This window comes from Callorhinchus milii, unplaced genomic scaffold (assembly GCF_018977255.1).
Source record: "Callorhinchus milii isolate IMCB2004 unplaced genomic scaffold, IMCB_Cmil_1.0 Scaffold24, whole genome shotgun sequence".
NCBI lineage: Eukaryota > Metazoa > Chordata > Chondrichthyes > Chimaeriformes > Callorhinchidae > Callorhinchus > Callorhinchus milii.
This window is the reverse complement of record NW_024704765.1, coordinates 968,802-1,019,867: the sequence shown is the minus strand read 5'-3', so window position 1 is coordinate 1,019,867 and position 51,066 is coordinate 968,802. Positions and strand designations below refer to the sequence as shown.

The following is a 51,066-nucleotide window of genomic DNA, read 5'->3' as shown; positions in this document are numbered from 1 at the left end:
ATATAGAGCTTAATCACATTCAAGACAACAGCAACAAGATTACATTTGTATAGCGCCTTTCATGTCGGGAGAACATCTCAAGGCATTGAACAGAGACAGCAATTCAGACCCAAGCTGGGGTTGGGAGAAGAAGGGAGTGGGGGGAAGGGAGGTGGCTGATGTCATGGTCGAAGATGAGGGTCTTGAGTTGGGACTTGAAGGAGGCTAAGGAGGAGGCGTGGCGGAGTGATTGGGGGATGGAATTCCAGAGGTTGGGGGCAGAGTGGCTGAAGGCTCTCCCTTCATCTCAAAGACATTTCAAAGCGCTTCACAGAATATACGTAAAGTGTAGTGACTGTATATTTTGTGGGTGAAATGCGGCAGCCAATTGCACTCAGCAGCGTCCCACAAACAGTCGTGGGTTGTGACCACTTTTTTTTATATTGTTTCAAAGGGATTATTATCCCCCCTGAAAAAGTGATCCGACTAACAACTGGGTTCTAACTTACTGTTGGTAAACAGAGGCGTGTGGAGCAAGGAAACTTGCCTAAGTGTTTCACCCTGATCCGGGTAACTGTAATTCATCCAACAAAAGCAACCAACAAAACACACCCACATTATTTTGGGCTCAAGCCCCAATATTGGAGCCCATGTCCTTAGAACTATAGAAATTTACAGCCCAGAAGAAGGCCAGTTGACCCATCATGTCTGTGATGATGACTCTTTTAAGAGCAATCCTTTCAGTCCCATTTACCTGCCCCTTCCTGCATATCCTGGCCAACAATCGCCCCAAAATAAAATTGGTCACTCACTTCCCGACTGATTGTAGAACGTTGCTATAATAACAATAATAATACTTGCATTTGATATAAAGACTTAAAACATCATCAGATCATCTCAAAGTGCTTCACAGGCAATTGTAAAGTGTAGTGTAGTGCTGCTCACCCACCCTGCAGCAGCCCCCAGCCACTGATGTAACAGCTGTAATTGTTGACGAGGATGGATTCCGCAGGGGGAATGCAACCCAACTCGATCTTGTCAGTCAGCGGAACTGGCTCAGCGAGTTTTACGAGAGCGATGTCATAGCTGTAACTCAAAGAGATGGTGTCAGCACACAGTGGATTGTGTAGGGGAGGGGGCAGTCCTTTGTGTAGTCCATTGCAATCTATTGTGTGGATGACATTGCTCTGACAATGCACCTGAGCACGGATTGGTCCCCACATAACACCTCACAGTGTCAGCGAGATCAGCTCCCCCTCCCAGTGAGGACTTATTTTCTTCAGCACAGGAAGGGAAGATCAGAGCCCCCCCCCCTCCACCACACTTTGTGGCCAATGTGAAATGAGTTTGTGTGGCTGCTCATCTCAGTTGTTGTGTGTTCATCTCTGAGACGCTGCTCTGTGTAAATGCAAGCTGTTTTTGTGATGGTGATACTGATGCATTATGTGGGCAAATGTGGCAGCCAATTTGCCCATAGCAATGTCCCACAAACAGCCATGAAGTGAACAACCAATTTTATTGTTGTTGGCAGGTCATGGTGGGGAGTGGGGAGGGAGGTAGTGGGGGCAGGGGAGAGGGTATAATGTGGGTGAGTGTGGATGTTGGGAAGTGATGGGAAGGTAGAACAGTACGAGAGGGAGTGCCCAGAGAAGGAACAACAGTGAGTGGCCTCCTCAACGCTAGAAGGAATCTCCTCACTCAACTCATGGGATGAGGATTACGTTTCCACAAGTCGCTGTTGAGGCCGGATTAAGAGAGTCATTGAAATGACGCAATGACTGGCGACGCTCACCCGTTGACAGCAAAGATTATGATGAACTTCTCGTGAGTAAATGTTTTCTCAACGTCAACAAACATGGAGCCTTCCTCGGATGCTGAGAGAACATGTTTCCCCAAGGCTACTCTGTAGATGTTTTTGGAGCTGTGAGCAGAAGGGAGAATAGTAATCAAGAGAGTAGAAGGTCATTTTGTCTATCAAGCCAACTTAATGTACAGCGCACTCTAACTCCAACATAGATACCTCTGTGCATTAATCTGGTAATGACTGGAGACAGAGTATCCCAGGTGATAATCATCACATCATTGCTAAGTGTCTACAATCCTGGAATCACTCATTTCCTCCAGCTGGGGAATGGGTGTTGAGTAGGCACAGTCTCAGCATTGTTAGCAGAGGGAGAGGTCAGAAGGATCTTGTTACCTCAGATACTTTTCAGGGTGTGGAATTCATTCCCGCAAGTTTTTCACCCAAAGGGAAGTGGAAATCAGGTACTCTCTTTCCCCAAAAGGCTGTGGATGTTGGATCCATTTACATTTTCAAGTAGAGGTAGATAAATATTTGTTAGGTCCAGGATACTAAGGGATATGGGGAAAAGGCGGGTAATTGGACTTGAGATACAGATCAGGCATGATATTATAAAATGTCGGAAAAGGCTTGAGGGGCTGAATAGCCTACTCCTGTTTCTAAGTTTTTATCGGTGAATTGAGATTGTTGAGATTATTTTCTCCCACCCACATTCCCTGGACTCTTGACAGTGACTGAACCTGAAGTCCCATGATGCCCACTACAGTAGAGGTTTCAAGGTATCTGACTGAGACAGACTGAGGACTTACCTAATGCAATGAGCTGCTGTTATAACCCATCTCTGATCAATTAAGGATCCACCGCATGTATGAAACCAACTGCCGTCTCGAGCCACTTGGAGAGAGATCTGCAAGAAACAATCCATATATTTTTCTTCTTTGAAATAACATGGAAGGTTATTAACATAACATGGGTGAAAAACATGACATTTGATCCAATGTGAGATGGTAAGCTTGACTGGACTTTCGGTCATCTTTCTCCTCCCACCCCCAACTCACGTGCCAAGCCATTGTTGCTCAATATGTTGGAATATCCTCTAGCCAGCCGTAAAATTATTAGGATTATTATTATAACATCCCCCGGTTTGTTTCAAGGATTTTTTATGAAAAATTATTGTGTCTAATTGTTTTTACTAAGTTTCTACCACCTGATGTGCACCTCCCTGCCCTGGGTTAGACCTCTTGCTGAGCTGTGGTTCCACAGAGATTGGTTGCCTCTGTTGTCCTACCCATTGGCTATTGTTCCTGTGTGGAGCCTTGACAGTGAGTACGAGCAGATTCCTCGGCTGTAGAGGGCATTAGATTCCATCACGAACCTGTAGAGGAAGCCGCTGAGGATTCAGGAGCAGGAAGCCTGGCTGGTTTTCCCTTCCCTGACCCTGAAAAGGCCAGGGCCAAATACAGTGCCAACTGAGAGCAGGGAGCGGGATTTGAACCAGCAACCTTCTGGTGTGTGAGATGCGGCTCTGTCGCCTCCACCATCAGGGCTGCCTTGACCACTTAATAATAATAATAATAATAATCCTTTCATTTGATAGAGCACCTTATCATGTCTCCAAGACGCCTCAAAGCGCTTCACAAAATATACTGTAAAGAAAATTGACTGTATATTTTGTGGGAGAAAACACAGCGGTCAATTGCACACAGCAGTGTCCCACAAACAGTCGTGGATTAAGTGACCAAATTATTATTATTATTTTTTTCGGAATAGATTTTCCCTTCCAAACCATTTACCCACGGAAAAGTGATCTACCAATCAACTAAAAACCAGGTTCCTACTTACTGCTAGGTAAACAGAGTCGTGTGGAGTAAAGAAACTTGCCCAACGTTTCACCCTGCCCGGGAATCAAACCCAGATCTCTCGCTTACGAGGCAAATGCTCTAACCGTTGAGCTACAGGACTTCAGCGAATATCTGACACCTTTAAATCTTGACCTACCTGCCATGGCCAGCTGTTGGGTTGAGCATCCTCGCCTCCCACCACCCTGGAGAGGACAGGCTTATTGGTGGGGTCTCCACAGCCGTGAACTGAGAAACATCAAACACTGTTTCAGTCTTAAACAAAGAGGTTTGAAAATCACAGCATTGAAGACAGTCATTCAGACAATCCCATCTACACTAATACTTTCAGTCCCACTGCTGCTAAACAACACTGACCTCAAGAACCCTTATATCTTGGATGTCAATGCCTTGGCGAGGGTGCAAAGGAGAGGCTAGAGAAGCTAGGACTGTTCTCCTTGGAGCAGAGAAGGTTAAGGGGACATTTAGTAGAGATGTTCAAAATTATGAGGGGATTTGATAGATTAAACAAGGAGAAACAGTTTCCACTAGCAGGTGGGTCGGTAACCAGAGGACATATATTTAAGATAGTTGTCAAAAGAACCAGAGGGGAAATGAGGAGAAATGTTTTCATACAACGAGTTGTTTGGATCTGGAATGCACTGCCTGAAAGGGTGGTGGAAGCAGATTCGATAACAGCTTTCAAGAGAGAAGTGGATAGATATTTGGGGAGGACACATTTGGAGGGCTATGGTGAAAGCTCGGGGGAGTGGGATTAATTTGGATAGCTCTTTCAAAGAGCTGGCACAGACACAATGGGCCGAATGGCTTCCATCCGTGCTTTATAATTCTATGATTCTACGATATAGAGGTGCTCACTGTTAATATCGGACTACTATCCACCGGTTCAGTTTCCACCCCCATCCTGAAAAAAACGTTCCCTGGACCCATCCCTCCTCTCCAGCTCCGCTCCTTTCTTTCTCGCTATTCCCTCTTTGAACCCTTCCAATCCGGCTTCTGCTCTGCCCACAGCACGGAAACGGCCCTGGTCACAGTCACTAATGACATTCTGAACATCTGTGATCAGGGCTCCCTCTGCCTCCTTATCCTCCTCGATCTCTCTGCCGCCTTCGACACTGTCGACCACTCCATCCTCATACACCACCTCTCCGCTTTACTTAATCTTCGTGGACCTGCCTTTGTCTGGTTCGAATCCTATCTCTCTCACCATCTCCACTTTTGCCTCTAACAGTTTCTCCTCCAGCCCCCGCACTGTCACGTCTGGCGTCCCCCAGGGCTCTGTCCTTGTCTCCTCTTTAATATCTACATGTTCCCCCTTGGTGACATCATCCGCAGACATGGGGTCAACTTCCACATGTATGCGGATGACACCCAACTCTATCTTTCTGCCTCCACCCTCAACTCCAGGGCCACTGCTGTCCTGACAGACTGTCTGTCGAACATCAAGTCCTGGATGAGGGCAAACTTCCTACAGTAGAATGTGAACAAGACTGAGGCCTTCCTGATTGGTTCGCGCCAGTGCCTCCGCACCTCAGGCTCCGGCAACATCAACCTTCATGGTTGCACACTACAACTCACCAACTCACTGCCAGTCAGGAACCCGGGTGTCTTGTTCGACCCTCAACTGTCTTTTCTCCCCCACATTCAAGCCATGACCCGCTCTGCCTTCCCTCACCTCCGTAACATCGCCCGACACTGCCACTACCTCACCCCTCAGGCCGCTGAAACTCTTGTTCATGCTTTCATCACCTCCAGGCTCGACTATGCAAATGTCCTGCTTGTCGGCCTTCCCAACTCCTCCCTCCACAGGCTGCAGATAATCCAGAACTCTGCACCCGGTGTCCTCTCCCGCACCAAGCTCTGTGACCCCATCTCCCCCATTCTCCATTGGCTCCCTATCCTTCAGAGGATCCAGTTCAAGATCCTGGTCCTCACCTACAAAGCCCTCCATGGCCTCACCCCACCCTACCTCTGCGACCTCCTAACCCCTAACAACCCGCCCACTCCCTCCACGGCTCTGGCTGCTCCACGTCCCCCGACCCACCCGCCCCACCATTGGTGGGTGAGACTTCAGCCACTCTGCCCCCAACCTCTGGAATTCCAACCCCCAATCACTCCACCTCTTCCCCTCCTTAGCATCCTTCAAGTCCCGCCTCAAAACCCTCCTCTTCGACCATGCCATCAGTCACCCCCTTTCCCCTCTCCTCCCTTCTCCCTCCCTGACCCGAGTTCGGGTCTGAAATGCTGTACACTGTCCAGCGCCTTGGGATGTCCTCCCGACGTGAAAGGCGCTATACAAATGTAATCTTGTTGTTGTATACAGGTGTCACTGTTAACATCAGACTATATCGAGGTGTCACTGTTAATATCAGACTATTTTCCCTCTGGTAGAGACAGTATAACTACGTGACAATGTAATCTTGTTAAGTGTGAAGCCTGGCTTAGTTATAATAATAATAATAATCCTTGCATTTGATATAGCGCTTTTCACGTCGGGAGGACGTCCCAAAGCGCTTCACAGAACACACTGTAAAGTGAATTGACTGTATATTTGTGGGCGAACGCGGCAGCCAATTGCGCACAGCAATGTCCCACAAACAGTCGTAGATTGAAAATGACCAATTTATTATTGTTGTTAGTTTTGGAGGGATTATTATTAGGCTCTGTGTGGAGTAAGGAAACTTGCCCAAGGTTTCGCCCTCTGCCTGGAATTGAACTCAGGTCTCTCACTTGCAAAGCGAGTGCTCTAACCACTGAGCTACAGGACTCCACTAGTTGATAGTGCTCTTGCTTCGGAGGTAGAAGGATGTGATTTTGAAACCCACATCAGCCTTTTCCTCAATCTCGGCTGACACTCCAACACAATCCTGGGAGGAGAACTGCATGTTCATTGGTGCTGTCCTTAAGATGAGGCATTTAACCATCTGTCGTTAAAGATCTTCTCAAAAAGTGAAGGTGTCCTGGCCAGCGATCCTCCAGATAAAATTGATCATTCACTTCACGGCTGTTTGTGGGACGTTATTGTCCTCAAATTAATTGTCATGTTCGCCTTCAAAAATACATAGTCCACAGTCGCTTCACTTTACAGTACATAGTTTAAGTGCTTTGAGATGTCCTCCCGATGTAAAAGGGCTCTATTTAATGTGAACCAGCTGATCTCAGCTCCAATATTCCTTAAATTGATTCTGTCCAGCGCCTTGGGACGTCCTCCTGCTGTTGTTATTATTTATTAATATTATTATTTATTATTATTAAGACAGGTTCTTAAAATAAGAATCTGTCTTAGTGATGGAGCTCGGGAAGAGAAAGCCTTAATAATCCTTGCATTTGATAAAGCGCCTAATCACATCTTCGGGACATTTCAAAGTGCTTCACAGGATATACAGTAAAGTGGAGTGACTGTATATTTTGTGGACAAATTGAATTGATTGAACGGAAACTTACCGTAAGCCACGAGGAGAGCAGCGAAGGCAAAGCGGATCATTGTTGCAAGTTCCTGGGCACAAACCAACAACCACCAACCAAGCGGCCAGAGTGTTCCATTTATAGCTGTAGCTGACCTTCTGCTCTAACTGGAGTTGACCATGTGCGGAGTTCACTGTGCTAATTGTGAGAAGGAACAGCTGGGAGAAACTCTAGCTTTACTCTATTTATGTAGCAGGTAGGAACGTCTAGAGTTCCACAAACTGTTGAACTAACTCAACTCTTGAGCGTTTTTTTTATTGCAGCTCTTAAATGTTCGGCTTTTTAAAACAAAAGGGTTCAAGATTCAGTCCGTATTTAAGAATTTGCTAAATTGTGGGTGTTTCTGAAATTCAACCTAAATATTAGAGAAAATCAACATCAGGTGGAATTTCTGCCCAATGCGTTCAGCACAAACTTATGTCCTTAATTATAATTTGCAGCTCAGTTAATTTTTTTTAATCTTATGTTGGTTCAACAAATCTACTTGTGCTGCCGTGTTCCTACAGTTTACTTTGAATAGGTAAAAATGTAGACCAACAGTGCCAAATATTTAAGGATGTAGTGCAAAATTCTCAGCGGTCACATATTCCCTTGCGGAATAAGAGTATTACAGGGAAAGCAATTCACCCGTGGCTAACTAGAGCCGTTAGGGAAAGCATCAAATTAAAAGAAAAGGCTTATAAAACTGCCAAGAAAAGCAGCAAATCTGAAGATTGGGAAGATTTTAGAAAGCAACAAAATAAAACTAAAAATCTCATTAAGAGCGAGAAAAAGGAGTGTGAGGGTAAGCTCGCGAGAAACATTAAGTCTGATTGTAAAAGTTTTTACAAATATATTAAGAGGCTGGTGAGGGTAAATGTAGGTCCACTTCAGTCAGAGATGAGAGAAGTTGTAATGGGGGATAAGGATATGGCAGAGTCCCTAAATGGGTACTTTGCATCTGTCTTCACCTGAGAAGTCTACCAGCAATAGAGATGCACTGAGGGGATAAGGACAGGGAGCAACTTAGGGAAGTTTTCATTAGTAGAGAATTGGTGCTGGGAAACTGTTAGCCCTAAAAAGTGACAAATCTCCCGGTCCGGATGACTTGCATCCCCGGGTTTTAAAAGAGGAGCTTATGAGATAGTGGAGGCCTTGTGTCTGATCTTCCAAAATTCTTTGGATTCTGGAACAGTCCCCATGGATTGGAAGATCGCAAATGTCACACCACTATTTAAAAAAGATGGAAAGGAAAAGATGGGGAACTATAGGCCAATTAGTCTCACATCAGTGATAGAAAAAATTTTAGAATCATTGATTAAGGATGTGGTAGTGCGGTATTTAGGGCACAATATAATTAGGCCGAGTCAACATGGCTTTACAAAAGGGAAGTCATGTTTGACAAATCTCATAGAGTTTTTTGAGGATATTTCCAGTAAACTAGATAAGGGTGAATCAGTGGATGTGGTCTATTTGGACTTCCAGAAGGCATTCGATAAGGTGCCGCATAAAAGGTTAGTCCAAAAGATAAGGGCCCATGGAATTGGGGGAGCATATTAACGTGGATTGGGGAATGGTTAACGGGTAGGAAACAAAGAGTAGGGATAAACGGGTCCTTTTCAGATTGGTGGGATGTGACTAGTGGAGTACCACAAGGATCAGTCCTTGGGCCTCAGCTATTTACCATCTACATCAACGATATAGATGAGGACATCGAAGTTAATATATCTAAATTCGCGGATGACACAAAACTAGGAGGAAGTGTCAACACAGAGGACAACATCAAAAAAAAATGCAGCGTGACATAGATAGGTTACATGATTGGGCAGGTGGGTGGCAGATGAAATATAATGTAGGGAAGTGCGAAGTCATCCACCTCGATAGCAAAAACATTAGAGCGGGTTATTTTTTAGAAGGGAAGAGATTGGAATGTGTTAGCGTCCAGAGGGACCTGGGTTCCTTGTACACCAATCACAGAAAGTTAGTCTGCAGGTGCAGCAGCAATTAGGAAGGCGAACGGTATGTTAGCATTCATTCTGAAAGGATTAGAGTATAAGAGTAGGGAAGTCTTGCTGCAACTGTATAGGGCCCTGTGAGACCACACCTGGAATACTGTGTGCAGTTTTGGTCTCCTCATTTAAGGAAGGATGTACTTGCCTTGGAGGGGGTGCAGCGTAGATTTACTCGGTTAGTAACAGGGATGAAGGGGATGAGTTGCAAGGATAGGCTGACCAATTTGGACCTATATTCTCTGGAATATAGGAGAATTAGACGGGATCTTATAGAAACCTATAAGATCATCAAAGGGTATGATAGAGTAGATAGTGGGAGATTGCTTCCCCCGGTTGGAGAAACTAAAACTAGGGGTCACAACCTTAAAATCAGAGGCAGCCCTTTCGCACTGATTTGAGGAAGAACTTCTTCACTCAAAAAGAGGTGAATGTATGGAACTCACTGCACCAAAGGGTTGTTGACGCTCAGTCCTTGAACATATTCAAGACTGAGATAGATAGATTTCTTATTGCAAAAGGGATTAAGGGATATGGGGATAAGGCAGCGTCAGGTTATTAGCTGGAGTTAGATTAGAAGATCAGCCATGATTGAATGGCGGGGCAGGCTCCAAGGGCCGAATGGCCTATTCCTGCTCCTACATGTTATGTTATGTTATATAGTCCGCAGATACTGAGAGAACAACTGATGAATAATAATATTTGCATTTGATATAGCGCTTTTCACTTTGAATGCACATTTCAAAGGATTTTACTGTAAAGTGTAGTGATTGTGTATTTTAGTAGGCGACTGCATTAGTTGGCTGTTCTGTCTGTGCTTGTTGATATCCTATGTTTGGTGAACTCCTTTGTTTGTTTGTTGAGCAGTGGATGTGGGATCAGAAGATTCTTGTTCTTGGTGGATGAGAGACAATTTTTCTCCAGTTGAATGTCGACAAAACCGAGGCCTTCCTGCTTGGCTCCCATCAGCGCCTCCTCACCTCACAGGCACTGAGAGCATCACTGGATCCACTCTCTACCTCACTGAGCCAGTACGTTAGTATCTTGTTCAACTCTCATTTGTCATTTAAATCCCACATTCGTGGCATGACCTGTTCTACCTTCTCCCATCTCTGCAACATTGCCCAGCACCGCCATTATGTCTCCCCTCAGGCTGCCGAGACCCTCATCCATGCTTTCATTATCTCCAGGCTTGACTATGCTAACTCCCTGCATGCTTCACTACCCAACTCTTCCCTCCAAAAACTGCAGATTATAGGAACAGGAGAAGGCCTAAATTGTCCATTGGTCCACAGTTGGAGTAATGTGTATGATTTGGAGAGTCCTTTAGAGGGAAGACTGACAACAATGGAAACATGCAGCAAAGCTTCACTATTTGCTGTACAGTAAATCTCCAGTTTAGTGGGCTCCGGGAATGCGGAATTCAAACCTACCCAGTCCAGAATGTGTGTCTCCTGCCACCAAACCAACTGTCCTATCACCAACGCCAACCTGAGCAACCTCATGTGATAAGAACAACAACAACAACGACAACAAGATTCCATTTATAGAGTGCCTTTCACGTCGGGAGGACGTCCCAAGCCGCAAGAACATAAGAACATAAGAATTAAGAGCAGGAGTAGGCCATTCGGCCCCTCGAGCCTGTGCCCCGCCATTCGATAAGATCATGGCTGATCTTCAGACCTAACTCTAATTACTTGCCCTGTCCCCATATCCCCCAATCCCTCTATTTTTTAAAAAATCTATCTATCAGAAGATGTTCAAGGACGGAGCATCTACAGCCTTCTGGGGGAGTGAATTCCATAAATTCACTACCCTCTGAGTGAAGAACTGTTTCCTCAACTCTGTTCTAAAAGGCTGACCCTTAATTTTCAGACTGTGACCCCTGGTTATAGATTCTCCCACCGGGGAAACAGACCCTCAGTGTCTACTTTATCAGCCCTTTAAGAATCTTATATGTTTCAATAAGATCCCCCTAATTCTTCTGTACTCTATAGTGTGGAGTCCTGTAGCTCAGTGGTTAGAGCACTCGCTTTGCAAGTGAGAGACCTGAGTTCAATTCCAGTCAGAGGGCGAAACCTCGGGCAAGTTTCCTTACTCCACACAGAGCCTAATAATAATCCCTCCAAAAAACCAAAAACAATAATTAAATTGGTCATTTTCAATCTACGACTGTTTGTGGGACATTGCTGTGCGCAATTGGCTGCCGCGTTCGCCCACAAATATACAGTTAATTCACTTTACAGTGTGTTCTGTGAAGCGCTTTGGGACGTCCTCCCGACGTGAAAAGCGCTATATCAAATGCAAGGATTATTATTATTATTATTATTATTATTATTATAGAGAATACAGCCCCAGTTTATTCAGCCTATCCTCATAGGTCAGTCCCCTTATCCCAGGAACTAACCGAGTGAATCTACGCTGCACCCCCTCGAGGGCAAGTATGTCCTTTTTTAAATAAGGAAACCAAAACTACACACAATACTCTCAGTGCGGTCTCACCAAAGCCCTATACAGTAGCAGCAAGACTTCCCTACTCTTGTACTCTAAACCTTTTGCAATGAACGGTAACTGCCGTTCGCCTTCTTAGTTGCTGCTGCACTGCAAACTAACTTTTTGAGACTGGTGTACACGGACACCCAAATCTCTCTGAACACTAACACTATCTAATCTCTCCCTCTCTAGAAAATAATCTGTTTTCTATTTTTTCTACCTCGGTGAATAACTTTACACTTCCCCACATTAAATTCCATCTGCCACCTACTCGCCCACCCCCCAAGCCTATCTATATCCCATTGCAATCTTTTTGCATCATCCTCAGAGCTTACTCTCCCACCGAGTTTAGTGTCATGTGATGCCCACAGCTTCCTGCTCACCAAGCCTTTCCAGCCTTCACTGTGTGTGTGTGTCTCCTCGGGTCCTGATCCCTGACTGTTCACCACCTTGGGATGTCCTTCCGATGTGAAAGGCGCTTTACAAATGTAATTTTGTTGTTCAGTAAGGCTGGAATCCCATGAACAGACAACTTCAACATTGGCTGCTACATTTCACCCACAAAATATACAGTCAATTCAATTTACAGTGTATCTTGTGAAGCGCTTTGAGATGTCTCAAAGACGTGATAAGACGCTGTATCAAATGCGAGAATTATTATTATTATTATTATATGCTACATTCACACATATTAAGTCTACAGACTGATGGTATCTACATCTAGCCTGAAATTCTGACTCATCGGACAGGGCCCTCCACTCCATTAGTCTGGCTCGCTGGGGTTTTAGTGGGCTAATAATCTTCGCAGCGCCTATAACATAAGTATTTCATGGGGAATTCCTGTCAAGTGTAGTGACTGTACATTTGCAGGCATACAAACAGCCATGAAGAGAAAGACTGAATTAATAGTAGGATTTATTGGGCAACACTCCACTCCCTTATCAAATACTGTTGCTTGATCCTTAACCTCCAATTGAGAAGGCAGACTCATTTAAATGTGCCTATATCAAGGGAGCTAACAAGGGGTGGACTCCAATCAGGCTTGTTAATTAGGCACTAGCCACAGTCTAATGAGCATCAGTATAGAGCTGGGTGCTCGCGAGACAGAGAAAAAGGGGAGTCTGGAGAAGATGGGTGTAAAAAAGGTAGAGCTCCTTTTCCAAATCAAGCCTGTCTTTTTATTGTTAATACTGTTGTTCTCTGGGCATTACCCAAGCTCTCTTACAGGGTCTTTGAGCTCACAGTCCAGGCTAACTCTGGTACAGTGTTGGGAGGTGCCATCTTTCAGGTGAGAGCACAGGGGAGAGACAATTCTCTCTTGAAAGGTGCTATAAAAATGTAAAATGTATTGTTTTAACCAAGGGGGCAGCTGTCTGTGCAGGTGGATATTAAAGATCTCATGGCACTATTGGAAAAGAGAAGGGAGTTGTTTTCCTCGTGTTCTGGCCAATAATCTCCGAGATAAGATTGGTTACTCATTTCATGGCTGTTTGTGGGTATTGCTGTTTGAAAATTGGCTTCTGTGTTATACAGTACACACTTTACAGCAGTGAAGCACTTTGAGACAGTCTCCTGATGTAACTGATGTGATATCAAATGCAAGTATTATTTGGTTTTGAAGCCCCTGCTTCCCCCCTCCCCCTCTCCCTGATTGTGATCCTGCTCACTGACACAGCAACAAACAATGGTATTTAATGATATTCAGGGGGAAGACATGAGGATCAGTGACACCTGTTTTTCTCAAGAAACGTGTGTTTTTCACACTCTGTGACTGGCAAGGATTGAACGCTGAACCAAGACAGTGGGAAAACGCCAGAGAAATGCAGGTGGATTTTCAGAGTGCTGAGTGTTTATTTTGTGTGTAACTCAGCCACATGTTGGCAGTTAATATTGTATCTCTGCCACCCTTGGCAGAAACTAACTGTCCTTAGTTTCTCACTTATTAACTCTTGAAGCACATGCGGCCGTGTTGATTTTGTTGAGGCTATTCTAGAGAAATGTGCCATAATGGAGTCCTGTGGCTCAGTAGTTATAGCACTTGCCTTGAGTGAGAGACCTGGGTTTGATTTCCAGCAGGGCAAAACTTTGGACAAGTTTCCTTACTCCACAAACCTCTGTTTACCTAGCAGTAAGTAGGAACCTTAGTTGGTAGTGTTTTCCAGAGGTAATAATTGCTTAAAATTAAAAAAATTTTTTTTACTCAATCCACAACTGTTTGTGGGACGCTGCTGTGCACAATTAGATGCCGCGTTTCACCCACAAAGTATACAGTCAGTTCACTTCACAGTATATTCTGTAAAGTGTTTTAGACGTCTTGAAGACATGATGAGGTGTTATATTAAATGCAAGGATTATTATTATAAATGTAAGTTGTTGAGGTTCAAATTCAATGAACCAGACTGATTGGAAACATCAAGGATTCAGGCCCAACATCAAGACAGACCTGAGCTCCCAGTTCAGACTGACACATCAGTGCTGTCCATCATGGCTGTTTATGGGATCTTACCAGGTGCAAGAGATAGCCTTCTTTGGATGAGATGTTAAACCAAGGTTTCTCCTAACTGTTTTTCAGTTCAATGTTGAAAATCTCATGGCATTTCTTGAAGAGACACCAGTCTCTCCCTGTGTCCTGGCCGATAATCCCCCCAAATAAAATTGGTTTGTTGAACCAATACTTCGTGCAAAACGTCTGCAATATTTGCCCACAAATACACTGGAGAACCATTCCCTGTGAAATGCTTTGAGGTATTCTGATGTACCAATTTAATTATTGTCATTCCATCTCGTGTCAGGAGGCCATTTGACCACAAGGTGTGGGGGGTGGTAGCTCACAGCCAAGCACAATCCTGCCCTCACCTCCTGTCCAAACAGCAAGGGGTAGCCATTGAGAGGGTAGCAATCATGTGGTGTTCCCCAATTTTCTCCCTTGACTGTGCCCAGGGGCACTGTGGCTAACTGGATCATCCCAACACAGTCTAACCAGGGACTGAAATTGGTGACCTTCCAGTTAATGAGTTGTTGATCACTTCCCTCTCTTGGCCAGTGGGGAGAGAGAACAGGAGCAAACTTTAACAAAACATACCTGAGATTGTTTTATGGTCAAAATATCCACCCCAGATCTGTGTCCAAGTTGGGTAATAGGTAGCTCCGAATGAAATGTCACTATAAATACTAGATGCTTCACCAGGGCTGCAGTCCCACACAATTGCTAACACTGCTGTTCCTCGCTCTGTTCCTGGCTGGCAGTAAGTATCCTTTCACTTTCCAATGACCTCTCTTTGCTTTAGGTTGAGGTGGAGGCTGCTCAGACCATGTTATGCTCAGGGAGAGAAGATTAAGCTCCAGTCCAGGCTGATGCTCCAGTTCAGTACTGGGGCAGTGCTGCATTAATGGAGGTGCTATAGTTTTAATCAGATGTGAAACCAAGGTTTCATCAGTGCCTGTTCAGGTGGATGTTAAAGATCCGGTGACACTGTTTGAAAAGAGTTCTCTGGTGACCTGGCCAACAATCCCCCAAATAAAATTGGTTGTTTGTCCACACTCCCAGGTACCAACATACAACCATGGATCAGACAGTGTAGAGGGAGCTTTACTCTCTCTAAACTGTACTATCACTGACCTGAGAGGTTGGACAGACTTTGCTGACAGTGGATGCAAAATTAATTTGCTTGAATTTTTCAGTGAGGCAGGTAGCACATTTGAGGTACAATGGTGCTTCATCCTATTGGTTTAATTCTACAGATATCATTATTGCATTTGAAAAAATAATAATGTGGTCACTCAATCCACGACTGTTTGTGGGACACTGCTGTGTGCAGTTGGCTGCTGTGTTTTGCCCACAAAACACAGTCACTACACTTTACAGTATACTCTGTGAAACTCTGAGATGTCTCGAAGATATAATGGCACTATATCAAATGCAAGAATTATTATTATTTTGTCTGAGGTGAGACATGTTTTCTAATCTGATAGTCTCACTTTGTGTTTACAGTCCACGGATGTAGGACCCCCACCACCCTGCCCATCCTCTCCAGAGTGGTGGGGGGTGTTGAGACCGCACCCCACAGTTGGCCATGGCAGGTAAGGCATCACTCATGCCAGTCACCATGGCGACGAGCACAACATGGTGCAAACAAACAAAGTGAGTTCCTCCAACAATAACATGTGCAGTGATTAGAAATTGGCTGAAGGGAAGGAAGCCGAGGGTGTTTATCAGGGGAGACATGTCACAATAGGGAGAGGTACTAAGCAGGTGTCTCAGGGGTCTGCGCTAGGCTCCTCCTGTTCCTTGTACATATTAATGACCTGGATTCACAGACCCAGTGTAAGGTAGTTAAATGTATAGATGACACCAAGTTGGGAGGAACTGTGCAATCGGAGGAGGCAGCAGAGATCACACAAAGAGAACTTGATAGAGTATAGTGCATCGGATTAGAGTTGCAATTTCAGATGAGAGACTAAGGTATTTCTTCACCCAAGGGTAATTAACAGTTGGAAGAGGTTGTCAGGACTTTGGACTCATTTAAAAGATGATGTGATAAGGGGGGGGACGGTTCGCTATTCTGGAATGATGAGATCAACAACAACTACTTGCATTTATATAGCCCCTTCCATGGTCAATTCACTTTACAGTATACTCTGTGAAGCACTTTAAGATGTCGAGAAGTCATGAAAAGTGCTATATCAAATGCAAGGATTATTATTATTCAGGGTAGCATCTCCGAGTGCTTGATCAAGGGGATGAAGAGCGTTTTTCATCCAAACCAATTCTTATCGATTTTATTGCTGGGCACAGAACAGCTGTTTAAGCGCTGTATCAAGAGCAAGGAATGTTATTTGTACGTGTCAACTTGAATCATTCCGTAGCGCTCTCACCTCTAAGTCATTGAACTAATTGCAGTTCATGTTGGGATTTTGAACTCAGTCCTAGTGCTGTTCAGTGTTCACTTCAGCTCAGTGCTGTGGGGGGAGCACTGCTTTGTCAGAGGTGCGGATGAGATGCTAAACCGAGGTCTTGTCTGCCTACTGGGTGGACATCAAACATCCCATGATGCTATTTGAGAAGAGAAGGGAGTTTTCTCCCAGTGTCCTGACTGTCAAATACCCTGAAGATAAGACACGACATTCACGTCATGGCCGTCTGTGGGCCACTATATGCAAATTAGCTGCTACGTTCTCCTACAATAGTAAAATCCTGTGATAGACATTGAGAATGTTGAACCAGTGGAACGAGTATTATGAGCCGTTAAAAGGATAGGTATAATTTTCACTAAACCCTGAATTAAGGAACGTGTTTAGGAGAACTGTTCACTTGTAGCCGCAGCAGTGCTGCCACCCTGTGGGGCAGTGACACACAATAGGAGAGTAACACTGCCGCCTGCTGGTCAGCAGGGAGTACTGAAAGGCAGAAAGGTTATTGAGAGAGAGGGAACTTACATAAGTAAGTTTATTAATAATGATTATTTACCCATCATATTGAAATCACAATATTTCACAGGGGTAGACATCCTCCTGACATCGCCCACCTCTCTTGACGATAATAAAAATAATAATCCTTGCATCTTCGAGGCATCTCAAAGGGCTTCACAGGATATACTGTAAACTGAAGTGATTATATATTTTGCAAGTGAAGTAATATAATTCTCCTTCGTGTAAATACTTCCTGATGTCTGCCTGACCAGCCGCCACACACTGACCTGGTTCTCCCACAGGCTGGCCCATTGGAATAATAATAATAATAATCCTTGCATTTGATATAGCGCTTTTCACGTCGGGAGGACGTCCCAAAGCGCTTCACAGAACACACTGTAAAGTGAATTGACTGTATATTTGTGGGCGAACGCGGCAGCCAATTGCGCACAGCAATGTCCCACAAACAGTCGTGGATTGAAAATGACCAATTTATTATTGTTTTTGGTTTTGGAGGGATTATTATTAGGGCTCTGTGTGGAGTCAGGAAACTTGCCCAAGGTTTCACCCTCTGCCTGGAATTGAACTCAGGTCTCTCACTTGCAAAGCGAGTGCTCTAACCACTGAGCTACAGGACTCCATGATGGTGTTGGGAGTATTGGGGAGTTGATGTTGGGGGTATTAGTATTTGGTTGGTCAGTGGTGATGGACTGATGTTCCTCTCCCTGTTGCAGGTGTCACTCCAGTACCTGAAATCTGATGGCTGGGCTCACATGTGGAACTTCCCTGATCGCCATCCACTGGATCATGACAGCCGCTCACTGCATCAGGTGAGTCAGCAGCTGTGAACGAGAGGGTCAGTCTGACCGCGTGTGTGTGTTTGGAAGACTGACACTCCTCTTCCTATCTCTCTCTCAAGCAAATCCAAGGAATGATGCTGGGCAAACACAACCTGCAGAGGTCACAGACAGAATCAGTGGCACTGGAGGTTGCAGCTGAGAATATCTTGTTGCAGGAGAAATGGAACCCAATTAATACCATCCTTGGTATACTATTATTATTATTTTATTGAATTGTACTTTTCTTGCAGGGATTGATTATAGGGTCAAATTTAGGTCCTTAAAGCGTTTACTGCCAACAATAATAATAATTCTTGCACTCAATATGGCACCTTTCAGACTGTGAGCGCTTCTCAAAGTGCTTCACTGAGTGGTGACTGTGTATTATAGATGAACAAAACAGCCCATTTTGCACACAACAATGTCCTAAAATAGTTATGAAACGAGTGACCAATTTTATTTGGGAGATTGTCAGCCAGGGCACTGTGAGAGGGAAACTCCCTCTTCTTTTCAAATAGTGCCTTGGGATCTTTAACGTTTGCCTGAACACTCACCCTTTGATGTGCTCAGGAGTGATCAAAACAGGTTAAATAATTGAAAAAGGTTTGGGTTACAGGAAGAGTCCTTTTTAAAATGGAGCTAATAATAATCCTTGTGTTTGATATAATGCCTTATGTCCTTGAGGCGTCTCAAAGCGCTTCACAGAATATACTGGAGAGTGAGTTGACCGTATAGTTTGTGGGCGAAACAAAATTTATTGTGTTAATTAAATAATTAGTCATTTTAAGATTAATTAAAAAAAATGTATGTATGACATTCAGCTGTGCTCTGACCTCTCAGGAATGATAGATATCATCTTATCAAGCTGTCCAACCTCCTGTTTCTGAGTGATGCTCTACAAAATCATCCCAGGAATCATTCTACTAAATAATGTGGAGTGCTACATCACTGGGTGGGGGCGTCTATTGAGTAATGACACAGGAAAGAGCTGAGAAGGACAATATTGATATGAACTAGAGTTGGGCAGAGCAGTGGCAGATGCAGTTTAATGCTGAGGTACTACACTTTGGGGAAATCTTTCTGTCTCTCTTATCAGGAGGTTATTAGGTGGATTTGTACACGGAGGTTACGAGGTCTGCAATTTACCCACAAAGCTCAGTGTTTATTTGGTTATGTGCTATGTGTGTTTAGAGATTGGAAGATAGTCAGAGAGAGAAAAGGTCAAACATGTGCAGAGCTAGAAAGATAGCGAGTTTCAGAAAGAGACGAAGAGAGAGAAATTTCGGAGATAAAGAAAGTCAGAGAGAGACGTGAAGAAAGATTTAAGGATAAATAGATAGAGATTTAGGGCGACGAGGAGAGACTCAGCAAGAGAGAGAGAGAGATGGGCAAATGTATAGAGAGACTCAGAGACTCCTGGGCTATGTATTCCTTCTGATCTCTCCCTTTCTGATAACCTGGCTTTTATTTCTTCCTCGTCTAAAATTCACCCCAAGAAGTTAATTGGCTCACCACATTCTAATTCAGTGTAGCACACTCTCGGTCAGCAGGTGTGGGGATGAGCTCCACTTCAGGGTCTGTGGTGCAGTGTGAAGGGAGAGGTTTTGTTAAACGATGAAGCTGATGGTGTTTTGCTGATAGGGTGACTCCGGGTGGTTGGGGGGGGTGCTGATTTGCCAGGCTGACGACAGGAAATGGGAGGTGCACAGCATCGCTAGCTTCGTCTCCACCATCAGCTGCAACTTCAAGCAGAAGCCCACAGTCTTCACTCGTGATCCGCCTCCAACGACTGGATCTCACAGGTGAGGTCCTCGAGACCCCACCGCACGACAGTTACCTCCACACATTAACACTCAAAGCTATGGCCACTCGGTGGGAAAAGGTGGAGAAAGCACAGAATATTGGATGCTGGACAGTCAGGAATCCACACCCGAGCTGGTTGGAATCAGGAGATGGGAGGGTGTATGGGTGTTGAGGGCAGTTTAGGAGTGTGCATGATCAAAGAGGAGGGTCTTGAGATGCCCTACCATCGGTGGCTGGGCCTTCAGCCTCTCAGCCCCGAGGCTCTGGAACTCTATCCCCCAGTGCCTTCGCCGCTTTCTCCCTTTCCTCCTTCAAGGCCGGTCTCAAGACCTTTCTCTTTGACCTTCAGCCTTCAGCTCCCCTCTCGACTCTCTACCCCTCCTCGCTCCCTCCCTTCCCTCACCCTGACCATCTCCCCCCTCCTCGCTCCCTTCCTTCCCTCCTCCTGACCATTTCCACCCTGCTCGGGTCCTGACCCAACTGTATAGTGCCTCGGGACGTCCTCCCGACGTGAAAGGCGCTCTATAAATGGAATCTTGTTGTTGTTGTTCTTAAAGCAGGCAAGGGAGGGGGCGAGGCTGAGCGAATGTGGGATTGAGTTCCAGAGGGTGAAGGCAGAGGGGCTGAAGGCCCACCAGCCAATGGTGGGGTGGGCAAGGCAGGGCACGTGAAGCAGGCTGGAACCTGCTGAGCGAGAGGGACTGGACAGGTTGGTTAGAAGCCTTTTGTTGAGGTGCTTAGCAGTCTGGACATTTCATGTCAATTCCTCCTCCCAACATTCAATGCTCAAGGAGATAACCACTTGCACACACAGCCAGAGACAATTACGACACAGGATGGAGCCATTTGTAAATCAGGAATAGTGGAAACCTGGAACTCTCTCCTCCAAAGGGCTGTGGATCCATTCAAATTTACAAGTCTGAGGTCGATAGATGGTTGTTAGGTCAGGGCATTGACGAATATAGAACAAAGGTGAGTAAATGGAGTTGAAGTACAGATCAGCCCTGATCTAATAGAATGGCGGAAGAGGCTCGAGGAGTTGAATGACCGGAAACGGTGCGACTCATCCGTTGCCGATGTTTATAGTCCACACTCGCCTCCACCTCTTATTGCCTTTCCGTTTTGCATGTATACATCGTTTCCTTTCCTCTGACATTGATACTTTTACCTTCAACCATATCATTCTGTTTAGTTCCCCGCCTCCACCCCTACACCCTTTTATATTTTTCTCTTTCTAATTCTCCATCTAATTTCCTCTTAAAAGGCAAAAGCCTCCGGCCTTGTGCCACTATTTGCAATACAGAGCCTCCGGCAAGTAAAGTGCAGTGACTAACTTGTGGGTAAACGCAGCAGCCAATGTTCTACATAAACAACATCCCACAAACCTCCATGGAGTGAGTTTTATGAAATTGTCGGCCAGGAGAGAGAAAACGCCCTTCTCTTTTCGAAATGTTGTGGGATCTTTTAATGTTCACTTGAACAAGCAGATGGGCCTCCGTTTAACATCTTAGTGGAGTCCTGTAGCTTAGTGGTTAGAGCAGTCGCCTCGCAAGCGTGAGGACCTGGGTTTGATTCCAGGCAGGGCAAAACATTAGGCAAGTTTTCCTTACTCCAAATGTGTATACCTAGCAGTAAGTAGGAACCCTGTTAAGTCGATTGGTGGATCACATGAGGTGTGCTGTATAAAATGTTATTCGGTGGTTGAAATCAGCAATACTGGTAGATACTTGGGTATTAAGTCACTCTTGTATGAAGTGTTTGTTCCTTCCTATCCCACTCTCCTTAGCCCCCGATAAATGCGATTCGTCATGTTCTCATTGTTGAAATGATCATTTCTCCACAGACGATGGCAAGTAACTGAAGTGAGTGGTGCAGAACTGTACTGTGTCAAACTGGGTATCTCCAAGAGCCAATAACAAAAAAATGTGTGTGATGCTCTCTGTACTGTCTATACATATAATGGACCTCCAATAGCAATAGCCAGGTATATATTCGACACCATCAATTCTCTGACATGGAAGTTTGTGGCTCATCACTCGAGGGCAGCTTGGAGGGGAAGGAAGGACATGATTTGGGGAAGCTGGACAGATAGGAACAGGAGGTCGTCAACCCATTGGGTCTGTCCCACAATTTTATTGGGTCATATCTGACCTTTGAAAATCCCATTTCTCTAAACCGCCTAATTTTCAGACAGTAATAACTAAGCTGGTGGGTCTGGCTTGTTAAGAGACACAGGCTCAATATGACCTGGCCCCTCCTTCCCACATCTTCAGTTTACACCTTATAGACCGTCCTCACTGTCACCTCCCAGCTCACACCAGTGTCAAGTACTCTGGGATACTATATATCGCTTGTTGTTTGTTTAATGTGTTGGTACAGTGCCCAGCATTCAATCTCTAAGAATCAGTTATGTAATAATACTTGTATATGATAGCACCTTATCACATTCTTTGAGACATCTCAAAGTCCTTCACAGAATACACTGTAAAGTGACTATATTTTGAGGGCAAAACTTAAGGATCATTTGTCTTAAACCCCACAAGAGCTCCCAGTGAACAGAAAACAGCACAATAGTATTCAATAATTTTATTGCAAGAAATACAAAAGTAAAAAAAAGTTTACAGCACTGAACAGGCAGCTAAATGGCTAAAAATCACCTAAATTTTAATACCAACAACAGATTGGTCACTCGTGCCCATTACCAGAAAGCTTACCCCCTCCCCTCGTGTTACTAAACAAAGCAAGCAGCTTACTTCCACCTCAAGAGTTAAACCAGTCACATTTGATTCTGTAAATCTTTTTGTCTCGTGTTATTTTCTTTAAGGTCTGTCTCTGTGCATGGAGAGAAAATGCAGCCTTCCAGACACCAGTCAATCACAATGGGAATTTATTTTTCAGAGGAAATTTTTTTTGAAATTTTAGTCTCCCCTGGGAAAAAGGAACACGTTAGGTCAGATATCCCAGCCACAACTCTTCCACGTCAAAGTTGGTTGGTCATGCGCTTCACAGCCGGTCGTACACCTTGCCATGAGAAGAATGGCTGCCATTTCACCTCCCTCCAAAAGTCTCTACACAACAGTAAATACTGTGAAACATTTTTGAGACTTCCCCGATTTGCGTGTATAGTAAGGTCTCAACTATCTGGTCACTCTCTCTCCTTATTCTGGGATCTTTGCAAAACAACAAAAAAAAGTTGAAAACTTCATAAAAGGCCCTAAGCCCCCAAAGAGGAAATGGGAGCTTGTCACTATGGAAACAGAACAGTGCCTCTCAATACTGTCACCCTTCCTCACACCCCAAGACAAAAAAAGGTCCACAACCTGCATGCAAGTGAAAAGCACTCAACTTGAGCAAGAGACAGCAATACGCACGCAGATTGCAGGACACGCGCGGACACTAAACTATGTTTGAAAGGGGCTCATCACCCCCCCCCTCCCCACACACACAAAATATTAAAATTAAACAAAGCTCACAAGCCCACCCACTGCGATCGTATCAGCTGGAAAGCAAGAAACAACAATCTGTTCCAGTCTCAAAGAGCAACAAAGGATGGTCACCACATCCAAACAGCTCGGCGAAACCGGGAGAGACACATCAACTACCAAACTAGACGTTGAAAGATTCTGCGCTGTACGGGTGGTGGGGGAGAGCAGTGCTTACACTGCTATCTCAGTGGTAAAGCGTCTGTCTGTACAACTAAACCAGCACAATGGTGCTTTAATGGTCCATTTCTAGGAATCCACTAGGCTGGTCTTAAGACCATTCCAAAAAAAGACAGCCATCCACCCCAGTACATCCAGTATTAATATTTTTGTGTACTCCCGAGTAATAGAGTAACAGGAAGAACAAAGCAGAGGGTCACAAGGATAGGGTTCCTCTCTCCTCCCACCAACTCCTCTCCAATGAATAGGATACCCCACCTCCCCAGACAATCTCAGCTCCCAGTGCAGCAGCTCAGCTCATCACAGCCACAAGACAAACCCAATGCCTGCTGCAGGCCAGAAATTCCACCTAGTCTTACCTGCAAGACATTGTGGCTTAATTGAAAGTTTAAGGTGGTGCAGAATTGTGGAAGATTCTTCAACCAGCCTGAATTTGGGAGCCAGTTTGCTCCCCTTTCCCCCCCCATCCTGTAGCCAGCTTCCAATTTGAATTTGAAGCGATTTCCCCACCTTGTCAAAATATGTAGACAAAAATGGCCTCACAAGCTGAAACTGAGTGGAATTTTAAGCCTCAGACTTGCCACAGCGACAGAATTAGAAAATGGCCGAATTCTGGGATAACTCAATTTTTTTTGGTGTGGGTGTCATTGGAGGAAAAAAAGACAAAGATCAAATGTAATGATGATAAAGTGCAATTTTGTGAGCACAAACTTGAAATTGGGGCTTGTGTACATTTTAGTCACGACAGACCTGGGCACTAGCAGTTTGTACTGCTTCCAAAGTCTTCAGATTCTTTAAAAACAGCGATGTGCAAACTTTTAGCAACCTTCTCAGCAGGACCATTGCACATTTCCAACAGCGCTGCTTTCTCTCTCTCTCTGCTAACATCACCTGCACAAGCCTATCCTGCCCTGACTCACTCATGTGGCCCTCTCCCTCCACACCAATCTCAGTCCCTTCACTGTGCAGCTCAGCAGCAAATCGATGACTTGTATCAGAACTCGTTAAACTTGTACCCGAACCACTCTGTACTCTCTGCCCCCACCCTGAACCCTGACATCCTTTCACTGAAGATCCCCCAATGGTCACTCTGGATAGTAAACAGCCAAGCTAGAGGTTTACACTGCACAGAATTTGAAGCTGCCTTGTGGGGAAAAGTGGAGAGAAAGAGATGGGTCATAGTCACTGAAAGTGTCTCCTAGAAATATCAACTTTAACATCAATCATCCAATTTCACAGCCCCAGTTTCTAGCCACTAAAGAGCTTCAAAGCCCTCGCTGCTATTTGTGTAGAGCAGCAGGTCCCAAAGCTCTGTCCATCCAACCATCAAGACACTATTTGGGCTGACAAGACACCACCAGCAGTAGGTTTACTAGTAGTTTGAGCCCTGGCCTGCCCACACATGACACGTTATCCTTGTGAGTCTGGAATCCCCCGTTCAGAGAAAAGATGAGCGATCACTTTGATCCAGATTAAACAAAACCAACCCACCTCCCTACCCCAAATAGAAAGCTCGTTGAGAAATCAGAAGTGGCTGGATGCATATCAGCAATAGAAATGTACCACTACTCACACACCAGAGCACAGATAACACCTCAACTCAGTCTTCAATGTATCTACAGACTCACACAGAGCTGCCCTTGGTCTCGGGGGAACAAGGGGAGAATCCATTTACCAGCTGATTAATTGTAAAGAACATCTTGGACTAAGATGACTATGTTGGAAAAAGCAACTCATGTTTTCAAACCTTTACAACAGCAGTTTGGTTTAATAACACAATCGGAGCTGAAGTTCAATTGCCTGAAACAGGCCACCCGTTTACCCCAAGGCTAACACTCTTTATTGCCAACACACCAAGAGGAGAGGACGTGCATGTGTGTAATGGGGTGGGGGGGGGCAGGGGGAGACCCTGAGGAGGGAAGAAAAGCTTTACCTACAGAGGCAGTTTTAAATCGTGCCATAAATCATCGACTAGCGAATGCCCAGCTCAACGGGACGCAGGAGAGGAGAAATCAAACACGTATGAACCCAGGATCCTGGGAATAATTAAACATCAGTCCCGCCACCAGCCCTGCTCTATAGACAGCCGGCTCCGGCACTCTGGTATCGCGTTAAATGAGCTGGGTTTTTATGGTGGGTTTACAAAGAAGCCAGTACAAAGTGGAGTCTGCCTGCTGGCTTTGGGGCTCTGCTCTCCCAACACCACCCGTTCCTCCCCCCCCCATGAAGATCGTCTAAGCGAGAGTTTTATTTCAGCGAGGTGCAGAAATACGACTGATCAAAATATCCCCGTTAACACCAGCGGCAGGCCGACCAGTCGGTACAGCAAGGGGTTTAATGCCGTGGATTATTCAGGCGCGGGAGAGCCGAACACAAATGCCCGGGTGGCCCTTGTAACATAATCAAAGGCAAAACGTTTAGTGGTAAGTGGCCACCGCTGATACAATGAACTGCGCAGAATTGTGTGTGTGTGGGGGGGGGGGGGAAGGGATGGAGATTGTGTTGGGGGGAAAGGAGAGGTTGAAGAGGCATGTGAACAGGAAGTCGTAGTAAATTCAAACATCCGAGTGCACTGATACTCCAGTCACTTTAAATGATCTGTCGCAGCGACCAGTTCAGTTACATCAAGTACTTTAGCATTTTGCGTGAATTGGGAATTTTTTTCTTTTCTCTATTTGCTGTCGGTCAGTATAGGATATTGGTTAGTTGATTTCTCTCTCTCTCTCTTCCACCCCACCCTCCTCCCACTCCAGCCAGTGCACCGTAAACCTCAGCTGCCTTTCGTTCAAGTGAAGCTTTCATTGTGGTTGGTTGCTCGGCTCGGGTGTGGCTGGGTCAGATGATTCGAGGGTTATATTCCGGCACCTTCTTAATCCTCTCCTTTTCGGCATCGCTCTCGTCCCTCGCGATCATCAGTGAGTGAGCGTGGCCCATAGCGACCTGTGGGGGAACGGACAAAAACTCTCAGCCTCCAAACCAGTCACTGGCCAGCCCCAATTCCAAACGGCAGGTAGCCTGACGTCATCAACCCCACCCATCCCCCATGTAATAATAATAATCCTTGATATAGGGGTTTATCACGGCTTTGAGACATGCCTAAGCATTTCACAGGATATACAGCAGGGAAGCAACATTGATGGAGGTGTCATCCTTTGGGTGAGATGTTAAACCTGAGGTCCTGTCTGTCTGTTCAGGTGCACGTAAAAGATCGATGGCACTCTATCCCGGCCAATAATCCCCCAGATTAAAAAAGACTATTTGTGGGACAACGTGCATTTGTGGGCAAATCAGGAAGCCAATTTGCACACAACAGTCACTATACCTCACCTGTGAAAATGACTAATTATCTAGAGTATTGCTGGCCAGAACACTGGCAGAAACACCTCTGTCTGTCCTAATAAAATCATGGGATCTTTATAAAATTTAAAGCAAGAACAAGCCTATGTTTAATGGTAAGAACACACACAGCTTGAATCCACAACCTCCCAACTCCAAGATGAGCATGACTGCTACACCAAGCTGATGCATGTACAGTCTCCAGACTGAAGAAATGGGAACAGCTTCTCTCTCTCACCTGTTCCACATAAACTCCATCCAGGGTCTTGATCTCTTGTGCTGTGGTGGAGGATTTGGGTTTATTATCTCCATAGCCCTGTGAACGGGAAGATCATTGATCATTTTGTATATGTACACATTATCACGTCATTGAGACATATCAAAGCACTTCACAGGACATACTGTAAAGTGGATTGACTGTATTTTGTGGGTGAAATGCAGCAGCCAGTTGACACTCATCAAGCCAGTTCCACAAGTTTATAAACCTTTTAATCCCAATCCCATCCTTTTAACCTCTGTCTTTTAAACATCCCCCATTAATCCCACCTCTAGTTTCTTGGGCAGAGCGTTCCACATCTCATAATACTTTATGTGAGGAAACAATTCCTGACCTAACCTCAGTTCTGACCTTGGCTCTGATTTGAAGGCTCTGCCCTTGTAAATGATCCCTTCACCAGAGGAGTTACCCACACTATCATGTTCACTCTTTTCATTTGTATAAATTGATACCCTTGGGTAGGGTTGCTGCATGGCTAGATTCTGTGCTGTAACACCACGCCTCTCTGCCCGTTATAAACAGTTCTCTGTTGCTTACCAGTTCCCCAAAGGTAGGTGATGGGCCCCAAGCGATTGTGCTTTCATCTGCAGCCACAATGATGCTGCTTTTCCTAGCCAGAAAATAAACAATAGCAATGTTCTTCAATAGTAGTTCATGTCACACGTATCAATGTCCCACAAACAGCCACGAGATGATCAACCAATTTAACAGGAGGAATGTTGGCCAAGACGCTTGGAGAAATTCCCCTTTCTCTTCCTATTGTGTCAAAGGATCTTAATCATTCACTAAAACAGGCCCCATCAGGCCCTCTGTTCAATGTCTTATCTGAAGGATGGCAGCTCCAACAGACTCCCACAGGCCTGCACTGGGAACTTAAAGTCCAGATACGAGGCCAGAACTTTCTGACTCAACAATTCCACCCTCCCCCGTCACGGGCACTCCCCCTCCACCCATAGGCATCCCCCTCCCACATCATCCCCACTCACCCACTAGACAGGCTCCTGATCTTCCACCCACACAGGTCCTGCACCACCTTGGGATACATGGTGGAGTCCCGGGAGGTGTTTGTCGCTCCCCAGAAAAACAAGCCACCTGGAAGAAGGGCACAGTTACTGACCAGCAAACACACAGCACAGCACGCAGGACTGACTGTGTGCTTATCAAACTGCTGTCAAGGTTACATACTTTAAAATACAAATCCATTTTTTTCACCCAAAGGGTTAGTGGAAATCTGGAACTCTCTCCCTTAAAGGGCTGTGGTTGCTGGATCCATTCAAGTTTTCAAGAATGAGGTGGATAAATATTTGTTAAGTCAGGGTATCAAGGACTATGGGGCAAGGGCGGGTAATTGGACTTGGAAGTACAGATCAGCCATGACAGAATGGCAGAACAGGCTTGAGGGGCTGAATGGCCTACTCCTGTTCCTATAGATCCCCAATGCTACGCAGGACTGAGGGGACACTTGTACTTGCAAGTTGTTGTGGTACTTTAGCACAGGGCAGGAGATGCTGATTGCTGCGCAGGTCACCATGGGAGAAGCAAAGTCCTAGTTTGAGGAGAAAACTCATCATCAGCTTCTGCGTTTTCTTTAAAAAATAGGTTTTTGAAAGTTTTGTGTATGATACATGCAAACAACCCATCACCATGCTCAAGAGTATCTCAAATAGAGTTCCACATAGGCCACTTAGAAGTGGGAAGAGAATGGGCAGTCTCTCCTTGGGGAGGGGAAGGCACCCCATTTCCTCAATTCCTGTGAGTATTAAGCAGAAGGCTTGGGGACCCCAGAGATAACTACTCGAGTCTAATCAGCTAAAACCACATAACTTGCTCTGCCCCCAGTGACTGGTCTGTCCTGCCAATGAGCCAGGCTGGCTCTACTGGCTGGAGTCCTGTAGCTCAGTGGTTAGAGCACTCGCTTTGCAAGCGAGAGACCCGAGTTCAATCCCAGGGCGAAACCTTGGGCAAGTTTCCTTACTCCACACAGAGCCTAATAATAATCCCTCCCAAACCAAATACAATAATAAATTGGTCATTTTTAATCTACGACTGTTTGCGGGACATTGCTGTGCGCAATTGGCTGCCGCGTTCGCCCACAAATATACAGTCACTTTACAGTGTGTTCTGTGAAGCGCTTTGGGACGTCCTCCCGACGTGAAAAGCGCTATAACAAATGCAAGGATTATTATTATTATTGCTGTCATCAGCAGCAACATGGAGTACTGCAGACCTACCTGGCTCAGGAACAGAGACCACCAGAGAGGACTGGTTCGATTCCGACATTCAGTTGCTAAACATGTCACCTTGGAGCCAGCTCATCTACAAAGAAATCCCGCTTACCATCGCAAATCGGGAGGATATCCCAAGGCGCTGAGATGTCAAACACTGTATACAGTATAGAAAATTGAGAGGTCTGCAATACCGTATAACGACATTCAGTCATTACTGACCCATTTCGTTCACTGCAAAGGAGCACGTGTTTCCAGCATAGATCTGAGCAGCTCCTCGTCCAGGGAAGTCAAAGAGCTTGACCAGACGCGGCACCATCTCATCCTTCTGCTCCGTGTGTCCCAGGCGCCCGTACCCCCCAAAGCCCCAGGTGAATACTCGCTTCTGAGAATCCAGAGCAATCTGGGGACACAAGGAAATCATTGTGTTCCAGATTCTAGCCTCCACTGCAGGTCGATGCCGTAACTTCTATACAATGATCTTCACTAATTTGTTTTGGTTGCTTGGGAGACTGATGTGTACAGAAACCCCAACCCCACACATGACCTTAGCCTGTCAGGACAGCGCATCCCAGTACTTTAGCTTCACTGTATTCAGACATTGACAGAGCTGTGGAGGGACACATCAAGCTTACTCAATTTACACAACCCATACGCATGGGCACACACCGGCCAAGTGTGCATACATATACACACTGCCCAGCAACACTTGCACACACACGACCAAGCCACAAGTTGACACACACATGCACACAGCTCAGCACATACACACATCCCAGCCACACATACGCATGGCCCAGCACACGCATGCACGACAAATGAACACCTTGTTCAATTGGACATTGTAAGTTGGGAAAATTGCAGCACACAATATTTGCTGTTGGCTGTACCGTGTGATTTGCTCCACAGGCCACCTCGCGGACCACCACATTGGGCACAGGTAAGATCTGACCGTCCTTTGTCTTCTCCAAGAAGATGGCTACTCGCCGCGGCACCACCTCACAATCAAACTCGATCCTCTGGGCCCGAGCAATGAACTTGCCGTCCGAGTTGTGTCCTAATAGATGACAAGACTAGTGAGAGATGCCCAACCACTGATGTTAGTCTGTCAGGAAAGCGCACCTCAGTACTTTAGCCTTGTTAGCACTCTCAGCAGAAGTAGCAGACACAACAGAAAGCCCACAAACAGGCTAAGGTTGACCAGGAGCAAAACTTCAAATTTGCTGGTACAAATGCACCTTTTGTTCTTTTTAAACAGCTCTGGCTTGAACAGGACGATCCATGTGGAGCGGTGAGCGATGAACAATGTGCAGTGAATGCCCTCTGTGGAGGCCGGTCAGGAAGGTCAGAGAATATTAACACAAGAGGCAGCCATTAGTCACTCCAGCCTATCCCACCAGCTCACTGGGCTATAACAGATCCTTCCAATTAGAGCCAATCTTATTTTGTGGGAAATTTCTTGTTTAACCCACTGAAAATAATAATACCTGCATTTAACATGGCGCCTTATCACGTCTTCGAGATGACTCAAAGCGCTTCACGGAATATACAGTAAAGTGAATTGACTGTATATTTGCATGTGAAATGCGGCAGCTAATTGCGCACAGCAGTGTCCCGCAACAGTTGTGGATTGAGTGACCTAATTTTTTTTGTTGTATGTCATTTTATTTATTTTTATTACATTTACAGTGTTCAATGGTAATAGCCAGTTTATGCATTTAAACTTTGGTGGCAAAAATCTGAATTTCTACTTTTAAAGTGGGCTTGCGCGACAGTCTGCTGCACAGCACTCACCTGCACAATGGTCTATAGCATGTTCAGCCCCTCCTTGACATGCGTACACTTCCCTCCAGACCACATGAACGGTAACAACAGAACCGGGACAACGACTGTTGCAAGTATTCATTTAATTTTTAAATATTTTTGCACAAACTCCACTAATTTTTAAACTTTCTTTTTGTTGTGTGCGTTTTTAAAAAAATATTTTTTTTTTGTTGCTCTTCGTTTTATTTGATTTTTTCCATTTTATTCTCCCATCCCTACCTGCTTTTACTTTCCTGTTATTTTGCATTTGCCTGTAAATCCCAGACTCCATCAATCCCCCTCCACCCCACTTAATTTTCCTTATTTAGGATACATTCCCATTCCGATGTCCAGCATAAGGTGTTACTTCTCATTTGCTTCTCTGGCCCCACCTGCCATAGTTTACCCCCAAAATCGCTTAACCTGTTTATGTCTGCTTTCTTCATAATTCAAACTAGAAACATCACATTTGTGAAATTAATCAACTTCCAAACTCATTTCATTTGGCTGACATGTAGGATTATGTTGACAGGGCTCTCAAACCCACATATTCAGCAGCTTTAAACAGTTTGTTTCTCTATTCTTGACAACTCATGGATGAGCACTAATAGGGACCAATTGCTGAGTGGGCACCTCACAGCAACTGAGTTACTGCGGCTGTAAATTAGTTCAAGCTAATTCACCCACTGCCCACCCACAATGTGTCAGCCTGGCTCAGTGGTAGCACTCTTGCCTCAGAGATAGTAGGTTCACGCCCCACGTTGGGACTTGGAATCATACTAAGATGTCTAAGCTGACACTTCAATTAACGAGAATTGCCGTGTACAAATTGGCTTCTGGATTTTTGCATACAAAATACAAAACGTCACTCCACTATAGTAATAAATAATAATAATAATACTTGCATTTGATATAGCGCTTTTCACGTCGGGAGGACGTCCCAAAGCGCTTCACAGAACACACTGTAAAGTGAATTGACTGTATATTTGTGGGCGAACGCGGCAGCCAATTGCGCACAGCAATGTCCCACAAACAGTCGTGGATTATTATTGTTTTGGTGTTGGAGGGATTATTATTAGGCTCTGTGTGGAGTAAGGAAACTTGCCCAAGGTTTCGCCCTCTGCCAGGAATTGAACTCGGGTCTCTCACTTGCAAAGTGAGTGCTCTAACCACTGAGCTACAGGACTCCACAAAGTGTACTCTGTGCAGCACTTTGAGAATCATTTTTGACGTGAAAGCATCTTATATAAAATGTTAGGATTATTATATTTTTATGGTCAAATTGGATCAAAGCTGCATTGTTGGATGATGCGGGCTTTCAGATGAGATGTTAAACTGAGGTCCCATCTACCTGCTTTCTGGTGGACACTAAAGATGCCAGGGTAGTGTCCCAGAGCGCTTGAAAACACGAGGCACTAACAGCCCTGGGCTACTTTAACACGTGCCCACCAGCACGTGTCACTAATCATAAACTAAAGCAACTATTTTCATTGATATTGTAAACCAAACATTGAAACCAGGTTATTATTTTGTAAATATTTTGTTTCCTTACTCCACACAGAGCCTAATAATAATCCCTCCAAAACCAAAAACAATAATAAAATTGGTCATTTTCAATCTACAACTGTTTGTGGGACATTGCTGTGCGCAATTGGCTGCTGCGTTCGCCCACAAAATATACAGTCAATTCACTTTACAGTGTATTCTGTGAAGCGCTTTGGGACATCCTCCCGACGTGAAGAGCGCTATATCAAATGCAAGGATTATTATTATTATAATTAAATATTTAAAAATCTTCAGACACTTCATTAATGTTAATCCTTCACAATAAGCCACGAAACAGCAAACTGCACCCAGTAGCAGCAGGAATCTCACTCAAAGCAAGTCTTACTCTAAGCTTACAAACCTTCACAGAGCAGATCAGGGAATGGATAGACAGCACGTCCGGCTAATGTATCCCATGTCCTTAATCCCACACAGCTCACATGCGAAGCTGGCTATAGAATCTCCAAAGCTTACATTGCGATTAGTATTCTCTTTTTTTTTAAAAAATGTGATGTTCGCCTTTCAGAACCAGTGCCAGCGGAGTGTTTGCTAATCACAAGTAGTCATTTACAGAGCAATAAACTGCTAACACAGGATTATTGATCTAAAACAGGATCAATTCCACAGATCATGACGTTAGCTGGAACTTGGCCTTAATCTCAAATCGTTCTTGGAGGGGAGAACTTCAGGGAGCTCGAAACGCCAGCTGCAGGTTCCATCCACCCCTCCCCCATCAAAAACTCTCACAAGTTAACTGCGACAAACCCTTTCGCACAAAGTCTAAAGAGCCTCCTCACATCAAAACGGCTCAACGCATTTACACGGGTAAAGGTGTCAAGTACAGCGACTGCATTTATAGCTAATTTTGCCAGCGATTTTGGACACAGCAACATCCCGCAAACAGTCACAAGGTGAATCTGGAGGACTGTCGGCCACAATATTGGGAGAAACTCCCTTCTCTATTCCCAACAGTGCCACAAGATCTAAATACCCATCTGAACAGGCAGAAAGGACTTTGATTTAACACATCGTTCGAAGACCTGTTCAGGTGAACATTTAGATTGGGTACCTCCAACAATGCAAAGCACTTGTCTAGAGCTGCACTGGAATTGGAGGACATTTGACCCATTGTGTCTGGATTGCTCTTTCAATAACCAGCACATTCAGTCCTTTACCTGCCCCTTTCCCCCCACACTCCTATTAATACCCCTGGTAAATATCTATTTACTTCCTCCTTGATTCATTCAATATCTCTGCCAAACCGTCATTTGCCTCAGGGTAGATGTCGAGTCCAAGATTAAACAAGAAGCTTCAACCCTCAACCTTCCAAAGGTATGACTGGCTGAGCCAAATTGACATTTGTTTATTAATAATAGAATTTGATGTAGCAAAACATCTTAAAGTGCTTCACAGGATATACTTAATGTAAAGTGGTTCTGACTGTATATTGTGGGCCAACATAGCAGCCAGTTGCACACAGCAATGTTACAAACAGCCAGTGAGTGACCAATTTTATCTGAGGGATTGTTGGCCAGGACACTGTAAGTGAACAACTCTTTAAATAGCACCGCAGGATCTATAACACCCATCTGAACAGGCAGACGGGACCTTTATATACACAAAAAAAAAATCAATCATTCACTTCACAACACTTTACTGTGTTCAAAAAATACTGTCAAGCCTGCACGCACACAAAATCATTACCCTTCAAACTAAAGATATAACAAGCAAATGAGGAGGTATAAAAATGTTTGTTCTATGTCCCCTGCCCTATCTGCAACATTCAGTGGCTGAGCTTTTAGATCCTATACCACTAACCTCTGGAATTCCTTGCCCTCACTCCCTCTTTATCTGCCTTCCAAGTCCCATCTTAAAACCTACCTCTTAAATCAGGTCTATGCTCGCCCCCTCTTGCTTGGTGTCCGACCAGTTACCGGTCATGTTTAATTAAATAAGTCAAAAGCTAGTATAAACAGGTATTTCCAAGATAATTTTTAAAAAATAATAATTTGTTCACTCAATCCATGACTGTTTGTGGGACGCTGCCGCCGCGTTTCGCCCCCAAAATATACAATTCACTTTACAATATATTCTGTGAAGCGTTTTGAGATGTCTAGAAGACATGATAAGGCTCTATATTGAACGCAAGGATCATTATTATTTACAAAGGTTTGTCAGGCAACTGGCCTCCCACTCACTAATGGTCGTTTCCTGTGTATCACATGCTCTCTGCACGCTCACCCTTCTCCTTTGCCTCCTTCAAGACCCTCCTCTTCGACCGTGCCTTCAGTCACCCTCCTATCCCCCACCTCCTAATCCCAACCACCAGCTCGGGTGTGGATCCCTGACTGGATGTCCAGCGCCTTGGAACATCCTCCTGACTTGAAAGGCGCTATACAAATGTCATTTGTTGTTGGCCACAGAGTTGAAGGAGGCAAACCTACCGAGCTGCCCGTACTCCGGGTGGCCAAAAGAATACAAGTTGCCTTTGCAGTCGACGATCATGCTGAACTCTGCCCCACAGGCGATTTTCACAATGGGCTGGCCGTTGTACATAATCTGAAAAAAAGACAATTAAAGGATCAACTGATTAATCCTTAACATTTGACACAGCACCTTTCGTTTCAGGAGGATGTCGCAGAGCGCTTCACAGGATAGATACAGCGTATAACGTGTAGTGACTGGGTATCTTGTAGACAAACGCATTTTTTAATAGCACAGCGTTGTGCATAATCAAACATTAAGAGAAGACAGAGCCTCCACTGTCAACACTCAAATTTCAGGATTCAGATATTTAGAAGTAGAATACTCAGTATTTTGTTAACGACTCCCCCACCCACCAAACACACACACGATGGCCAAGGTCACTGGATAAGCACTTCCTGGCTTATCTAGACCAGCTGAGCACTGAAGATTTGTTCAGGATGAAGGATGCCCTCAACCAAAAGTTTTACATTGTGAATCATAGTTGCAACTGTGATAAGAGTAGAGATTTCCCATTTAAAACACTGACTGACTGATGTAGCATTGATAACACACTTCCGCCCAGTCAGCTTCACACAAGCCACTGAAGGGCTTCTTAAAGACACATTGTGACCTCCACGAAACATCCGCACAGCACAACTAAAGTGTGTCCATTTCCAACCTCAGTCTTTTCTAGTCCAAGTTCTGATACCATGTAATAAGAAATATTCCGAAGTACTGGTGCGTTATACACTTTATTTAGGTCTCAAATCCATTCACTTCAAACCTACTACAATAACCATACACCATGTCCCTTTCCCCAGGGCCCTTTCATACTTCTTGAATCCCTACTACTGGTTGTACATTAATTTTTATTATCCTTAAAGCATAAAGGGATCTCTACAGATGCTGTCTGTTTCTGCCTCACAGGCCTCTTTTTCTCCCTCTTTTGTTTAATCCAATGGTAACCGATTGATTTGACGAGGTTTGCTCCAGACCAGAAGCATAACTGTTGCCTTTCAGGGCTAATCAACGGTTTGGGTCTGTACAAATGTCCTCTTTATATAGATTACACCGTTTGTCAATTCATTTCCTGCCACCCTCATTCTGGTTAATTCCTTCCTTCTTCAGAGTTGAAATAAAAACAGAAGTCGCTGGAAACACTCAGCAAGTCAGAACTGACGAAAGATCATTGACCTTAAACGTTAACTCACTTTCCTCTCTCCATAGATGCTGCCTGACCTTCTGAGTGTTTCCAACAACTTCTTTTGATTTCAGATTTCTAGCATCTGCAGCGTTTTGCCTTCTCTTCCAGAACTGATCCTGTTTTAAGTACAAAACTTATCCTAGTTTCTGATCCTCATTTGAAACCTGAGATTGAATTAAATCACATTGTGGTCAATATTCCTAAGAGGCTCTCCCTTACCACCGCAAGTAACTATTTCTGGATCATTACTGGTAACGGAGTTGAGCAAGGCCAGCTCCCTGGTCGCTACTAGGACATGCTGTTTTAGAAAGCCATTCCCTTTTCTATTTGTACCTTCCCTCTCCCCCTGGCTCAGGGTCAGACTCTGCTAAGTGCTCCGGGACACTACCCCATGTGAAGGGCACTATATAAATGCACATAGTTGTTGTACTGCTCTTCCCCGCCACGGCAATATGCAAATTAAAAATATCCATTTGAATTCCACATTCTTCTTCTTATGAGGTTCCCCGAGCTGCCTGTATATATATTCCTCCATTTTAACATAGATCAGGTCTATAAAAGGCTTGTGCCAGCATCTCATATCCTTTCCTATTCTGCCCTTTTACCCCCCAGTGACTCCAGCTGAAATGCGAGAGATTGCCACCATCTGCACCCAAAGGCTTTGACGCCCATCCCTACCTACAAAGCAGGTACAAAAGGGGTATAGGGCCTGACCAGCAGCTGCTTACCTCTCTACAAAACAATCAAGGTGGATTCCAAGCCCTGGAAACACAGGCTCCATGCAACACCTCTCAGCTATCGTTTCACCATTGGTGGGCAGACCGTCTCAAGATCCACCTCTTCAAACGTGCCTTCGGTCACCCTCCTACCACTACCCTCCCTGCCCTCCACCCCTCCTGATTCCCACCACCAGCTCGGATGTAGATCCGACTCTCCAGTGTCTTGAGACCATCCTCCTGAGGTAAACGTCGTTGTACAAATGTGATTTATTGTTGGTGAATGGACATCTGCCTTAAGGTGGCATGGAAGGAGCTGTACAGGAATGGGAATTTAAATGGGTCAATGTACAGGAATGGGTCAATGCCCGGGATGGTTACCATCAATGGGAGAGAAGGAACAATGGCACTCTGGATGCCTTACCTGTGCCGGGCACGGTTCTGCCTCAGTCTGGTTTCCGAGGCCCAGCTGCCCCATTTTGTTCTCTCCAAAGGCAAACACGGTTCCAGTTTCTAAACACAAGAAAAAAAGTTAGAATCTAACAGTATTAGAAGAGAGTGCAGCATAACCCGAAGAAAGCACACCAACCAACATATCTGCTTAGGCACACAGGGTCAGTCAGAGACCTGGAACTCTAGCATTTCAGGTACACCTTTAACGGGAGTGATTCCGTTCCCGTGGCTGAGATCATACATTCTGAAACACCAATGTTTATGTCGAACATTAAAGGAACGGAATGTTCCCAGAACTAACAAAGTTCATCATTCTACAGATTCTCTAGGACAAATTGTTGTTACCTGTAAGGCAGAGACTGTGGTTACGGCCGCAGGCTGCTGCCACGATAGCTTGGTCTTTGAGAGCCTCAATGAGTTTGGGTACTTCCCCTCTCTTGGTATCTCCGTGTCCTAGCTGACCTTTCTCCCCTCGACCTGAGGGACACAGAAGATTCAGAGCAAAAAATAGTCAGGCAAACGTCCATTGTGGTTACTGCAAAATGGTTGCTACAGCGGGCGAGAGGCACACAGAGCAAGCAAGGCTCCTCATCTCACACACAACACACCTTCAGTCAGTTGCTCAGACAGAAAACAATTCCAAAATTAAGTACCAATACCAGTCACACTCTTGATTTATAAACTCCAAACATTCTTTTAGATATAATATCCTTGCATTTGATATAGCGCTTTTTCACATCTTCTAGACATCTCAAAGCGCTTCACAGAATAGACTGTAAAGTGGATTGACTGTATATTTATGGGCGAAATGCGGCAGCCAATTGTGCACAGCAGTGTCCCATAAATAGTCATGGATTGAAGTGACCAATTTTATTTGAAAGATTATTATCAGGCGTTATAAAATTTATATGTATGCACATCCTGAGGGAAGTGTGTGTGGTGGGGGTCGAGGGAAGGGAGACCAGGAGAAAATGGGTGGTGTATTAGGTTATATTCAAGTCAAATTCCTCCACCGTCCTAACAACTAATGCGATGTTGTTGATGAGATCATCATTCTGTTTCCTTTGGTGAATAGCAGCAGTCCTCCTGAATCATAAGAACTTCATTCCACCCCCACCACCATGGAACCTGCGTTTTTGAACCTTGTATATGGCTCAATTCAAAGGGAAACCGAGGATAACGGGAGCTGCTGTTTGCTAGGAAGTCAACCTCTGGTAACTGCAAGCCAACCCAATGTGTTCTAGCCACTCACCCCAGCTCCAGAGCTTGCCCTCTGTGGTGATGATGAGGCTGTGGGCAGCACATGACCCCGAGGTGACAGTCCGGACTCGAACTCCAGACAGTGAGCCATACCGGTTCGGGCCCCACAGATTCTGACCCAGGTTACGGTATGCCGCTGAAACAAAAGAGATCATTATTGAGAATCCTCACATGTGATACAGCACCTCTAATGCTTAAAGCATTAGCACTTCACAGGGAATCGCTGTCCAGTGATACAGTAAAGTCCCATATTTAGCCATGAACTGAATGACCAATTATATCTGCAAGATTGTTGGCCAGAACACCAGGAGAAACTCCCTTCTCTTTCTTAACTAAGTCGTGCAATCTTTAACGTCCGCCAGAGCAGGTAGACAATAACTGTTAAATGTCTAACGACTGGCACTTCCGACAATGCAGCTTACCCCCCAGTGCTGCGTATCAGCCTAGACTGTGAGCTGAAGTCCTGACATGGGAGTGTGAACCCAGAACTATCTGATAATAATATTGATATAGCGCCTTATCACATTAACAACAACAACTTGGATTTATATAGCGCCCTCCACGCCGGACGGCGTCTCAGAGCGCATTACAGTAACGGATCCCGGGATCAGGCCAAGGGGAGGGGGAGGAAGGTGACCAAAGGCACGGTCGAACTCACTACCCCAAAAGGCTGTTGAGGCTGAGACCTTGAACATATTCAAGACTGAGATACGATAGATTTCTTATTGCAAAAGGGATTAAGGGATATGGGGATAAGGCAGGGCTAGGTTATTAGCTGGAGTTAGATTAGAAGATCAGCCATGATTGAATGGCGGGGCAGACTCGAAGGGCCAAATGGCCTACTCCTGCTCCTACATGTTATGTTAAAAGAAAGGTCTTCAGCAGAGACCTGAAAATGGGAAGAGAGGGAGCAAGACGAAGGGAGTGAGGAAGGTAGTTCCAGAGCCTCAGGGCACAGTGGCTGAAGGCACGGCCGCCGAGGGTGGAGTGGAGGACAAGGAGGAGGCCAGACCCGGAGGAACGAAGGCAACGGGTACTGTGCTGAGGAGAGAGGAGATCAGAGAGGTCAGGGGGCGCAGAGGAGTGCAGGGAATTGAATACAAGTGTGAGGATCTTGAAATCGATCCTCTCTGGGATAGGCAGCCAGTGCAGTCTGGCCAGGGGTGATTGGGGAGCGAAGTTTGGTGCGAGTGAGAGCATTAGAGTAGTCCAGCCGAGAGGTGACAAAGGCATGGACCAGGGTTTCAGCGGCTTTTGGGGAGAGGTGTTGGCAGAGACAGGCGATGCTTCGGAGGTGGAAGAAAGTGGTGCTGGTGAGGGACCGGATGTGGGGAGGAAGGATAATTGAGGGTTGAACCTGAGGCCGAGGTTGCGTAATGGTTCGGAGAGTTTTAGGGGGAGGTCAGGTAAGTGGAGGAGGTGAGAGCCATGAGATTTTAGACGTTGACGAGAGCCAAAGAGTATGGCTTCCGTCTTGTCAACATTCAGCTGAAGGAAGTTTGCGCTCATCCAGCCCCTGAGATCTGACAGGCAGCTGACAGAACATCAGGGGACTCGGGGTCGCAAAGAGGTGGAAAAATAGAGTTGGGTGTCGTCTGCATTCATGTGGAAAAGTACCCCATGTCTGCGGATGACATCCACAAGATGTCTCAAAATGCTTCACAGCACATAGTGTAAAGTGGACTGACTGCGTATTTTGTGGATAAAATATGGCAGCCAATTGCACATAAGTGTCCCACAAACAGCCACTGAATAAGTGACCAATTTTATTTGGGGGGATTGCTGATAAGAACACCGGGATAGAGAAACTCGCTTCTCTTTTTGAATAGCGAGATGGATTTAGCGAGGTGGAATTAACATCCACCTGAACAAGCAGACGGGAACTCAGTTTAACATCTTATCTGAAGGACGTCACTTCTGACAATACAACATCCCCAGCACTGCATTGGAGCGTAAGTTTAGACTATGTGAGCTCAAGTCCTGATGTGTGATTTGAGCCCAGGATTTGATTCAGAAGAGAGAATGCTACCACTATGCCAGGCTGATACACAAAGGCGAGAGAATGACTGATGGTTTAACTCTAGGGCAGCTGCTGGAGATCCCCCCCCGAAAAAAACAAGAGGAGAATTGGAGCAGCAGCCTCCAGAGACCACTGGTAGCACACGGAGGACTGTGCTCACTATTCCATTGCCGATGTCTGGTCAGTGGAGACCGCAAGAGCAGACACTGGCTACTAATATTCACAAATGTAACAGCAGCTCAATCAGTTTGCTCACTCCTCTTCTCCTACTACACCAGATCAGATCTTAGGAACGGGAATGTGGAGACAAGCTGCGACACAGAGCCAGGAAGTTGACACTTTTGCATCGCTCCCCGCCCACAGCCAAGCGAGTAGTCAAAAAGTGGTAACAAACTAGGTTACATCGCTCCCTCTGCCGGGTGGGAGGGGACGATGTAACCTAGTTTGGCCCAATTCACAGGCCTAATTCAGAAAGAAAATCCAAAAGGACAAAACAGAACACCGAAAATAGCTGCCGAGCTTCAAATATCTGCCAAGTCAGCTTTACAACATACTGGAGGCTGGAAATCCTCAGGTTCTTAGTCTTAAAACTGCTATCTTACAGTTTAATACCACATGGAATTTTAGAAATTCAGTTGTCACTTGGAAGCTGATTTTCCGGAGGGCTTTTTTTGGTTTCTACTTCCAAATTAAGACTGTTTTCCAAAGATCTGCACAACATGAATTTCATGACAATGGTCATAAACCCCAGAATAGCCTGGCGTAGGAGGCTGTAAATCTTAACTCGAGAGAGAGCTTTTGATTACACTGCATTCATTACAACGCATCTTATGAGCAATGCTTAGCCAATACAAGTTATCCAATTTAAGTCAGCAGTTTAACGTCTACCAGCACAGATAAACTCTTTGGTTTCATTTTGTTATTCCCCGGGCTTTACACGATTTCATCTTTTGGTCATCATATTTACAATAATCCTTACATTTGATACAGCGCCTTATCACGTCGTCTAGACATCTCAAACAGCTTCACACGATAACAGACTTCACTGCATATTTGTGGGCGAAACTCTTATTTGAAAGAGTGGCACAGATTGAGAAGTCGGAAAAGTAAAGCAGGTTGGCTGCCATACCCCTGGGAGCGTTAAGGTGCTTGGCTCTGCTGCATTCTGATGTTAATTAAAGATATCCAGTATTGGTCAGGTGAAGTTAATCAGGAAACGATCTGGAGAATTTGATACGCATCTTTGAGGAAGTGTACAGGCCTACCTTGTTGCTTAGGAACCTCTTTTCGACCAATCAAATCCCAGTTTGTTGCTCCGCAAATGAGCAGTTGACCTTTGAACTTGGACCCCTCCAGTTTCTGCGGGAGAGCAGAAAGAAAATTGCATGATACAGTTACTTATTACATCAAACATCCCAAAGCACTTTGTTATCCAGGTATTGACTTGATTTGCAGGTAAACACATTTTGTATACAAAGTCTCACAGATAGCCATGGTAATGTTGGTCAGGATACCAGGAGAAACTCCCTTTGCTTTTCATACAGTGAAACAGGATATCTAGGTTCTCAATGGGAAGACAGCACCCGGAATCTCAGTTTTAATATCTCTTCGGAAGGACAGCACCTTCACAAATGCAGCTCTCCCCCTAGTATTGCTCTGAACCTCAGCCTGGATTCATCTCAAATCGTGACGTGGACCAGTCTATTGACCCATAAGCAAGTGTTATACTAACTGAGACAAGCAGACACAAAGGAGGAAGTGAATTTTTTGGAATATTAAAAACAGACAAAAACTATTCAAACACTACATATTTCATTACATCTGTACTGGCATTGTTGCTCGTGCCCAAAGCTGCACATCTTCAGCTTTATCTAACAAAGGTCTTATATCACCTCTCCATCACCTGTCTATAATGTGGAACCTAGAGACCTGTATAGAGTGTGTGCACAAGCAAAGTTCTAACTGATCCCTCAGGCACGCCAATCATCATCAATTGGAAAAATATCCCTCAATTCCCACTTTCCTGCATTGTCCTTTAATCATTTTATTATTACCATCATCCTCAATCTGCATGTCTTAATTTGGGCCCAAAGTCTCTTATTTGGCACCTTAATGAACTCCTTCCTAATGTCCAAATAAGCATCTATATATCTTCTTTGTTCATATTTTTGAATACATTTTTCAAAGAATCCAATCAAATCAGTCAAGACAAACCATCTCCCCTCCATGCTGATAAACGTTTAACCTCTCTTCAGTGACTCAGTTGAAATCCAACTGACAATTGGCTGCTGAGTTTTGCTCACACAATTCACTTTACAGTGCTTTGAGATGTCTTGAAGACATGATACTGCGCTATATCAAATGCAAGGATTATTATAACTGCCCACTCCAAAAATTGAGCTCCACTGATATCTCAAATCACAAGCCCATTTGATCACATTGTTCCAGACTACCAGCCCTACCATCTTCCCATTATGGCATCAAGCAATTTCTTAAATGAGCCCAGATTCCCATCCTCAACCCCCCTTCGTGATAACTCATTCCAGATGTTAATTCTTCCTGGTGTCACGCCCCTTAAACAGTGACCTCTTGTCACGCTGCCTTGAGGTTCAGTCCCAGAGCCAAACCCCAGGGACGCGATTGCCTGGATTCTTGCTGCCTTAGGTTCCCTCTCTCAATGTTAGCAAGAAAACGTACACACCTGGAGTTCGTGCGAGAACAGTTATCTCGTGTAGGCTCATACAAGAAAAGCTACAATAGCTGGGAGATGCAAAGGGAGATGGTGCTTGGTGCTCAAGGTATCATAGCCCAAATTATCTTTGGTCTTCAGAAGGAGAAAAATATAGTCAGAACACAAACCTCAACATTCAAATTCTACTCCCATCAGCTGATTAACCAGCATCCATCAAACAAATATGACGCCCTGGAAAAGTAGATACCAAGGCCAGAGCTCTGGGTGGGTAGGGGGATTCCTTAGGTTCAATGTTTATCGGTTGCTTCCACTTGTTGGCTGATCAAGGACTCAAGGGTATAAATAAATATAAGCTAGCGAGTAACAAGCATTTATATAGCGCCCTTCACGTGGGGTAGGTCCTGGAGTGCTTAACAGAGCTAACAGGGATTTTAGGAGGACGTTCTTCACACAGAGGGTGTTGAGAATGTAGAACTCACTGCAGGAAGCTGTGGTTGAAGTGAATTTAAGAGATATATTGATGATACATGAGGGAGAAGGCAAGAGAGGGGAATGGGATGGGTGGAGGGAGGCCTGTGTGGCGTATAAACACCAGCATGGATAAGTCGGGCCGAGTGGCTTGTTTCTGTGCTAGATCACTATTTAACTGAAAGACTCAATTGTGCATTCCCATTCCTCCCCCAAAATGAAAGGCACTATAGAAATGTAAATTTGTATTGTGCAAACATAAATACAGGATGGGAAGTTGCCACACAAAAAAAATCAGTAAATAACTATTTAGCGAAGTTCATGCCTGGGCACAATAGTTATGTCCTTGGGAGTTTGTGGGTTTGACCTCAGTCCCCATTCAGCTGCCTCCACAAACCCTCAATATTCTCACAGCGAATAGGGAGAGGGAACTAAGCCTCAGTTTGCTGCTCCAATAAGACTTCAAGAACTTGCAGTTTTTATGTGGGATGAACATCTCAAATAGCTTTGTGACAACAATGAAAACTTGCATTTATACAGCACTCTTCACACAGGTTAGTGTCGAAGAGCTGAAGGATGATGGGTTCGGATGTGGTAAACATCTAAGTAAAGAAAATGCAATTTGGGGGTGCTGATTAAAAGAAGCTTTCAAAGGCAGAGAGGTAAAGGGAAGGGAGTTTGGGAGAGAGTCGAAGGCTCAGCTACCGATGGAGGGAGGGGTGGACTGGAGTGGATGGAGGGAGGAACAAGCAGTGGACTGGAGTCAAATAAAGGAGAGCTCGCTATATGGCTGGAAGAGATGACACAAGACTTTTGGAGGGAAGTGAGGATCAGCATATGGAAATTCTAAAGTCAACTATACTCCAAAAGTGTCCCATACACTCCCCATACACCATGGCCAAGAGAAGCAATCAGACAGGACTTGCAAAACATGAATTTACAGATGATTTTCTTTACACAATCCATCTATAAGCCTCATATCTCTCTTTCCATCTCTGACTAGGTACAGACTAGGTATCACAATAATACACTTTGCATGTGATATAACACTTTATCAAGTCGTCGAGAAGTCTCAAAATGCTTCACAGGATATACTGTGAAGTATTTTGTGTGGGGGGTGGGGGGGAAAAAGAGTACAGGCTCCAAGCTTTACTGTTTGGAGACTTGCAGGATGAAGCAGCTTCTCCAGAGTTTGAGAAAAAAAGTTTCCTAAAAAAAAAGGACCTTATCATTGAAACATCATCTCGAAGCATTACACAAATAGTGTCAAGTGCAGTCAAGTAAGGCAAACACAGCAGTAGCTGTTTTGTATCCAGCAAGTCCTACAAATGAGCAATTAACCTGGGGGAATTGATGGCCAGGACATCGAGAGAAGCTTCTGAACATCCACCTGAACAGGCAGACGGGACACATTTTAATGTCTCTGCTACGAATTAAAGCTGGGACTGAAATTCAACAGTTAACTGGACTTTTTAATTCATCTCCTTTACATATCTGCATGCCTGCTGCTCCTTTATATAAAAAATGATTTACACTGGAATGTGAATGCCTTCCTCTGTGTCGTGGATGTGCATTTCTGGCACTTAATAGCAGGTCACATTACTCCTGCATAGTTGCTCTGTAGCAGTTCTGCAAAATCGACTGCAATATCTATATAAAGAAATATTTAAAGAAACAGTTGCCAGGCATTTGAAACTATTGTGGCTCTTTTGGACAAGTCAAATGCTCAACACAGCTTGACCTTTGCTCTCAATTCTCAAAGGCTGAAGTGCCGACTGCAAAGAGCGAGAGAATCTTTATGGAGGGAGAAAGGTCTCCCCAGCTCCACTATCCACAAAATCCAACTAATTCAAAACTTCGCCACCCATATCCTCACGTACTCTAAACTGTACCCCCATCACTCCAGTCCTAGCCAAGCTCCACTGGCTCTCTATCACAGAACAGATCGACTTTTAGGATCTTCACACTCTACAAATGTAGGTTCCTTCACACGCTGGCAACTCCTGACCTCTTCGACCTGCCAATAATAATCCCTCCAAAACAATAATAAAAAAATTGGTCATTTTCAATCTACGACTGTTTGTGGGACATTGCTGTGCGCAATTGGCTGCCGCGTTCGCCCACAAATATACAGTCAATTCACTTTACAGTGTGTTCTGTGAAGCGCTTTGGGACGTCCTCCCGACGTGAAAAGCGCTATATCAAATGCAAGGATTATTATTATTATTATAACCCACTACCTCCGCTCGGCTGGCTCCGGCCTTCTGCTTGTCCCTCATCTCCTCCACTACAATGCTTTCAGCCACTCTGCTCCCAAACTCTAGCACTCTCCCTCAATCCCTTCACCTTGCCCCCTTCTTCCCCAATTTCAGATCATGCCTGAAGACCTCTTTGACCATGCTGAAGGTCACATCCCTCCTGCTCAGTGTTGTGCTTCACCACCGTTAAGCACTCCCGAGTCTACCCTATGTGAAGGCACTATTTAAATGCAAGTAGTTGTTGTAGGAAAGCATTTCTCTATCTCTAAAGTACCAACTGGAGAAACAGTGTGAGGCAACAGGTTACATTTACACAGCACCTTTCCAGTAAATGAAACAAATGTATGGAAATCAGCGCAACATGAGTAGGCTAGTCAGTCCCTCAAGCCTATGGTTTATCTGCACATGAAATCCATTTACTTGCCCTTTCTCCATATCTCTTGATATCCTTACCTAACAAATATTGATTATTTTAGTTTTGAAAATTCCAATTGACCCAGTATCAGCAGCCTTTTGGGGGAAGGGAATCCCAGATTTATACTACCCTCTCCTTCCGCCCCAGGCGATTCCATGCCCTGTGTGCTGCCCCCCCACCCACGTGTCCTTAATGTTTTATACTCACTTAAACTACTTCAATTGACCTCATGGGTGGTTTTCTAGGACTATGTGCCAGATTCTTATCACTCTCCCCAAAAGGGGATTCTTCGTCTCGGTCATAAACCCAATATGAAGCTTATTTCCTCAATTCTTAACTGATGGGCCCACCGGGGAAATCATCTCTCAAAGAACTTTATAAAAAGAGTTTAATTAGAAACGTAGTGAATTTGTCTGAGAAGGAAATGTAAGCCAAGGCTTATATATAAAAAAGGGGGGGGGCGCAAGAGAAGGGACAGGAGTAACACTTGTTTAAAATGGCAATACCCACTTGAATCCAAAGTGCTGACAATAAACAATAAAACTTTATCTAATATAGAATGTTAAGAGTCAAACCCTGTAGCCAATCTGCGCTGGCAGGTTTTTCATAAACAGGGTCAAACTTCATTTTAGTTTGGAGGAGATTTGGACTACATCAACTTGCAGTTATGTAACATTCTCTGCGCAGAGTAGCATCTCAGGGCACTTAAGACTATAGAGGAATAATGGTCCAGCGTACCTTACTCGTTAGATTTCAATTGACAGGGAAATAAAAAGCAATTTTAAAAAGAAGCAAAGAAACGAAAAGAAATAAAGCATTGGAAATCGCTGGCTTTCCGAGGGACCAAAGGTTGTGGGTTGAAGCACCACTTCAAATCCTGAGTTCAGTCCAGGCTGATGCTCGAGTGAAGTGCTATAGGGTGTCATTAAGATAAGACCTTAAAATGCATCCCCGGCTATTTGTTCAGGGAGCATTAAAGGTCACATAACATTTGAAGAGTTTCTCACAAGGTCCTGGCGAAAGGGTCCCCCTAATAAAAATTCACTTCATGGCCGTTTAGGGGAACCTCAAGAAAACCACCCATATGAAAAAAAATCACTACAATCAACAAGATAACTGTGGAACACTCCAAGACACTAACTACAACAACTACTGACACTGAGGATGGCCCCGGCACGTCCCAACTCTTTTCACTCGCTTTATTTGAAGTACAAGGGGAGTGCTGGAGGTGCTATGAAAATGCAAATGCAAAAAGGATTATAAATCGGTCTCTTTCTTGTTCAAACGACTGGCATGAGAAGGCACGGCACCCGGGGAGAAGGGAGGGGGGGGAGAGAGAGAGAAAAAAAGGACTGGCATTGAGAAAGACCAGATTAATTAAAAAGGATGCATGGCTTACAACACAAAGCCCCACACACACTGCACTCACTGCCTGTCTGTCTGTCTGTCACTCAGCGGCGGCCCCGCCTCCCGGCGAGGTAATGACAGCCACGGGGGCGGACTGAGGCCGCGCCTGCGCATTGAACACTGTGGGGGGAGGGAGGCAAAGTGGCGGGAAATTGAAGTTAAACGGACAACAAATAATAATCAAATTTTTAAAAAATTCTCTCGCAAAATGTAACCGGCGGCTCCCGGTCGCCTGTAACCCGCAAACCATGAGGTAAAGCGGCCTTGAGAACAGTCTTTAACGCCGCATTCGGGCGCGGGCGCCCATGCGAGGCCACGGCTCGCTCAGGGCGGTTCGTGTAGTAAAAAATGTCGCCGCGGTCGGGAGATCTTCCTCCCCCAGGGCAGGTGGGGGGAAGGGTCGGCGGCCCAGCCTGGCAAACAGGCCGCGCCCAGCTCTCTCTCTCTGTGTGTCCCGCAACCCTCACCGCGGCCTAGCGCGGCCGGTAAAGCCTGAGAGTCGGGCCTGGAGGAGTGGGGAGGGGCGACCCGGCCTCAGTGACCCGATGGGAAGGGGGTGGGGGGAAGGGGAGAGACAAAGAGCAGCAGTCGTCGGCCTCACACCCCACCCCCACACACACTCTCCGGGTGGGGCCGCCGAGCGAGAAAGAAATATATCAAACAAATGATTATTATTGTATAATAATTCGATGTTAAAACAAATAAAAGTTATAACTTTAGCGGGAGGGCAGGCTGGCCCGGGCCGGCCGGCACGGTAGGCCTCACTCACAACCCTCCCCTCACCCCCACACGGGCCCCGGCCGCCACGAACAAGAGACACAAGCCCGGACCACAGCGGTCCCCATGGGGGTGGTGCGGGGAGAAAGAGGAGACCAGCACAAACAGAGAGAAAGAGGATAAATAAAAATAAATAAAAATGGTATCAATGAAAATAATTTAACATTTTATTTTATTGTTTTTTTATCGGCTTTAATGCCGTGTGTGTGCATATGTGTGTCTGTCTGTGTGTGTACACATCTCTCTGTCCCCGGGAACAAGAGCCGGCCGGCTTCACACCTGATTAGTTATTAGTCATAATTTTTTTTACACACGAATTCAATTAAAATTTTAAACCGAGAGACATGACAAAACATAAGTCACTGCGCTCTGTGTGTGTGGTGCGAGTCCCGGGGTGAGTGGGCAGTGCCAGGCCGGGCCCGGGGGGGGGGGGGGGGTTGTATCCGGGTTGAAACGCTCTTCCTCCCCGGGTCGGGCCGAGCCTTCATCCCGGGGCCTCTCGCCTTCAAAAGCCGCCCCTTTTTTTAAAAAAAAACCCTCCTCTCCTCTTCCTCCTCTGTCTTCACTTCCCCCCCAAAAATATATAAAAGTTTTTTTAAAAAAGACAGATAGATAGGAATACTTTGATGAAAATTGCCGTTAATTATATTCTAGGGGAGAGAGAAAAAAAAAGAAACGCAAAGACAAAAAAAATTAACCTGAGGTACTTTTTTTAGAATTTAATTTATATATTTATAACAAAAGACTGTTTAAAGAGACGAGTGTTTCTCTCCCTTTATATATTATTATATTTACATAGATAGAAAAAGCTGCTATGTAAATGGAGATTTGTGAAGTTTTTTTTAACCCCCCCCCCTCACCAACAAGCCCCCACCCCTAAAAAACAAAAAAAAGTTTGCTTACTTACTATTTTTTCCTTGGTTTCCTCGGGCTCGTTGACCGTCTGCAAAGCGGCTTTGCCCATTTTCTTGCCCGGGTTTTCCAGCTCCAGTTCCTCATCGTCGCTGAAGTCCCTCTCCCTCTTTCTAACACCCCTTCCTTTCTTTTTCTCCCCTCTCACCCCACCACCGTCCCGACCATCTGCCTTCTTACGAGGCATTTTTTTATTTTCTCTCTTCTCTCCCCTTCTTCTCCTTTCTCCCCCCTCTCTCTCCTCTCTCTCTCCCTCCCTCTCTGCTGTCTACAGAAAAGAATAGACAAGTTTCCTTTCCTTTCCCCCTCTCTCTCTTTAAACCCAAACAAAAACAAACCTCTTCCCTCCACGTCCAATTTTTGATCAGCAAAACCCTTTTAAATTTTCTCCCTTTTCTCTAATAATACTTGACTTAACCCCCCCCTAAAAAACACTTTTTTTCCTGAACGAACATAAAATAAATATAACAGCCACCAACTTAATTTCAACTCAGCAAATGTTGTTGGGGCTTTTTTTTTTGGGGGGGGGGGGGGGGGGGAGTTGCACAGGAGCTTTTTATATATGTGCTCGCCTTGCTTTCTGTCTGGTTTTTAAACCCTCACATTTGTCTCTCTCTCTCTCTTGAGGTCCCTTCCTCCTCCCTCTCCTCTCTCCCCCCCTTTCCTCCTTCCAGACTCTGCCTTTTTTTATTGATCTGAACAATAGATCTCTGTCTGGGAAGCTAAAAAAAACACCACGTGGAGCCGCCTCACATCTGTCTGTCTCTCTCTATATATATATTCCTACCCTAAATAATTAAACAATCAAACTTACGCCTTTTCCTCCCTGTTCGCCCCCCACCTCCACACACACCAACCCTCCCCTTCCCCCAACACACACACAAAAGTGGTTTGCTTTCCTCTCTCCTCTAATTAAGCACCAGGATTTAATTGAATTAGATCTATCTAACTCTTTGCAATAAAGGATGTGCTGGGGGGGGGTGTGGGGGAGAATTTTTTTTGCAAGTTTTTTTTCCCCTCCCCCCAATATGTAAGGCAGCCCACCCACTGTTAAGTTAAAGGGTGAACCTGTCTGTGGCTCCCACCCCCTCTGTGATGGTTGACATGATGTGACAGCCTCCTTCCATTCATAGTCAGTCACTCAGGAAAGAAACCAGTGAGAACTCCTCAGACACTGACATCTGCTGGCACCCAGAGCCCATCAAATGCTCGAAGATGGTGGGGGGTGGTGTTGACATCTTCTGTGTTGACGGTGGTGACATGGGGGTGTTCTCCACCAACCCAGCCTTGCCCATCATGTTTCACAGTTCTCTTTCCTCTGGAGCACTACATTATTTGCAACCGTAGCTGCTTTAAGCGACTTTTATTCATATTGCCAACGTTGGTAAGGGAATGTCAAAGAGTTGCGTGTGGGAATTATGGGCAACTATCATCTTTTCTCAGCTAATTTTACTGGATAACAATCAGGAGCAGGATTTCTCCGTTGCATCCCTAGTTCAGGGTACTGAATAATGATGATAATAATCCTGGCATT

General features: G+C 45.0%; 2 protein-coding genes across 2 annotated transcripts in view; both read right to left on the bottom strand.

Moving 5' to 3' along the window:
- LOC103181342 (chymotrypsin-like elastase family member 2A) overlaps positions 1–7,186 on the bottom strand; it is an 11,195-nt gene extending 4,009 nt beyond the window's left edge. The window contains exons 1-5 of the mRNA XM_007897754.2: positions 7,084–7,186; positions 3,779–3,867; positions 2,590–2,687; positions 1,772–1,900; positions 929–1,065 (exon numbers count right to left, since the gene is read on the bottom strand). Of these exons, the coding sequence (XP_007895945.1) occupies positions 929–1,065; positions 1,772–1,900; positions 2,590–2,687; positions 3,779–3,867; positions 7,084–7,123 (493 nt within the window). The 5' untranslated portion in view covers positions 7,124–7,186. The remainder of the gene's footprint in view (positions 1–928; positions 1,066–1,771; positions 1,901–2,589; positions 2,688–3,778; positions 3,868–7,083) is intronic.
- Positions 7,187–22,207: 15,021 nt separating this feature from the next.
- On the bottom strand, positions 22,208–49,767 carry rcc2 (regulator of chromosome condensation 2). Its single transcript, XM_007897753.2, has 12 exons — positions 49,528–49,767; positions 41,869–41,962; positions 38,576–38,719; positions 37,669–37,800; positions 37,295–37,383; positions 34,929–35,043; positions 30,027–30,193; positions 29,359–29,539; positions 27,898–28,003; positions 27,449–27,521; positions 26,873–26,950; positions 22,208–26,238 (listed from the first exon to the last, which is right to left on the bottom strand). The coding sequence occupies exons 1-12, from the start codon at positions 49,717–49,719 to the stop codon at positions 26,134–26,136; spliced, it is 1,476 nt and encodes a 491-aa protein (XP_007895944.1). The 5' UTR covers positions 49,720–49,767; the 3' UTR covers positions 22,208–26,133.
- Between the last annotated feature and the right edge of the window lie 1,299 nt (positions 49,768–51,066).

Excerpts from the sequence above, each read along its gene's own strand:
- rcc2 (XM_007897753.2), bottom strand. The coding sequence starts at position 49,719 with ATGCCTCGTAAGAAGGCAGATGGTCGGGACGGTGGTGGGGTGAGAGGG. Across the intron at positions 37,384-37,668 it reads CCACAGTCTCTGCCTTACAG|AAACTGGAACCGTGTTTGCC; the intron begins GTAACAACAATT and ends TCTTGTGTTTAG. Across the intron at positions 26,951-27,448 it reads CACCTACCTTTGGGGAACTG|GGCTATGGAGATAATAAACC; the intron begins GTAAGCAACAGA and ends TCCCGTTCACAG.